Genomic DNA, 60,579 nt, shown 5'->3' with positions numbered 1-60,579 from the left:
ACGATAAAAGAATTAAGACACCTCTAAAACAAAAAAGACATTACCTCAAGAATATACTCTCCTGTATCGCTGCATGGCCTATCGCTTTTCACAGATTAAAATTTGTACTTTTTTTACCAAAAATAAATTGTTTACCCGGTACTTATGTCAAAACCAACATCAATTTCGAGCACTTTGTTGACAAATTGTATGAATCTTTAGCTTTCGCATGTTCGCCGGTACTGCATTTCTAACAAGCAAAAATTACATTTTTTACATCGTTTTAACATCTGGTGACCAACAAAGCAAATTTGGCAATCTTGCCAGTTAGGTTCTATCTTGTCCCCTAGATCAATATTAGATATCTTACTTTACACTACAAATTCAGTTCTTTCTAGATGCAGATCGAAATAACAACAAATGCAACCTAAGTGTAACAAAGTACAACATTGCAGGGCACTAAGAAACGTATGCTTGAACCTTTACAAACAAAAGTTGAGCAATTAAAAGATTAAAACTTAAAATATTTGTTTAATTCTATTCTAAATCACATAGCCCAACTATTTTCGGTTCATTGTAGCTTTTAATGAATCCTCATTGAGTGGCAGACGACTTTCTTTTGCACTAAAACTGACATCGTGTCAAATCAAAAATTTAACAGCCTGCTGTCTTTCCAGCCTTTCTTCTATCAAATAAGAAATGCTTCTCTCAAACCGTTTTCGGTGAAAAAATGAAACTGGAACGTTCTTATTTATTATAGAAACTGTGACACCTCCTATAGTAGCGTAGCGTAACTCATTTGACTAGGGGAGCACTCCGAAAGCATAAATATTCAACCTGACATGAAAATTTAGTTGGCTGCAATTTTTGGTCAATAACATTCTAAATTTTATCCATTATTCAATAAACGCATTTGTAGCAAACCTTGGCCAATTTTTCTTTTCTAATTTACCCTTTTCGCGATAATACTACGCCATATGCCATTTTGCAGTAATAATAAGATACGCACAACACGAAAAAGACTCATAACGGACAAAAATGAAGACATGTGCAAGATTTGGACAGGATTTCTCGATTTTCGTGGATTCGACAAACGAAATTGAAAGATGAATTATATCGAAGCTATAGGCTACAGTTTCTGTTTACAAAGCTCTGAGTTCCAACAGTATAGCCAAAGAGATTGGGTACTGAGCATTCCACTTGCCAGTAGGTCTATGTATGCCATGAACCTTAGAAAAAAACACAGGCTACTCAGAAATTTTCAATAGTGGGAGAAGGCTGAAAATAAATTGCATTAAGGTACGAACAGAATCATGGTATTGGTATCTACCTTTAACTGTGTGGCAGAAACAAATCTGGGCTCCTAAAAAGTTAAAAAAATCTAGGCTTGTGACTATACTGTACTCATGATCAGAACTACTAGATTATTTAGTGAATCTAATCGAACTGACGTTTTTCGTTTAAGATATTCGTAAACGATGTTTGGTTTAGTGAACAATGTATGGGCTGAGAATGCAATTCACTGTCCACAAATAACCTTATCGCATGCAGTGCTTGGTCGGTCTTGCCTGCAGAGTAGCCGACAAAAGATTTTTCCTGGGAGTTAGGATAACACTAGACTACATCACAAGTCTTGTTGTATAGTGATTTGCTTTTAATCTGCTCCAGAAAATAGTAGTTCAATTGTGATATTAGCTTTGCAAACATCTTACAGTCGTACACCCTTGTTCAGGCGCGGATTTATGGGGGGGGGCCCTGGGGGCCCAGGGGGCCCAGCCCCCCCCGAAATTTTGTGAAAAATTGTATGTGTCCGCATCAAATGGTTTGATATGCTTCTAAACAGCTGATATTAGTCCCTCGGCATCACAATTGATGAAAATGATTGTTTGAATGTCTATTTTCTAGCATATCGTATATGTCGTAGTATCATTGTTCATATCTGTTTAGCTTTTTCTTTCTTTTTAATTGATTTTCAAATTTTCTGGCCCCCCCCGAAAAAAACTCTTAGATTCGCGCCTGCCCTTGTTGATACAGCGTTTCGACCGCTCATGGTTCATAATGTTGTATTGTAAACCAGCATTAATAATTTTTTCAACAATTATTACAAATTTAGCGCTAGTAATTTGAACCAGCATAATACTTGGTCTGTAAAATTATTTTAAAAAACGCCAACTTCATTGATGACATTATTGGAATGTCACTGCTATCCCATGTCTTGCGTTTTAGTTTTCAAAACAAAAAGTTTAAAGTAAATAAATTGCGCAATTTAAATAACTGGTAGCCCCCATACCCTCTCCCTCCAAACCCTGACACATCATAATTCAGAAAAATTTCAACCAACCTTACCGAAAAAAAATTTTCAAAAAATTATTAAAGGGATACTAAAGGAAAAACCTGACTTGGCGATTTTCCACGTTCTTTGTGTTTAACATGCTACCATAAAACGATTTTCAATAAAATTTCGCCCCATTGCGGTCTGATCACCATTGCGCGCGTGATTTTGCCAGAGCTTTCAAAACGAGACTTGGCCTGAGCAGCGAAGCGTGCGACTGTACAGTTACGTCACTAAAGACTATAGCAATCAGCTAATCGCGCAACAATTGTTACTGCGGGGGATTTGACTGTAGGCTATGTATGTATGTACATCAAAACAACACATTTCAACATCAAAACATCAGACAGTTTGCTCAAAACATCAGATGCGGTAACGTGGCATTTGTTATTGCTGTCTTTAGTGACGTATTCTCGAGCAGTGTTTGCACTTTTTGGTCATTTTGAAAAAAATGAAAATAAATGAAACATTGGACTTTGGGCCTTACCAGCGCCATTGAAAACAAATTTTTTTTGGTAATTTTTTTTTTGAAATGTATTCTTGAATGTTTAGTTTACTCATTTTAATGCTTAATTCCCGTTTGAAATTTTCATTTAGTATGCCTTTAAAAAATATTGTAATGTCAAAAGGATTGGGGGAACACAAGCCCTCAGTGTCCCTTAGACGCTACGCTACTGCCTCCTGCCTACTGCTTCAAATACACACCTCTTTATTGAACGGTATATGCAAATGCGCACTGGGAACAAGAGATTCACATTATCACTGTTTTGTAAGCAATAAGCTTCATACATCAAATGAGTTTTCAACGATTTTTTTAGTTCAGCAGGGCCTGCTTCCCGCCTGTCAAAGACTAAATCGGTGGAGAGAACGAAAAACTTTTATTTTGTCTGTTGAGATAATAGTGCGGTACTAATATAAATAATACGAACAAAATAGCACCATAACGAGCTTAGAAAAAAGATAGCTTATTTGATAAAAAATGAGTAAAATGTCAACATTAGTCTAAGTTTATTTTTAAACAATTGCAATAGTTATTAGTTGAAACCAACAGCAAGTGAAATCCTGTTATTTTTAAAACTTTTGGCTCCAAGGTTTTGTAGGCCAGGAGTTAATTAAACTGATGTGTTTTAGGTTTCAACTTTTCTGTTTTATACTGAGAGGCACAGCAGTAAGTTGTACACAGGGTAGCACTCTTTTGGATTTTATACAATCAACATACCGGAATGCGTTTTCTCCCTTTAACTGCTGGCATGAGTCTGATCACGATGATTGCATTTTATCAACAAATTCAAAGTTTTACTTTAGACAGGCATTAAAAATGGTCTGATATGATAACAGCTTATGCGGTGGAACAGGTAATGGCCTCCTAATGATCTTTACGAAATGGTACGCTGTGCTTGTTGCCTTTCAAAAGAATGCAACAACAACGACGCCATGCGGTAGCTACGTGAAAAAAATTCTGGTTGTTCTAACAGGCCAATGACGTCACAACAATGACGAGGAACAGACAGTAGCGGATCCACGGGGCGAATTTAACTGATGGGGGCCCGGAGCACTTTTAGATCGGGGGGGCCCCGTACAAAAAAGTTTTTTGCACCAAGGGCGCGAAAAGCTTTGCAAGGTAACTTGGAAGTCACTCACGATGTTGCTCATGCCTTTACGCCAAACTCAGTCGCCACCTTGTGACTAAAAATTAACCTTGAAAGAAAAAGGAGGGATTTTGCAGAAACTTCAAAGGCTGAAAGAAAATAATAATAATAACACAAAGTCACATTTTTTCTACGTCAGGGGCCCTTCAAAAAAGGGGCCGGGGCAACTGCACCCTCTGCCCTCCTAAATCCGGGCCTGAGCGGATTCACGGGGCACTTAGTCCCTTGCCCTTAAAATTGAGAAAAAACATATATATATTTTGCTCGTTGTTGTATTTTTTTGCTGGCTCGCTCAATCTTATTTCATCTACTTTCAGCATATAAGACACAAGTGTTTTTACTCAGCAGTAGCCTATTTATCAAACAAGTAGGCTTATATTGCTTTTTTGTTTGACGTCACTTAAACCGTAGCTTATGATTGGTTGGCGGTTTCATTTTAGTCAAGTTTAGTGGCAGAATTTCGACTTGTTAAAGTGGCTACCAATTTAATTGCCGTAGCCTAAACTCATAGACTTCTAAATAGTAGAATCTGGACTGGAAACGCAGTGACCAACAGTAGGCCAAACAGTTGGTACAACAGTTGGCCAACAGTGGGCCAACAGAGTTAGTTACTTGGCTGTTGGCCCACTGTTGGCCAACTGTTGTACCAACTGTTTGGCCTACTGTTGGTCACTGCGTTTCCAGTCCAGATTCTACTATTTAGAAGTCCATGCTAAACTGTTTGCTAAATCCTGTGTTAACTGAGGAAGGCTAGCCTACAGGAAACGGTGGAGGCATCTCAACTATTTGTTTTTTAAATTTTGCAGAAAACTATATAACGCCATACAAAATGATGCAAAACTTTGTCAAAAAATGTCTTGGGCTATAAAATACACAAGAAACGTCCAAAAATGATGATATTTGTTTTTAATATGATGGTCAGACTGAACTGAACTGAACTGAACTGAACTGAACTGAAATTCTTTTAAAAGTAGGCTAAGCCCCCGGAGTCTTCACCAAAATATTTTCTTCCGACCTCAACTTTTGCTTTTGCATGGTTTATTTACGCCTAGAATTGTTGCTTTGCTGCAATACCAGTTTTTTCTAAATATGTCACTAGGAATAGATATTGTCAAACTGACCACCACATATTGGACGCCAAGAGATGTTCGCCCAGATAACTGAGTTAGTTGGTTTGTGACTTCGTAAACGAAGAAGCTTCAAGATCAAGTGGTGCTGGTTCGAATCTCGGGGTGTGCACTTGACCAACGCATTCTAAGGACTGCTCTCGATTCAGCGGCACCAAATGGATAGAATAATTCCACGGCAACAACACTTTAACAATCGGAAAACTTCACTCTGTCGATCTCGGTAACCGGCCCTGCGTTAAAAGCCTTACACAAGCATGCGAAACTACCAGGAACAACCTATCAAGGCTTTGTTAGTCCGAGGATAAAGATTCAAAAGAAAACAAAACTGAAAGAGCAAAAAGGAAATGGAGAGATGCTGTTGAAAAGCACATTAACACAATGATATACACCTAGAAGAAAACATAAAAAATAGAATGTTGTTGTAACATAGGCTATAGGCCTAGCCATAGGGCTATAGATGGAAAATTTGAAACCGATACCAATGAGATCCTCGGAACCCAATCAAGACATTTCTGAGAAAAACGCACTATATCTGACGAATACTAGGATATTTCTTCAAGTTCCTGGCACTTGGAATAATTACGAACCTCTAAAATCATCCCTCGCCCGGGTCTAAAAGTACCTCCTGGCTCTCTGTCAACGCTACTAGAAACACATGGAAAGACCATCTGACAGCAATGGCAGGATGTGTTGATGATGCTTTTATGTTGTAGGCCTACAATTTAGGCCTAATTGCCAATTTATTTTGCTTTGAGTTTACACCAAAACAAAATTGTTCCTCCAAGACCAAGTAATTTTGAAGCAGCTACGGAATGCTGTTTAAAACAACTTCTTCACTGCATTTAACATCATACATTAGAGTGAACATAAATTATAAACTACGAACGTTTTCGGCCATACTCAAGTTAGCCCTTCTCAAGTAACAAAAATAACTGATTTTACAACTAAGGCCTACATTTAAAAAAAAATAACTGATCTACAGAATGAATAGAAAAACGAAATGCACAAGAATGAAATTGCAAAGCAGAGGAGAAAGACACATGTGATGTAGCTTAATGTTGATGTGCCTATGTGATGTGTGTTGCCTATGTGATGTGACATGTGATGTGCCTTTTTCCTCTGCTTTGCAATTTCATTCCGCCAAAAAAAAGGCTGAAAATAAAGAACATAAAGCATTGCTTGTCTATTCCGTTTGTGGAAAAAGAATCTAAAACGTTTGCTCGTAAAATCGGACAGCATATGAAAACTAAATTTGATGTGGACGTTTTTCCTATTTACAAAACATTCAGAATTAGTTCGCATTTTTTACGTCACTTAAACCGTAGCTTATGATTGGTTGGCGGTTGCATTCTAGTCAATTTCAGTGGCAGAATTTCGACTTGTTAAAGTGGCTACCACATCTGTAGGTCCACCAGACATTTAACCACGTCCGCCCCGGTAGCTCAGCGGTTACGCGCCCAGCTCAAGATCACACGGCGCTGGTTCGACTCTCGGGGAGTGCGCTTGAGCAACGCACTTTCAGGACTGCTCTTCATTCAACGGCACCTAGTGAATGGAATAATTACCCAGCAACAACACTTCAGCAATCAAAAACTTTACTCTGCCAATCTCGATAACTGGTCCGGCGTCAAAAACCTCTACAAGTAGGCTATGCGAAACTACCAGGAATAATTCTTCAAGGCTTTGTCAGTTTGAGGATAAAGATTCAAAACCAACCAAAGAGTAGGCTACGGGAGCATCTGAACTTTAGGGACTTAAAGAAAAGTGTCATCAAAGACCATATTCTGGAATGCTCTTTTTGCACAGATCAAAAATTCTCTACTGACTCATTTAAAATTTTACGCAAAGGCAAATCCCATTTTGACACAACTTTTAATCGCTGCTTACTTCTTGATGCTTTTAGTCAGTCAGCTAGTTATCTACAAGAAGTTGAAATTTATTGCATCTTTATAAATATTTTCAGATTCTTGATGAAGGTTTAAGCTAAGCTAATAACTTTCAACTGTTAAAACTATTTGTAAATATGTAAAACATGTTGTTATAATGCTCAACCCTGTTGTATTTTTGTGTCATGCCTGTCTTTGGTACAAGAAAAGCAAACTCTTTTTCAAAACTGTATTCTCCAAAATTGTGTGGAAGCTCTGTCGTTGTGTCTTGCGCAACAACATTTTATGGAAACAATAATCATCGATTAACGTACGGTACTTTAACTCTTTGGAGTTCATTGCGTTTTTTGCGTGTATGTTTAACTCGTTCATAAACTTCGCGTTTGTCTTTCAAAGAGAATGAAAAAAATGTAATGATTTCATATATACTATTACAGCGAAACCTTGTCACAGTTTTCTAGAATGAAGCTTGTTTTTTGTTTTCTGAGCATAATAGACTGGATAAAATAGGCCAACATGACTATACCGGTGTAGCAGCTTACTGCAATCTGCAGCAATGTTTGTCAGTGTATCTAGACCTAAAGTTGCGATACTTTCTAGTGCTAAAATTCTTACTTTTCCTAACCTGGGTAATAAAATTTTTGTTACACATAAACTAGATGTCACTTGTTTGTGCCCCAACAGAAGTTGGCTAAACTACAGCCCATGTTGTCTTTGTGGCTTAATTGCAAATTCAAGGTTTGGGTTATTTACAACTAAAGTGGATTAATATGTATCCTACATGCTGTGATAAAGTTGGTATGACAACTTCCATGCAAGAGCATTTCTTTGGATTTAGTACCGTATTATACTAGCTTAAAAACTCTTTTTGGCAATATATCATTTTCTTGCTCATGTCATAGCAAAAACCATTCTTGGAGTAGTGGAGTTTATTTACTTTTATTGCAATTCACTTAAGTAGGATGGAAGATGATGAAGTTGTGCTTACAACAAGTCTACATTGAAAAATTCTTTGTCAAATTCCTGCCCTTACTGGCTGCATAGCCAAATGGCAAGAGTGTCTGTGCAATACTGAGTACTGACTTGATGACTTATTTGATCCTGACTCATGATAATAACTCGATGACCTGACATGTCTCTTCATGGAGCATTTCCAACTTCCTGTTGTGTTGCATCTGTAATCACTGTGTGTTGTTGCAATAGGTGCAAAATAAAACAACTTATACCAGTTAGATCTACTATCGTGGGAAGATTTTGAGTAAATTTTTATTAATTTTTTATTGAAGTAATGTGAGTGGGCTGATTTGTATGATTTTCTTGACTAAAATTGATTCAAATGTATACTTCTAAATTTCACTTTGTTTGCTGATAATAATGGAGTGTTGTGTTGAAAATATTTGATTTTTTTTTGCTTATATTGTAGTGTTGTTAAAAAAACATTATTGAACCTCTTCACTTTGTTGCCAATAGTATATTTTTGACTACATGTTCTTAAAAAGAAGTTTTATTTTTGCATTTGCTGTTACTGAAGTATCTATGTAGAAACTTTGTTTTTTCACAAAAGAATTTTATTCTTCAAACCAGTTTAATTTTACATAGAAACTTCATTTAAGTGTATGACATGCTGTTTAGAAAATTCCTACTTTAGCTTTGTGCTAGGTTTTAGCCTAGTATTACATGCCTTACACAGCCTGGATTGAATTTACTATTGTAACTTATAGAGAGTGCACTTTGCCCTTATTGAAATTTTTATTCTGTTTTATTAATTATATTTATCTTGTAGTTAAACTATATATGATACACAAGCCAAGCTTCAAATTTGACTAGAAGTTGGTCTGCTACACATAATAGCACTTAGAATCGTTAGATCATTTGACTAGAAGTTGGCCTGCTACACATGATACCGTAGCGCTTAGAATCGTTAGTTCAAAATTAGTCTAGAGTTCATAATTAAAATTACATCAGCCTCGAGTCAAGATTGAAGGTATGCATATATGCAGAAATGAGATTCAACTGGTCTAATTACCAGTTTGTGCGGACCAGGTCTTAAACTTATTGCAGGTGTGTACTGTGTAAGCAGGTTGTTGAATCAAAGCAAGCTCGTTATTGTATATCTTAATCTTATGATTGTATTTTGCAAACAAAATAAAAAAAACTGAACTGTTGTTTCAGGCCACGTGCAGTGAGTTCTCAAGCTGTGGCTATATTTACACTATATAGTGTAATAATAGTCTCAATAGTGTTGCCAGATAAAGAATTCTGTCCTAATTTGAGAAAAGTTTAAAGCTGTTAAAAACAAAAACTTGTATTTTAGAAATTTTTTTTAGTCCTGCGCAAAGATCAAAACCCTAGTCTTATTCCTAACTCTAACCCTTACCTGAACCCTTCCTAACTTTAATTCTAACTCTGGCAGCACCTGATTGTAACCATGGTATTAAGTTTGAAAAAATAGCCACTTTCGAGTTCTTATGTATTTCATGACATTAAGAACCAGTTTGAGGAAATTCAGATTCATCCCCCTAAACATATGATTGCAAATTTATGAAGCATCAAAACTCAGCATTTTTGTAATGTACCATACAGTACAGATTAGATTGCTTAAGTATTGTATTTATAATTTACAATTATCTAAACTTTGCAATTTGTAAGCCCATATTTTCTGAAACACTATCACAATATAAAAACTTCTGTTTTATAATCTATAAAAAGTCTATAAAAACTTCTTTACATTTCTTCTTTGTTTGATCTTCCAGGGCTATGAGTATGAGCCCTTTTAATCTTATTAATGGAATGTGCACTGAAACTTAAGAATGATTGAAAGATGTTTATAAGCAAATTATAGAATACTTTGGTTAACTTTTAGTTAACTCAACTTTTGGTTGTTTTTAAGTTTTAGATAAAGGTTATTGGAGTATAAGTTACACTCTGAACTCAGGCCTGTTGAAAGTTATTTGTGAATCTGAATAAGTTGCACCCCTACTTTATAGGTTTGGTACAAAATTCTGCATGTTATACTCGAAGAAATACGGTTTGTGATGCCTTTGAAATACAATAGTTACGATTTGGAAGCATATTTGTTTGGTGTCAGTAAAAATCTGATCACAGCCAGACCTTATTAATCTGAACTACTTTGTTTCATTTATGGTTCTTTGTTGTGTTGTATATCGCAAAACTCCTTTTTCTGACAAGGAACGTTTGGGATAAAAGCAAACTTGTGAAGCAAAGCAGACATGTTGAATAGTGAATGTGGTCTACAACTTTATGCCACAGTCTGAATAAGCGATCCCTAGGTCGCAAGGCAGGAATGCCGCAATGCATGAATGACCCGAGATTTGATTATATATATTTCATAATAAAATTAATTGAATTTGTAGTATATAATTTCATTTGTCACAGTAGCAATTTCATTTTTTTATGCAAACAAAAATATAAAAATTGTTTTTTTGCACTTAACAAAATAAAGATAAAACTTGGTTATTTTTCACTAAAACTAATCGTTTTTTTAAATATGGTAGTAATTTCATTTGCCACAGGAGCAATTTCAATTTTTCCAATTAACAAAACAAAGATGAAGCTGCCACTAATTCATTTGTTGCTTTTTAATCTTAATGGACTTGTCTGCTGGAAACTCTGACTGATAAGAAACACTTGGCAAACTCAAACTGTAAGCTAAGCCTGGCTTCCTGCAGTTAATCTCCTTCCTTGTTGCTTCAGAAACAACACAGGAGGTCAGGTACAGTCTTTGTTTTTATGGACCGATTAGGTTTGGAGATGTAATTAATATTGGGGCTGATAAAAAAAAATTGACAAATCAATGTGAGAAAGCCATAGTTTTACCACTACTACTCTTTACTACTTCTACTACGGTATGCAAATAAAACTACTAGCCTACTGTAGAAAAAGCATGCTTGCATTAATAGTGAAACTACTGGTATAGGTACTACGCTTATTGACTAAATTGTTATTTTAGCAAGGCAGAATGACAACTTTTACCATCTGAAATTTTTAAATGTGTTTCATAAATAGTATATAAATGATAAATTTTATTGTAGTTATTGGTATGTTCATCTTGCTCTGTTTTACAGTTGGTGTTGCTCAGTAGCGTAGCCAGGAATTTTGAAAGGGGGGGGTTTTGACCACCCAGCGGTGGGGGGTCTGGGGGGCCTCCCCCAGAAAATTTTGAAAAATAACTTTGAATTTGGTGCATTCTGAGAGCATTTTCAACAAAAATGTGGGTACGAATATTCCTGTAAAATGGTGCTGTCCGGTGGCATAGCAAAAGGATAAGATCATGTTTTCTTCGGCATTTTTCGGAAATAAAGCTAAGTCTCTATGTTTTCTTGTTGCTAATTTCTGGCTGAGATGTTTGGTATTGGCAAAACTCGCTCTTTTAATGCAATTTTGTTTAAAATTAGGCAATTTTTTTAGACTAAAAGCATCATTCTCAATATTTTGACGTCACACGCGTGCCAAAGGGGGGGGTTGTAACCCCCAAAACCCCCCCCCCTTGGCTACGCCACTGGTGTTGCTTGATTATATGTGAGATTGACTTAATCATTTGTAACCTTTCGGTCATGGATATTTTTATTCCACTTGATAAATTATATCTATACTTTTTGCTTCACATGAGAGTTATTATAATTTTTTTTTATTAATATCTATTTGAGCAGTAATGAAGACGTAAATTGTTAAATCGGGAAATCTCTCTTAAAATCTATGGACTTTTTCCATCTGCTGCAACATCTTCAGTGTAATGAGAAAATAAATTTTGCATCAGTGTTTGTGAGCTTTAAATGGTCATGAAGATAGAATGTAAGATTATCATGTCACAAATGCATAATTTTCTGTCCTATTTTTTTATTTTTATTGAAAGTAGTAGACTTTGGTCACTAATTAGATTTAACGACTTGGTGTTACAAATTATATGAGTTGTTGGAGTGTTAAAATAATTTATATCTTATGTTTTTTGCTTGATACTTTTTTATTGAAAGATTTGCCCAACTTTGTTTTGAGAACATTTCATGCAACAATGAATTTTGTGTGTCAAGTCAATCAATTTTAGAAGACAGGCAAGCAAAATACTTTGCACTTTTAAAGACAAGTCTATGTCCCTAATTATAGCGGCTGTGCATATTTTCATAATCCTGCTGGCCTGATGCTCTTATCAGACAAAGAAGGTTTTTTTTACATTGATTCAACGTCTGCAGACATTGAATCAATGTAAACATGATGGATTTTGTTGTCTGGGTTTGCCCTTCATCATTGAATTTTACAGTTGGCAAATATTATGTAACTACTGGGTACACTGCCGGTACATTTGCTGTGCTTGGCCTTCTTTCCCATCCACGTACTATTTAATCAGGTTTTGTTCACATAAATGTGTAAAGTCCAAAGTCTGTGTACAAATAGCACTTAAATCACAAAAGAAAATCTGATTTTGACATCAAATCAATGTATTTTATTATTGAAAAATGCAAAAATTAAATGAGGTTCATCTTCTGCTTAACGTTCTTTTTGCATTAAGTTAAAAATTAGGGTATCCTAGTTTTGTTGACGTACCGAAATTCCCCTTGTTCAAGAGTCCGGTTTTTTTCTTTGGTGTGGCTTTGTTTTATTGTGAGCTTTCTAATTAGGATAACGCTTACGTTTTTCATTGATTCAACGTCTGCAGATAATTTTTTTTTTTTTTTTTATCTAGTGATGTGTCCAAAGGCATGTATGTTCCATGGCAGTCACCCTACGGCCTACACAGTCTACTTGTAACAGTTCACAAAGCATTCAGTTCGGTTGCTTGCTTTCTTTGCAACTTGGGGCTTCTCATTATTCTTCATTTTACGTTCAAATAATGTAATTAAATCGTAACAGTCGAAAACAAGAAACATGTTTACTCTTGACAGCCAGCTACTGTCTGGCAAAAATGCGATGGATTGGTATCCGCTTTCAAGTAATAGGATGTGATCTTTGCTTGGGGGATAAGTTTTAGTCTCTTTTTATGTTGGATCAACATTTATCAATGTCAAAAGTGATTGTGAAGCATTGTAGATCAGGCTTAGTTTGTTTGAAGAGATGCCTTAACTCGAGCACTCTCTTATAGTTCAATGGCATCCATTTTCTACATCCTGGTACTACATTAATCAATAAATATGTTGTACTTACTTGAATTACTGCCTAACCTAAATTGTACAACTTGGTAGCTACTGCTATACGTTACAACGGCGTGTACTTGCTACTTGGCTAGTGAAGGACGATATTATAAACCAGACTCAGCCGTTTTATCGTAGTTCATAAGTTTGACAGCTTTTCAGGGTAATTTTACGTGATGATGATGTAGTTTTATGTTGTTGAGCAGTAAAGCGCCAATTTTGGTGAAGCAGGTAAATTCAACGAATCCTATTGACATCTTCCCGCGTATGCCCCAGCCAAAACTTTCATTTCTTATTGCTCGATTGCCAGTTGCTGAAGTTGTACATCATTGCCAGACGTTGAAACGATGTAAATAAGGCAAGCTTTGCTGCCTGGAGTGATGACCGCAATTAAATGCTGACTCTGGGATTGCTCTGCGCTTCAGCATATGTATTATATTGTCTTGGCTTCTGTTTGTTTTTGGCAAAAGTTTTGACTTGTAGTTGTAGAGTCAACTGTTTCTTGATGACAGAAGAAATAAGATATCCGCTTGACAAAATTTAACGCAACAAGATATTTGATACGCCATTTATTAAGTGCTAATTATGCTTAATAGTTGTAATTTTACACCGATTTTACTTCAATGTTTCGCCTTTACTGTGCTCTGCCTCAAATGCATTAATCTTTGACATTTTTCATAAGGCAGAGCATTAATTTCAAACACGCCATTGTGTAGCGCGCTTGATGGATTTACTTTATAATTCTGTCACCTGGCAAGTAGTGAGACTTTAAGTCTGTCTCTTCATTGGAACTTAGTGAGAAGTGGAACTGTTTGTTTGATTTAGTTATTGGTTTTGTATGTTGATTTTAATCGATTTACAGCCATTGTCACGTAAGTGTTAAACCTGAAATAACGCAATTGCTCTTTGCACGTCATATCTGCATTGGTAATATCGGCGATAGCTGTGTAGGTGTTCTAGTTCTAGCGTAGGTTACAAGATGACCATTGGAATATTTCACCTTTAGCTAGACTGCTGGACCAGGGCTGTTATGTACAGTATATATAGTACAACTTCGTCATACTTATGATTTTACGTTTTTCGAAATTAAGCTGAAAATATTGTTTTAGTGTCTTTAAAAAAATTTGAAAGTCGTTCATGATAGCCCTTGCCAGACAAGAGATAAAAATTGTTTGATGCTGTCATTATGTGTATATTATGTATCCTCACTTGCTCTGTTGTGCTTCTCAAATATACATTAGGTTAAAATCGCAAGCCAGTCGCCACGAAAAATGCACAAGCACCGACTTACATGGGTCGTTATGGACACAAGCTTGCTAGAAAGCAACATAGCTATGGTCAACTGTAAAGCTTAGAGCAAAACCAAAACTAGCAACAAAGATTAATTTCTGTTTATCCCATCTCATGTTGCACAAAGGTATATTTGGATTACATTTACAATTTGAAACTTGGTGCAGTTGTGCAAGGGAAATTTTGACAGGTGTTATCGTACGATACAAGCCTAGAGGGATATTTGATGCTTGAAGTTAGGGAACTTTAAAGGTCTTGGTCTTCGAACAGAAGTCAGCTCTTCTTAACCGCATTTCTTTCACTGCAGGTCAATATTTACTGAGTTGAAACTTTATTCCTCTAGCGACAGTGTTATGTTGCCTAACGTTGTCTCTTTGCAAAGAGTGTGAAATTTTAAACTATGCCACTCTTTTTTGCAGGGTAGGGTTTGTGTACTTAGTTGATGAGGTTATCCGTCAATATCAACTTGCAAATACGTTATGGCCCCAACTATGACTGTGAAAGAAAGGGTACGCCGTCGTTTTGTTTGTTTTTTTGGTCCAATTCTTACAACAAAAGCATTTTTTACTTTTTAAAAACTTTCTCGTCCATTTTGAATGAACATACACACATGATCTGGACAGAATAAAATGTATTTTCTTCGACAATGTGTTACCTTTTAATTTTATAGATTTTGTTGCATAACTTTTCAAACCAGTTAAGCATGCAACTGTAAACTGAACTGTGTGTATAGGTTTAGTTATTTGTAAAAGCGTTTCTACCTACAGCTAAATCCGTCATTTTCACATTGATTTAACGTCTGGAGACGTTGAATCAATGTAAACATGACGCATTTTGCTGTCTGGGTAGCATATGTAAAAAACTAAACTATCTACGATGATGGGGTTTCATGTGGCAAATAAACAACAAATTTTAAACCAGCAAAATTCCAGAACTTCTAATCTCAACTTGTGATTTTCAGATCGCTGCCGTTCGTGCTTGTGTGTCAGCCTATACAAACGATGAGATTGTTCTCATATTGCAACATCACGATGACGATGTGGATAAGACCATTTCGGATTGTCTTGAAGGTATAGTTGTGCTCTTCTATTCCGTCATTAGGTTTCGTTAAGATAGAGCAACTTTTATGGGCATCATTGACCAAACTAAGAAAAAACTAAATTAATTTATTGCTGCCATTATAACTTACCACCTAATTTTGCGGGCTTTTTTCACTACATTTTGCATTTGATTAGGAAAGGCTTGATTGTAACCCGAGGCCTACTACAGTACGCAAACAATATTTTAGTAGACCTATAATCTTATTCTAAAGATGATACAAATCTAAATTATGCCCGAACTTTCAAGGAATTCATTCTTGGGTGGCATACAATCTCTATGCTCCTGGGGTGATTATGCTCCAGAATAATGGAGCATAATCTAAATTATGCTCCAGAATTGATTTTTATCCGCTTAGGTTATTTTTCACAAACTTTAGCATTGAAAAGTATTGTAATCTAACCTAGTAGTGTTGATAACCTTTCAGGCAGAGCTCAAGATATATTGGGTGAATGGACTCACACAGGACCAGTGAAAACTGCCAAACCCAAAAAGAAGAAGAAAGCATCCAAGAAGAAACAGGATAAATCTAAAGAAGATCGTACCCCTGCATCTGTAGAACCAACTGTCGTAAGTTACTTTTTGTAAAGCAAATGTGGTGGGTTTAGCTGGCGAATCGCAGGAAAACGGACGTAGAGACACAAAAAGTAGCGATTGGTAGCTGCTGAAACATTCTGCTCTTTCACGGTGGTGTTTGTAGTGGTCAATCCAATTGCAAGCAAACAGTACCGTATGTAAGGGCTGTAAGGGGTTTTGTCAGTGAAATGAGTGACGTAGTCATAAATATTTTTTTGCGCATGTTTCTATTGCTGGATTGAAAGGCTTAATTTTGGGGCCTATCTTTTGTATGAGTTTGGGACTTCCACTTCTGCGAGGTGGGAGTTCCAGTTCTGACAGGCCGCTGAAGCTCACACAATCTCATTCTTTTCAAATGATCTTGCCAAGTTTTCTTGACTCCTCATTGAAATTATTAAGGCTAAAGTTTTTCTTTAAATACATTTTGGCATTGGCATATATGACACTGCTCACAAGTGACGCTCGTGTTTCGCAGTTGATCGTTTCCATTGTCCGACCACACATATGCAACAAAGAGATATCGTTTTTGTGAAACATATCTTAAGTTTTGAGAATTTTTTTTTCGCCAAAGTCGTGTCTATGATAAAACAATATTTTCTTATTCTCACAGAATGGTGTTGCTGATGGTGCAAGCGAAAATAATCCTATTTTACCTGATAAAGCCTCTTCACAAACTTCTTTACCTGCCAACACTGTGAACTCCTCCGAAGCATCAGCTGCTGAAACTTTAAAGCGAATGTTGACCAACGAGGTCGACCCAGAGCCGGCGACGAAACCCCCGGCCAAGAACCGCTCCGAACTAAGTCATAAAATTGACAAAGTGCCTCCATGTGATAATAACATCGATGCACCTCCACCTGTCACGCAAGCTGAACTCGAAAAGACTTTGAAATCACATTTGTTGCATTCCGGCCGCCGGTCTCGTACAACGTCGGAGAGCAGCGCAAAAGCGAAAGCGAACCGGAAAAAGCATAAAACCACAAGCAACCACACCAATGCCGGTAAGTCAGTGAGTCTTTTGCATCGCAACATCGCCAACCTTCCTCATTCGCATTTGGGAGTTGGAACTTTTCTAGTCCAACCACTTGCCGAATCACACCAATTTTTGCTACTGATAGGGTTCACTAGCTTTGTGAATAGAGTACCCGCCTTTCTCTCGGAAGGGTTAGGGTTCGATACTTTGTGCAGTCTCCAAAGGATGTCGGTTCGACACCGCTCGAAAGCGTGCGGTTGGGCAAGACAAAGTAAAATGAGAGCATTTGGCTCGGCGACTGCTGCGTAATGTTCAGTTTGCTGTATGTCGTCGCAGTGGACTCAAAATAAAATTGCTATCTTTTCTACGTGCAGATCCACATGATGCCGCCAATAGCCAATCCAACCAAGTGAGTGATTGTTTATTTAAAAACATGCTCTCTAACATAAACAGGTCTGCGCAGTTGTATGCGTTTGAACGACTGTGCGTGGCATGGCTCAGACATTTTTAACCATCAAACTCCCCAAAGCAAAATCTGTCATTTTTACATTGATTCAACGTCTGTTGACGTTAAATCAATGTAAAAATGACGGATTTACTCTCCGTGTCAGAGTTGACGTTCACGCAGTTTAACAGCAAGAGCTCACGCTTCAGGTGAGTCATTTTGTTCGAGACGTTCGTCAAAGTGAGAGATGCAATCCGCTGAATGTTCTAACCAAGCTTGTTTTTCAACAGGTATCGACTCATATGTCTGCAAGCTCAATGGCAAATAAAAAAAGTAAGTTATCTGCTCAAAATGCACTCTCCCTTTGTAGAGAAGCAATCTCATGGCCTGTACATTGATTGGTTGTAACTTTTCACTTCAGCAACGTTCAGTGGTTGTAAGTAACTTTACAAGCAGCAAGTTGATAAAATGCAGATTGCTTTTGGTCAAGTTTGAATTTGCAGGCAATGTGTCGCACACCAGATAGTGAAAGTTTTCTTTTTTGCAACATTTGAATGGATTTACAGTAAGGTTACATCGACAGACTTTGAAACAACGTAAAACTGGCACCTTTTTCAAGCCACTAAAAGTGCAGCACAGTGAGTTTTCGATATTGCTCACTGATTTATACTGTATCAAGGTATTGAGAAAGCATCTCGCGATTTGCAAAGATGTTCAGTTTCATTTGGAAGATATCGCAATCTTCTCAACGACGAAGTCAATGACAGTTACAAGCGAATAAAACAGGTATGTCAAGACCGGTTTCGACCGGTTTGGTCCTGTCGCCGGCTGGCTGCTAAACGATTTCATTGTCTCAGCTGCATTTTCACACAGATTGTGGTCAAGGTCTTAAAATATTATTGGCTTCACTAAGTCTGCCATTGTAGCGTAATTGAGACGTTTTGACAACATTTAGTGACGTTGCAATCATGTAAATCATCAACACGATTTTAGGCGGTTAGTCAAATTTTGTGCTCACTGTTTTTGTGGCTTTTACGGAATTTCCCTTGCACTCGCTTCAACCAGTTTGTGAAACGCTTTTACTGGATTTGTTTATTGTGTTATTTTTTTTCGTCTGTAGACATTGAATCAATGTAAATGTTGCCTTTCGTTTGACTGCTGCAAGTATGCAACCGAATATGCAGCCCAGACAGCAAAATCCGTCATTTTTACATTGATTTAAGAGCTGCTATCACAATCAGAAGCTCAGATTCTGAGCTTGCACCCTTTTCTTGTGTGAAATGTACTTTGTTGAGTTTGGCACAAAATTTCATTCCATGACAGAGAGTTAAATTAGTCTCGACAAGTTTCCAAAACAGCCTCAGCCGAACAGTATTTTCTGTTGAAGTTGGCGAAAGACAACCTTCTTTTAAGCTAACTTGTGCATGCCAAGCCTTGAACATGACGTCAAAATACGCTGAATTAGTTATTAAGCAAAGGGTGAAGTAACGTCAGTGAAGCAGTGAAACAACTCGTATATTTTTTCCACTTTCCCATTTATCCGATCAATGTTGCAACCATTGCTAGAGAAGATACCGAAAAATAGAGGTATTTGCTCATTGGGGGTATTTTCCAGGTAACAAAATCCATTATTTTTGCATCAATACAAGGTCTGTGAAAAGGACTGGTTTTGTTAGCTGGGATCATTACCTGTCACGTTCCGCTCGAGCATTGAAGCCTGCATAGTGCCAGCGTTGTTTCTCATTCTAACAATGCCAGCCGACGAAGATATTTTCCGCTATTCTTTCGCACGTAAATTCCCACAGGGCATGGCACGGATACTACTAGCTCTTGACGTAGTGCAATGGACGAAATTATTATTTCTATTTTAAGATAACACGGCGATTAAGATGTTGCAGATATCAAATGTCAATTCGACGTTAAACTTGGCATAGAAAAACGAAACTAAACCTGCACATAATCTCTTGTCAAACACAAGTACATCGTACAGCACACATTGTTAAACTTCCCGGTAATCGTTACCTTCCTTTGACGTTGCATGATGTTTCAGCGACATTTTCTTAGCAATTTGAAAGGTAGGCTAATACTTTGTGATATTGGACATTGGTGCTTGCATGCACTTGTTCCAGACCAAGGCCAGTCCAATGAAATATTCATTTCATAATCGTCATTATGCAATTACTTTGCTTACGTAAGCTAAGTATGACGGTACGAAATTTAAGTATGAGGGTATGGCGGACAGTACAGCTTTCGTTGTCCAAGCAAAATGTGCGTTTCGTCTTCAGTATCAGTCATTCAACAATGAAAATGGCTGGTTGACTCGTTGTGGTCTGTCATGGTAAAGCATGAGAATTGAGCATGTCAGGGAGGCATTGGACCACTTGCATTCATTGTTGTTAAAACCCCATTCACAGTCACTGGGCATGAATCAACAAAGTTGAAATGAGTTAAAAAGAGCAAACTTTGTTGGGTTGGGTGTTTTTTTTTTGCGTTTTTAAATACGCTCCTATGCAGTCAAACTGCTTTGCTGAAAGTGGTCTTAAAAGGACGTGATTTTTGCGAAATGAATATTCAAGATACATCATCTAGTTTGTTTTTTTTCTGCAATTTCAAACAAACTCAGCATCTGCTGATACTTTCACAGACGACGACACTTAATTACTTTCATCTTTTTCTCGCGCAGACTTTTGAAGAAGCGAGCAACGCGTTAATGGACCGGGAAGTGAAGCTCATGAGACAACTTGACGATTTGAAGCTCCAGGCTTGTAAGTTAACGGTGCTATACATTCAGTGACGTAACGGGGGTTTCCAGCTCTCAGGGTTGCAAAGGCACATTGTTTCAACCTTCGATGACGAAGTGTGAGCCTTAAAACATGGCAGTTTGATTCATTTTTGAGTTATTATACTAGGACAGTTCCTTCCCCCTCTAACTACGCCACATATTTTTTTTAGTTCATTCATTACCAATATTGAATGTTTTCATGACACAACTCTTTTTTGTTGTTGGAAACTTTTACACCGCGGTTTATCATCGAAACTTACATTCTTGAGTTTTATGTTCAATTGTTCCTCTCACGTCAAACGCGACGCAACTGCGGCTCACCCATTTGGCTTTTGTTTAACGTCAAATGATGCAAATCGCGTCAATACGCAAACGCTGATATTTTATTTCAAAGGTTTTTCCCGCTAATTACTTGACATGATAGTGTTCTTGATATGATGCGTTTTGCAAATGTTTATCCGATATAATGCTCAGTTGAAAAGGTGTAAAAGTAACCTAGAAGCCTCTTAACTTTCCGGTGTACATCGACCCCCGAAGACAGCAAATCAGCCCTTTTTACGTAGATTCAACGTCAGCAGACGTTGTTTCAACGTCAGCAGACGTTGAATCAATGTAAAAAACGATTGATTTGCTCTATGGGCCGTATAAAATCTGACAACTCTTTTGACTTTACAGCTGATCTCTTGGACAAAAGGGAGAAGAAAGCGAAAGAACTAAAGAAGCAAACAGAACGAGTTGGCGGGATGAGCCAGCACGAGCTGCATGAGCTGCGAAACGACATCAAGCACTTTGTAGCGGAACGCAAGTTCGACGAAGAGCTCGGTCGGACGACAAGATTCGTCTTCGATAAGGAACTTTTAGACAAAATGTCCAATTTTGGAGAAAGTAGGTTTTTTTTGCGTTAACAAAGTGTTTTTTTGTTTTTTTTATGAAAATTCAAGGCGTTTAAAAAATCTACAAAATATAAACGTTTTTTAACCACGTGCTTGACAAGTGCGCTTTACTTATGTTTCTTGCAGTAAAAGAATACACGCAGGGTGTGTTGGTTTGTTTTCTGCCACTGACATCATTTTGTGTAAACGTCAAGGAAACTAGACGCCCACTGCTCTCTAAAGCGCGTGCGTACCTTTACGTAATCGTCTCAAAAGCCTCTTGTGACCTACACACTCGTCACAATAAATTGTGTACTGCATCTTCAGAAATTTAATCTTTCAGTGTGATTAAATTTCTGAAGATGCATTTTTCTGTTGTGGGCAAAACGTTAGCGAGGAATACAACTGCGGCCATCAAATGTAACTTAGGTATATGAAGTTAATGTCAACAATAGACAACTGTAACATTAGACATTTGTAACATTAGATATTTTATCTTTTATAATCGAGTATTTCATCCGTTCTCATATCATTGCTTTTTCAGTATCTGCTGTGAAGAATTCTTACACCAACAAACCTCCTCGGGAGAGGTTTGAATCCTATCGCTCCACTGCATCCGATGTATCTTGTTACTCAACTCCTTCCGTGTCCGAAGTTGCTCCTCCTAGCGAGGCCGTCATCTCTCCTCTTGCTCAAGAGCCCAAGCCCATAGAAAGGCCTCCTGCCCCTGGTGGGTTCCACACAACACTTGTGTCAATTTTGTTTTTCATCCTATAATTATATATGTCTAAAAATCGCTTTGGTTATTATTGGGTATACCTTTGTCCACGTGTCTAATCCGTACAGTTAAATTTGAAAGACGATATGAGTTATCTACGAGCAAGATTCTTTCCTTGTTTCTTTGGTAAACTTTCGAGACACATAATCGGGTTTACGAAAGTGAAAACGTAAAATCAATATAAAAGGACCAACCTTGCTACTCCGGTGTAATGTTAGTGCACCTCCCCAGGCAGCAAAATTCGCCGTTTTTACGTTGATTTAACGTCTGCAGACGTTGATTCAATGTCAAATGACGGATTTTTTGCTGTCTGGGTTGTTGCTGATGTTGATGGTTGAGAGTTGAGCTTAGTTGTCAAGAGGTTCAGTCAGGTGACGTAAAGGCATAGTGCTTTACGTCATTTATCTTTCTGGGTAAGAAAGTACTCGTGACGTCACAACTCACAACAGTTCTTAACGCTAAACAACAAACATAGATAATGGCAGTTTCAAACATGGAAACACCTTTGATGGTAGCAAATAGTGTTTGGTCGTCTTTTAGCAAGCCGATGCCACCAGCTCTACTGTTTTAATCAGAGAAGTAGAAAATGCTCGATTTGTTAGTTTTTGGCAGTCAATATTTAACTTGATTTGTGAAAAATCCAATTACGAAACAAAGCTGAAGAGAACGGGCTGGGATTCGCCAGTCATCGGGATTTTATTTGATCTATTTTACCACCAACTATTGTGATGAAATAAATCTTAACCCGTCAACGTTGCAGAAGCCACTCCTGACGCACCTCCAGCGGCCAGTCCTGATTGGGCAGATGCAGTGGATTCCCATCCTCTCTTGGTAATTAAAGTTTTATCAAGTTTTTGCATGTTAGAAATGATTTAAATAACATGATGCGTTCTGCTGGTGCAAATTAAGCTAAACTATCACAACATCTATAAAGTGACAACTGACAATCTGCTTTTATTCCGACGTTTGTCACTTTATACATCTTGTGACAGTTCAGCTTAATTTTCACCAGTAGAACGCATCATGTTATTTAACTAAATGCCTGGTGAACAGCCTCATTCAATTTTGAGAAATAATTTGTCTAAAAAAGCGGAATTCAACAATTTGAAGTAATACCAGTCCCGAAGTTGGTTTTATCATTGCTATAAAAACTTTTGTTTACGGTAGGCTACCATTGCAGTTTTTTTTGTGCTCTTAGTGTAATTGTCATGGTATATGTAAACACACATCGTGCACACATGGTTTCAGCTCCATTTGAAAATCTAAATACTTTTCAGGAGAGCAGAGCATCCTGGGCCAGCGACACTCCTCTTGTGTCTTCACAATCTCATCATGGAGGTCCAAGAGCAGAAGAAAATCATGCCAGGGATTCCCATCTGAAGGCCAGGAGGTGTGTGATGTCATAAACGTCTTCATCATCAGTCAATTTTTTTTCTTCGAATGAAAATGTTCAATGGCAAAAATTATGAATTCTTGAAACAATATCGAACCTGCTGAGTGTAAAAAAAATCCGTTTTTGATTTTCTTGTTTCAATAACCTCGTATTTTGAAATATGATTTTTATTCAATTTTATGCCTTTTTTTAAGTTTGTCCTTTTCCAAGTGATCACATTGGATATAACGACATTGTTTCTGTATCTTTTTACCGACCGTTTGAAACGTTGCATTCGTACCAAAGAAGTCAAAATCGTGTCTTGAAATTAACGATTGCATTTTCCACCCTTTTGTGTCTTTATTGTGGTTCATTTGTTTTGATTTGCCCAACGATTTCAGCCTGAATTTGTCTTTATCGCAGGCAGGGACCTTATAGACGAAATAAGCCCAGAGACAATAAACAGCAGCATACTTCAAATGATGCGTCTGATAAGGTAAAAAAATTCCATATTCTCAATAAAGTTATTTCTTTTCATCTTAATTTAGTGAGAGTGCGTATGTGGCTTCTGGAAAGTGAAAGTCTTTTCTGAGCCACACTGCTTTATTCTTAAATTTATCAATTTTTCAAACAAAGCAATTTTTCTTGTAGCTTTCACTTGTAGCATGTGTGTTGCTACTCAGGAATTTCATAAGCTGTCGTCACATTATTTTTAAGTCGGTTTTGTACAGTTCAATGCTGGAAAGCAAAGAAACTGTTCCGCGTGATTGCAGCCTGCCGTTTGCTTGAGCTATTTTTATCAAAAGTTTATTGAACTTTTGAATGTATTTCAAGGTCTAGGTTCTATTTAAAGCATTTTTTTTTTCTTATGCAGGATAAAACAACAATGCCTCCTCCTCAGAAGATACCTCCCAATAGAAGCAATCGCAACCCTAAATTCAACAAAGGAGGGTATTCCCCCCGTCCCCAAAGAGACGAAAAGGACACGAAGATGGATGAAGGCCATGGGGACCGTGGCCATTCTGCTGGTGGCCGTGTTGAAGATTCGACTGGCTTTGGTGATGGTTCCAGGGGTTCACCTAAACCCAGGTACCGCGGGGGATTTCGAGGAGGTTATAGGGGTGCGTATCGAAATGGTCCCACTGATCGCCATGGAAAACCACATTTTGCAAATGGCGACTCCGCTCAGGATTCACGACCTCGAGAATCTGAAGCCCACGAAGGCCCGCTTCCACAACGCAATCGACCGCGAAATTACCCTCGAGAACCCCAATCTTCCCAACAACCTCAGAGGCCTTACAAGCCAAGAAACGACGATTTTTACAAATCCAACCGGCAGGCGCAAAACCATGCAAATTCGAACTCAGAATCAAGCCATGCAAAGCCACAGCCAAGGAATATCCCTGACAAGCAACAGAAGGTAATATTTTTGTCTAAAGTAATACTCTAACGCTAATTTAACATCTCAGCCGAATGCCATATACTGTATAATAGAAAATACTTTGGCACTTGTTTCACTAAAAAATTGTTTTCCTTTATTGTAAGTTCAAAACTAAGTTTTTCTTTGCAGAACGCAAACCCACCTTCTACAGCAAAACCAGAATGAAGGGATAGTCAGGACTTCTCTAAAGGGGTTTTATGAAGTCTCGTCATTTTTGCCAAGATCTATTTACTTACGTTACGTCTCTAGCAGCCTAAAAGCGCTCAACTTACAAGTTAGCGTGTCCGATAAGAGAAAGTATTATTCCAATTGTTAATTTAATTTATGATATTTTTAGCAAAAAAGAAATAACAAAGCTTTAACTACTGTTTTGAATAGGGGTTTCGCAATTGATATCTGTAGCTAGATTAATATTATAACGTCGTTTTTGTGTCCGTGAGCGTTTGCTGAACATGACAGAAGTCTAGTTGTTTTACTTTAAGCTGCTTGGTGGTGGTGGTTGAAAAGGAAAAATTTTAAAACCTGAGCACTGATTTTGAACAAGTTTTCTCCGTGTTTAGTTTTTAAAAGAAAATTATAGATGCTGTTGCCTCTCGCTTGACTTTAGAGAAGAAATGTTTAAAACAGTTGTAGTCAAAACACTGTACAAGAATTTTTTTAGTTTCTAGTGGTTCCATAACAGTCACCTAAGTCGCAGACTGCAAATCAACGTTTTTTTTTTACATTGATTCAACCTCTACAGACGAATCAATGTAAAAAAAACGTTTATTTGCTGTCTGTAATGTTGGACGACGAAACGCCAGATTCTAAACTTTCAACAGTTTTTGCTCAAATTTTTGGCTTTTGGAATTTGAGTTTACCACCAGCTAGAAAAACTTCCGTTTTTACGTCGTTTCAACATCTGGTTGATTTGAAATGATTTCTTAACCATTGTTAAATAGTTGACACTTGAAGGATTCTTTGTAAAATTAACCAGAGTGAGCAAATGTTGCATTTTTTTTACATCGTTTCAACGCAATCCGATGATGTGAAAAGACAAAGCTAACTGGAGCGCAAGTTGTTTTCAACCTCCTTCCTGAAAGCAGTGGTTGTGGCGAAAATGTTAGCAACTGCAGCTATTCCATCCGGAATAAACTTTTTTACAAGGATTTAATTGAAAACTTCCGTATCCGCCTTTGTAAAAAAACGTTCCAGTTGTGCGTGAAAGCTTCATTTTTTCTTCTGTTTCACTGCAAGATTCGTGAATGCATTCGCTCAACCTGGCTGGTGCACAACGTCAATCCTAACCCAGACCGCAAAACCCGTCATTTTTACATTGATTCAACGTCTGCAGACGTTCAATGTAAAAATAACGGATTTTGTTATCTGGGAACTGACCTTTTTTTTGATGACTCTGCACTATCACGTTGTTAGAACGTAACCCTGTTGATCCATAGCTGCCGTAGTATTGCCTGCGTTAGCGAAATCATTAGACCGTATGAAGACTGTGCAATTGATCTTTGGTAGAGCTTTCAGTACAAAGGTTATTTTAAAATGATGATTCGTCTTAGCAGAGGGTCAAGTTTGCTAAGACCTGTATATTGAAACATGCGACAACGAATTTCTGCATCATTTATCCAATGTATAATAATAATCAACCAAATTAAAGCCTTGTGAAAACCTTAAAAGAAAGTCTAACAATTTTTTTGAATGTTCATCATACGTGAGTTATTGGACGCCTGTATTTTATGTTTTAGAGCGCAATGTATTGAGAAATCATCAGATATGTACTGTACATATTGTGCTTTTTGAACTGAACTTTTCTCATACTTGGTTATTATAAACCAACTGTTTTCAAACTCCATATTCAATAAATCCTTCAGACCCCAAGACAGCAAATCAACCATTTTTTACATCGATTTGCTGTCTGGGACACTCTTTATGCATTGCCTAATTACTAGTATCGACGATCTTTTTCGTGTTATTTACGTTGGAGAACGTTAGCAACAGTCCCACACTAAACCACAATGAAGCAATCCATGGCTTCAACTTTTTCACCATTTTTCACGAGCTATCAATCAAATTCTTTGCGTCTATCTCAATATTTAAAATTTCATTTGCGCGTTTTAAGGTTAAACATTTTTTTTTCGATTTCTGTAAAGAAAAAAAATCTTGGGTAAGTTTTCAAGTTGCAATATTGTGAAGAGGTTTTGTCATAGACTGCCATAGGACATTCCAGCGATTGAAGCAAACTGCAAATCATATCTTGGAAAATTTCAATGCATTCGTGACATCACGATGCGAGTTCACATGTCCAGTCAGCAAATCAGACATTTTTACGTTGATTAAACGTCTGCATATGTTAAGACAATGTGTCGTACAAAACGACTGGTTTGCTGGCTGGGTAGCAACGGCGCTCTGTGTTCTTTTCTCTTCGAGTTTTTTCAAAACGAATTCAGGATTTGCACTACATTTTAGGAACAAGTCATTCTTTTTCTGTGCTTATGACCGATATTGAAAGATGCTAAATTAACGAACTAACTAAATTAGCTAATTTAACGTAGTATTTACGTGTTTTGAGAACTTTTGACCTTGTTTTGTGAAAGTGGCACAAATTCTTCATCGCAAAACATTTTTGTGGTTATTTGATGTAGTCTTCAAGTAACTTGCTTCATCAAATCCACATAAAGTCATATTCCTTGTTTTTCAACAATTTTTTAAAAATGTAAAGCAAAATACACGCATCATCATCATTTGACGAAATTAAATTGTGCATCTATGTGGAACTGTAAGCACGGAACAACTTTAAAATGTGCTTTGGTGTTGGATGATATAATCCATTTTGTTTGCGTTGATTAACGTTGCATCAATGTACAGATGAAACTTACGTTAAACTGTACAAATCTCACTTCGCCGTTGTAAATAGTTGTATTGATTTATTTACTCAATTGCAATTCTTCCGTCGATTTACGATAAAATAGCGCAATTTGCAACTGAAGCCGCGTTCGGACAAAACTTGACGCACTGGTTGGTATTCACAATTGAGTGCATGCCATTGGGGCAAGTTTTGAAAGCGTCAAATTGTCATGGTGCCTTATCTTTATGGGCAGAAATAAATTTTGCTTACCTGCGTTCTTGTGTTTTTGTTCTTGTTGCGATTCCAGAAATGAGCTGCGTTCGAAACGGGGAACGCATTTGCGCGAGCACATCACTTTTTTACCGAACATTTTTGAGAAAATCAAACGGTTGCAGTGACAGAAAATCGCCCTTTTTTACATTGGTTCAACGTCTGCAGACATTTTTTCGATCTTCCCCATTGACGTTGAGTCAATGTAGAAGCTGGTTTATTTGCTGGCTGATAATACCTCGTTTGCGTTGCAATCAACCAGTGGAATTAACGCATCCATCTTGTTTTGTGTATCTTTGGTGTTTTCTGCAGTACTCACTCCATCAACAAAGTGTACCAGAGGTAGAATATACCAACCCCCAACTCAACCAGTCTTGTCTGGGTCGCAGTCAGCACTAGTTGCTCTTTTGAACGTCGGCAGACGTTGCAGTGATGCAAACAGTCATTTTACCAGTTGGACCCAGCTGCTTCTTCAGAAAGCTCAATAATTTTTCAGGCACATAGGCTACGTTGTAATTTCAACAGCTCATGCCTTTGCTTTAACAAAGCTAATCCATTTTTCTTTGGCAAAAAATAAGTAGTTTTACGTTACAAACGTTAAGTCACAACAAAGTACATGAATAAAAACAGTGTATTGTGACAGAAATTGAACACTTTGGCTTATGCTGAATTCAAATATACTACAATAGGATAGCAAATGTATCGTGTGAGGTGAATTAACTGACCCAGTCGGCAAATAAGTCTTTTGCATTGTTTCAAGGTCCAGAGATGTTGATACAATGCAAAATGGACTGATTTACGGTCCAGGGGTCGTCCAACTGATAAAAATTCTCGCTTTGCAATTGCTTTATATTCAAATGTCATCAATGTAAAATTGAGAAATTTTACCAGTTGGGTTGATGCCCATCTGACAAAATCGGTCCTTTATTACAATGATTCAACGTCTTCAGGTGTTAAATCAATGGAAAAAAGAACCAATTTTGTTAAATGGTTGTATGCTGAGAAAGCAGAACACGCAAAGTGGCAAGTAGAAAAAATATAAAAGCATAAATAAACTATGGGAAATAAGCGGTCGCATTTTCTAAAAGGAAATAAATATCAACACAATACCAGTTCTTTGCACGAAAAATAGCAATGAATGGGTCAAATTGAGGGTTATGAAGAATAGCAGCACTGCTAAGCCGAGTGAGCGATTCAAAGCGTTGCTAAAGGTGCCAAACACAAAATCCCTTAACATTTGATTTTGCGTTCCATCTGTACATTCAAGTTTTTCTCACGACTCCATCAACTCTTCCGGATTTTTCAGGAAGTAAGGTCACAACAAAGTTCAATCCGGATTTCTCACGCTACGATCACCAATTGGTTTCATCAACTCCTCTTTTGCTTGTGATACTCCATTTAAACACCTTCGAAGTACTGTCTGCCTAAACAAGAGGAAAGGTGTTACAACAAATGTCTGCCACATCATGTTAAGTGTTGTGAAACTTTTTTTGAAACTGGGGTGCTTTTTTTGGAATAATATCTTACGGAAACTCTGATTGGGTTGACTTTCCAGTCCCAACTATAATACGAGCGAGTGCTCAAGTACAATGCTATTCGGTGGCAAAATATCGGTTGTCTGTTCAAGTACTCAGTGTGGTAACGCTCGGTATATGCCAATAAAATCCACTCCATGTTGAATTTCAAAGCTGCCGTTTGATTACAGCATGTCTTAAATCAAGTAACCAGCTAAATTCCAGCACGTAACGTAGGTGATTTAAGTCAAGGAAATCACCGCTTGGTTCAGTTAATCCATTTGTTCAACACGAGCTCGCCCCCAATTACAACTGTGGCAAGAAAAGCTAGCAGCTGAAGCCACGCCAACCAACATGACGCTTTTAGACAGCGAAAACGTTCCTCCGGATAAAGAAAACTATGGAAATAATGGCATTGCCTCAATCGCCTAAGAACTGACATCGGCAGATGTAAAATGATGCAGCACTGGTGGTATTCCTCAGGAAACATTGGTTGCAAATCCTGTATTTAGATTATTACGATTTAACCTTAAACAAGTTTTTTTAGTTCATTACCTTAAAACTTCAATACGTCATTAAATGGAGCAGTTTACTGCGCTTCGAGTTGACATTTGCAGAAACCAAGTACTTTTCGCCGTCTTCGTCTTCAAAGCTTTCCCAGTCTGAACAGGGACTGGTGGAGATGTTATGCACAGCCACAAAGTGTTCCATACCTTGCCATCTAAAGAATGAATATTTTGTTAATCGACATCTATGCATGCCTTTGCGGAGCACTACACTAGTGATACAAGCTTTCAATCAGTGACGATTATTGCTGAAATTACTTACCGGTAGATGACGCTTGTAAGTATTTCATTTCCGTTAGCTGAACTGGATGCTATCAGATAGGAATCTCTACCCACAGTAAAAAATTCAAAATCAAGAGCACTGCAAAATAACGGTTTCGAGTTTGAAACTGTTCCCATCAAAGCAACATTCAAATACAAAAGCAAGCTACCTTCTGAGCAGCAACAATGTAGAACTCGTTACTTGTTTTCGTATCGAACAATTGAAGAACAAGCAGAAATTTTAAGGGATTCTTAAATTTTTAACCACACGAACGTGTATTGATGCTTTGTCCCTGCTTTTTTCGTTTAGTTTCATGGGGTTCGTCTTGTGCTAGCATATACAAATGCCACTTTGAAAGTCCAGACTTGGAAAATAACTTATTTAGTTACTGGGGTATGAAAAGATAGGAGGATGAACAGATAATGTGGCTATAACAACAGGAGGCTCGCCAGTTTCTTTACCTCAGCAGCCTTTCTTTCAGCTCGTACGCCTACTCCGGGTGCAGGTGAGCGGTATTTTTCGACAGCCAACTTAGTCGGGTGTCGAACCAGGTTTATACGGTTAGAGACTAACGCCTTATTCACACGGTAGCCTAATCTTCCTAACGGTTGAGAATGTGCAAACTATTGGCTCCACCATGCATATCTAGCTCTTGAGGAGGAAGAGCAGCCCCACTCAGTGAACACGAGTGCAATTTCAGGATTCAATGACAAGTTTCTGAGTACAGTTGCCTACGAGTTGATTTTGAAATGATCCACACTTCATAACTGTTCATTAACAGACTGCTCTGCAGTAAAGGTGGGTCCCATACTTGATCCAAGCATCCGGGGATGGAAGATAAGGTTATTGTACTAAGCCATCGGCGCTAACCAGAGTAGGGTGGCAGTTGCTTTCTCTCGGCCGCCTTTCCTTCAGCAACTACGCTCATCCAATTTATTATTACACCTTGGGTAGAGGTGAGTAGTGTTTTTCGAGAACCAGTTTGGGCCGGGAGTCGAACCTGGATTGAATGATTGGAAAGCGACCGCCTTATCCACTGCGCCATTCCACCGCACGTTCTGTGCAGTGTACTTAAAAAAAAATCAGAAGGATCATGATATTATCAAGCATTCACTTACCCGTATGTCTTGAGGCTTTGTAATTTGGTAAATTGGTTAATTTTTGGGAGATATTCATACACGTTCGAATCGACTTCGTAGGTGTTTCGATCACGCGAGTTATCGTAATAATTCGCTACAGCGAGAAAGTGTCGGCCAGAAATCTCAAAGTGTTCCCAGTCTGTAGCTCCGTATGTCTGCAAAGAATTTTGATGAAACAAAACAAGGAATACATTTTCATAATCAACAAACTGCATCTTTAGAACTAAATCCAACAAGAAAATACTGTAAAATTTTGTCAATCAAAAATGTATTTGATGAAAGCTACCCTGACAGCAACAACAACACATTGATGTAAATCATGGGCCATTAATAATAAATGTAGAACAGAAAATCAATGCTTTTGAAAGAAAATGTTGTCGACAAATCATTCTATTCAAAAATGCTTCACTATCTTGGGAAATAAAAGTGCTAAAATAATGAATCAGATTAGTCATTTTTTCAATGTTAATTTTTTGTGAGAAAAAATGCCCAAATAAATTTTTGGGCCTTTGCTAACTCTAAGCTTCATATATACCTGAAACACAAATTTTCCTTTCACAAATACTTCATTACTTCAACCACACAGCACTATCTTTCGAATACCGCCTTAACATTCAGAAAACTCAGCTGAATACTGTAACCTACACTCTACCAAAAACATTCGAAATAACAATAATACATGAAAAAGACTTAGCACTCAGTGCAATCTCCTTACGTCGATATATTGCAATGGCACGAAATTGGATAATATCCATTGATAAATGACACTGTCCAAATTCGTTGATACGCCGTCATACGAGTTCGCTACAGCGAGAAAGTGCTTGTTTTCGACTTTGAAGTATTGGAAGTCATACGCCCCAATGGTATCAATTTGCTGCAATAAAACATCGCTCAATTAGCTAGGACGCTTGCCAAATCAAGGTGACGTAATTTCAAGTGTCTATAGAAATGGAAAGTTAACTGCATGTCTCTCTTTAAGCCTTATACAAGACCGTCGGTCCTCAACAAAGCCGTTTGTCCGCCCCGTTAGTTCAGTAGTTACGCGCTCGACTCAATATCACGCGGCGCAAGTTCGATTTTAGGGGTGTGCCCTTGAGCAACGTATTTTCAAGACTGCTCTCCATTTAGCGGCACCTAGTGAATGAACAATTCCCCGGCAACAACACTTTTAACAATCGGAAAACTTCACTCTGCCAATCTCGGTAACCGGCCCTGCGTCAAGAGCCTTTACAAGTATAGGCCTATGCGAAACTACCAGGAATAACCTATCAAGGCTTTGTCAGTCAAGGATAAAGATTCAAAAATCAAACCAACAAATCTTACCTGATATTTCAGAAACGCTCTGTGATAAGGGTCCCACACAAAAACCCAGCTTTGTTGCTTGTGGTTATTTTCTGAAATGTAAAAGAATGTGCTTAACCAACAACACCGCTGCATGGAATGTAATAGCGAAGAAGTAAAATTTACAAAGTAAAATTGACAACGTAGCCTACGGGTCCAAAATTAATGTTGTTTTGGTCCCATTTTGATGTGATGAGGCGACTTCTTGGTCAGAGGTACGTCCACGTTTGGAAAACTTCAAAAATCTTTCAACATGGACCAACCAAGATTTTATAAAAACTTAATAAAAATTACATGGACAATCGATTGTTGTGGATACTCACGGTAGCCCACGCCTTATTCAAGAATGGCCGATGATGATGATTTTTTTTTATCACGCCAAATCATTAAATTAAAATTGGATTTCATATTCTGTAAAAGCTTTGAGATCTAAGCTTTGGTTTAAAATGAAAGTTAAAAGTTAGATTTCAAATAATTTTTCTTTTACGACCACAAAAAGTTCCAATAATTCACCTCATTTGTTAAACTGTGATGTAGTGTTTGTCTTTCAGTAAAACTTTGTGCCAAATGCTGCCGGTCATGTTAATGAAATGGAACTGAGAAACCGAAAGCGAGAAAATTTTGCAAAAAATAGGAAAATTACACGTTTATTCTCGATTTTAGAGCGAGTACGTGATTAAGTGCCCCCCTAGATCCGCTACTGCCGGAACATTGAGCTTCTTACTCAAAGATTGCCGCAACGTTTACTTACGACTCGCATAGTTCGCTACCACGAGGTAGTGTCTTCCATCGATTACAAAACTTTCCCAACTTCTTGCAGCAAATGTTCGAATATATTGCTCAACCATGAACATTCGCAGTTTTCTATCCCACCGGTAGATGGCGCTCCGAGCTTCAGGTGTGTCTTCATCGGAGCCATGATTTGCAACCGCAAGAAAATGCTGAAACCGCACAGGAAGTTGAAATGTTTATATTTTCTATATATATGTCTATTAACCGCAAAAGCTTCGTCATTTTTTTAAGTTTAAAAAGGTAAAATAACGTGACTGAAACTGTGATAAGCTCAACAAAAAAGATAATGGAATCGATTTTATGCCAAAAGTCTTGTTTACGCAAAAGTCAAAAGTTCGCTCGTAAGACGTAAATTCATGAGAAATTTATAACATAAAAAATAATTGATTTTAATTTTAAATAGTAGCCTATTATTCTGGGATTTTCAGTTATTCACCATTATCATGTTTGTGATGTCATGTAAATTCCATCAGCACTTCTCTGCATTAGTGAGAAAAAAATTATTTTAATAAGTTAAAATAATTTTTAAACATGATGCCAAATGTTCACAGTTCACACTGCTTAATGTAAATTCAATGCTGATTCATTCACAGATAAGATGAAATGTTGAGGTTTCCTACTGCTCCACGCATTTCGTCTCAAAACAGATCCCAACTGTCTGGACACTTTTAATGCTGAAACAAGTTGATTTATCTATATTACGGCTTTTGCTTTTTAGTACATTTTAAATCATCAAGGTGAAATGTGCTTGGAGCCGGTACCTCATTTTCGATTTTGAAGTACTCCCAATGTCTTGCAGTGTCTGTTGTGATATTCTGAAAGGAAAGAAATCTTTTTTTTGCATCCTCCCACTTGTAGATGGTTGAGTCCATGTTTTGATCTCGGCCTTGATTGGCTGAAGCTAGAAAAAGTCCTTCGCCGGGGATTTGAAATACTTCGATGTCTAAAGTCTTGCTTTTGGTCATCAGCTCGCCAAAGTCTACCAAATAATCCAGTCTTTCTTGCGCTGAAAAGTAAAGGAGTATAAATTTTTACTTTTTAATTACTCGTACTGTATGAACAAATATTAGCTACTATTTTACACAGGCACTCAAAAATAGTTTTCATATCCAAAATAACAAAACGTCATCAACTCACAAACTGTGGCGAGTTTTTTCCAACTTTTTCCTTCACACATTTCAAGATTTCCTTCCTGTTTTCTGTACAAAAGCTGACCCTTATTGACGTCACTGCACGTCGTGGCAACGTCATCGATGTCGTCAATATGGACAAAACCATCAGGAACCACTTCTGAAAAAGTAGAACCGTTTAATACAAGGCAATGGCAATTCCGACAAATGTGTTATGCAGTGAATGCAACACCAAAATAAAATGAATTAATTCTCATCATTTACCAGCTCAAGTAATTGTTTCAGGATTGTATTACCGGTACCGGCATGTAATTTATCAATAGTTATCAGGGCTGTGCATTCAGTCGGTTTGAATGAGTGCTAGTGAAGTATCATAGTCAGAGTTCCAGTTTGTGTTCTATAGTTCTGATGTATAGCCTACTATTAGTAATTTCATTCATGTTTTCTGTTTCTGTTCTATCTTAAGAACAAATGTTCTCTCGGAGAGAAGGGAGCTTTATAAAATAATTAAACAAATCTTGAGGTGCTATGGAGATTATAAGCTCAACCTGCTGTGAAGTTCATTCATTTAAACCCATATATAAAAGAAATCTTGGCTAGATCGAAAAATGTGAACCAACAAACTATCACTTTGAAACATCTTGCTCACTCATGGAAGAAATTTGGTAAAATATGGTAAAACCTTCGATCCTTGAGTGTTCCATTTCAAAACGGTTTTTTGAAGGCTAAAATTTCTGGATATTTAATATTCGTTTTCGATTTTTATAACCCTATTTTCTTTCAAAATTACTTGCTCACTTTTTGTTGTGAAGATGCTCATCCCCAGCCAATCAGAAACCGAAGACGACGATAATGTAGCAGAGGAGCATAAGTGAAGAGATGCGTCACTTCCGGGAACGAATTTTATTTGCCTCAGCAATCCCTGAAATGTAGAAAGAAAACATTTAAATGTTTTGTCCACCTTGATGCTCAATGTACGTCTTTAGATTACGGTTTTATGCTAACATGCTTTCTACATTTGATACTCAACTTGCCCCAACTACAAAATAGGCTACAAAATAATGCGCTGGTTTGTTCTCATATGACCGGAAAACTGTTCACAAGTTTACCGTAAATCTGTTTCTTCTTCTCCGCCGACTGGCAATATGAAACCTCGATCTTTGAGTGTTCAGTTTCCGCGGAAAAGGCGTAGCTAGTTTCCTGAAATAAAGGATACAAATGAATAGAAGACAATAAAATAACCGTCTAAACATGCCAAATTAATTTGGCTCCAAAGACACACATATATTTCATTTCCTTTGGCAGGGCATTGATTGAAAACTTGTATTGGGGGAGACAAAACTGCGACAAGAAACCATTGCTATGAGACCGTAATTTTGCGAGGTTTTGCCTTGAATGTTTTTCATAAGCTCAGTAGTTCAACATATCGAATACCTGCCGATGAGCCAGTAGACATAGATTCGGCATCTCAAAACATATCAAAGATATAAAGATTACCACCAAAGCGTGTTATAATAGCACCGAATTTCATAAGAAAGCACAATATGCACTTGGTAGCTTCAAACAACATTTGCATAGATTAGAGTTTAATCATATTAGACTCATGGAGCAATGTTTTCAGGCTTTCGCAGTGACTTTCGTTATAAAACTGCCAGAGCAAAGAAACCTATCAATACCAAAGTATTTTTGCATTTTTTTGTAGATCACAATCACTTTTGCAAAAAACTTTCAGAGACCTAAAGCGTTTAAAAGTTTTTATATCCATTGCTTTTTCATATTGATGTTAGCTTGGCTACAATTGATCATTAAATTACATAAAAAAAATACGTCATGAAAACAAAATCCTGTTTTGGTTAGTCATCAGCAGGATCAAAAAACAGCCAAGCAACTTAGTGGGTCAGTAATAACTCCTTTATCTGCTTTATGAAATTTTTATTGTCTTGTGAAGGGTTCCGGCGTTTATGAGTAACCTAAGCAGCCGTTTTAATGGAAACTATCACCCAAACTGTCTGCTACAGTCTCCGTTGACGTTTCGTCTTAAAAAGAAGTTAATTTCTCCTTCTGCACGTGGCTTAACACGCTTGAGTGCACAGACCGCAAAACAGGATAATGTGGGCTAATTTCAACCACCGCCAGTGATAAATTTATTTGATATTTAAGGGTGTAAAAGCTGTTTAACTTTCATATTTAAAATTTTAAATGCTAGTAAATTGTAGGTTTTCAGCCTCTTTGATAGTTGTTTGACCACAGTTTCGCACAAATTCTACGCCGCAACACCCGAGTTGGCCATACAAATACAAATTCAAGACTTCCAAAGAACATGACTGGCATTTTTCCTGGTTAGGTTTAAGTTGGTTATAACTAAAACCTGAGCAAAAACCTATTAACAAATAATAATTCTGCTGTGCTTTGAATCTATCAGACACTACAGTAGTGACTTATAGGGAAGGTTGTTTCAAAATTGGATATTTTCTCAGCAAATAAAAAAAACATTTTGTTATCGGATAGCTCTATTTTCAAAACCGCACCGTTCGTTTAAACTAACTTTTTCGCCAACATTTTGTTACCTTTTTAGGTTTCTGAACTCACAACATTTGCATCACAGTAACGTTTTCATGAGCTCAAAAACTGCAAACCCGACAAAGTAAATTGAATGGAGTAAACAAATCTTTGTAAACAAACAAGGGGCACATGAGTCATATCCGCAACACAGAACGAACAAGTCACAAACTCTGGACTGAAATCAAATCTGACATAAAAGCAACCAAACCAAGCTATTCTAATTTGATAAAGAAAAACATTAATTTTGCTGAAGAAATTTTCTAAACAATTAAACTTCAAAACATAATCACATTTAGTTTAAACGTTGAAATGACAAAGCAGCATTGATACAATTCAGTTCAGTTGTTAATCAATCAAATATCATCATTGCAAGAATAAAGGTCGCCCTTAAATAGTTGGTTAGACTACTTGAGAGCTGATTTGATTAATTAAAAATATAATCAAAACATAAAAAGCCCTCAAAAAAAGCTTGCACAGTACAAAAATGGCATTTGTAAAGTTTCAATGTTTTAATAGAAAACACAAGCTTATATAATATGAAAAACGGCAGTGGCTAATTGGTTTCTGTTTAAAAAAATTAATATTTACTTCGATGTACATAGTGTAAAATAGTATTTTTTATAATGTGTCACTAGCATCTCGCCAAGAAACACACGTCTGGTTTGCAGAAGCGTTGACATGGGGGACCAGGGGACTTTTGGACCCCGGGCTCGGGATGGTTTTAGGGGCCCTCAAGGGGTCCGAGAACTTGAAGAAATCACCGCGTATTCTTAGATTATAGTGCGTTTTTCTTAGAATTATCTTGATTTGTGGGCCCTAAGATCTCATTGGTACCGGCCCCTAATCTCCCTCTCAACGGCCCTGTTGGTTTTGTGTGTGGGCATTCATAGAATTCCATAAGCCGCCCTGAATATCCGTTTTAAAGCAGTGAGTGTTATGAAACTTCACTGTAAAGATACACAAAACTTCCACGTTTCATATTAGCATTATGTAAATTGTAAACCGTTATCTGTGTAATGGTCATAGTGTATTCTAACGGAAAAAATGGCATCCACAGGCACGGATAATTTTGTCTGTGTTTCAGTAACTTTTTGCTATGAAGGTAAAAGCAGCCATGCATTATACAAGTGCCATCTAATGACCCGAGATTGCATAAAAATAGCACTGCTTGTGATTTGGGCTTTTAAGACTTTCTGAGACGACTTCAAGTGTTTAAGAAACACCTTGTAGGAACGACAAACATTGCGGCAGGCCGTTATTTACGTTGTCAACAGAACCTGAGATTAAAGAGTGAAAAAATTGGCAGTTTTTCTCTGGACACTTCGATGTTGATTGACAATTTTAACACTCATGTAGCTGCTTTATAAATTTGTTTTCCAAGGAGAACATCAAAAACTAACAGATGTACAAAAAAGTTGTTAGCCATAGGTGTGACCTGAAGGAATAATGTTAATGGAAATAAATCATTTATGTTTGTTTCACAGCCTGGGTTGTTGTAAAAAAATCTACCAACCTTTGCTTAATACTTCCATTCAATACAGTTCGTAATGTTTTCTTAAATATGACGCGAGGTCGCGGCACTTCCACAAATAAGAACAAAAAATCAACAACTTATTACGTCACATTTCAAAGCATTTTTTGAAAACAATTTTAAACGAAATATTTCCCAGATGATAAATTTTTTTGAACAAAAACCAATTCTTTAGGGGCTGCCAATTCCAATTCCATAAAACAATACTTAGCTGTTGAAAAATGTCAAATTTTTCACTCAGCTTGGGGTGAATTTGTATTTTCTGTGTATCATCTCTCCACAAGACATTTTCTCATGCTACAGTTCTTTGATTGAGCCTCTTTTGAAGAAGCTTGTTTTCTAATTGCAACAATTTGTCATACAAATCATACCACATTCCAGAAACCAAAATAGCAGTACATTCCAGAACTTTTAGTGTTTTTATGTTTGGGTGACGATTGTTAGACGCCACAGAACGTTTATTCAGTTTTGAAACGGTTCGAAATACAAAATTCAACTCGGTGGTAGTGACAATGAAAAGGGATTGAACTATTTTCAGAAGTGAATTTTAACGACTGTTGGGAACGAAGTGGTAACGACTCTGAAAGGATAATGGCATTACCCGTTAAACAAATTGCCAAAACAACACGGCTAATGTTTATCAGAGTTAATATTACGTCATATTATAAGTGATGTCATTGAGTGAAACTTCAGAAAATAAAATCACAGCGCCTCAGCAAGGGGTCGTGTTTGAAATTGACTGTTTTCTGTCCAATCTCTCCATGGCGATAACTCAAAGATAAGAAAAGATGAACAGATGTTTTTCTTTAACAAAGGCAACACTTTTCTGTCCTGTAACGTTTTGCAACTATGATTTTATGTCACTATTTTGTCCACCAGCCAAAAACCTAACCTCTTATAGGTATTGCATTATTACAAATGTTCCTTTCAAATGGAGCGCTTTACTTTGGATTTGTAACTCTTTGAAGTTGAGCAAATGTTCGCCAGGTTACCATGACAGCAGATGTTGATTTTGGCAAGACTGCCGCAGATGAAAAATGGAAAAACTTATGACTTTCAACTCGAATGACTGGCCCGTAAACCTTCAGATATGAGCGAACGTACATTCACAGGATTTCATAAATATCAACGAATAAGTTAAAATCGACTTCTATTCATAAGCCATCAGATTTTTAATCATATAATAATGCTTTTATTTGAGCCCATTGTGATAACATACGAATACATAACACTGCGATCACAGATGCGATGCAACAGACGACAAGAAGAAGCGAAGTGACATACAGTCTTCGAGTCAGCTGCTCTCCTTATTTTGGCTTGCCTTTAAGTGTCTTTGCCGAAGCACAGCCGCGTGCTCTGGAGCGGTGTCAATCCCACGTCTTTTCAAACGTCGCGCAGACGTTCTCACCACTCGGCTACGCAGCCGACAATATTAAAATTGTTGTCAGAATTTGAAAAGATTTATCATTTTCAATCAATCCTTCATCTTGTTTCGTTGGTCTAATGAAAGATTTTTTTCATGAAACTAGCAAAGGCAACATTAAACTTGTTTGCAAAGCTGTGGTTGCTATTTTCCAGCAGCTGGTTCAGCACAGATAGAAGATAACCACAAGATGGAAATTCAATTTCCCTGACTGCGACTTTAATTTTGAAGGCCTACATAGCGTTTGCTGTAGCATTGATCAAACGTTTTATCATTGCAAACACAAAACTACCAATTTATAACAATCATTGCTGCCAAACATCGTATTCCTTGCAGTCAGTATTACGTTGTTCAGCGTTGAATCACAGCAAAAATACGTGTAACTGCTCAATCAGCTTCACCAACAGCACAAACCTTCGAGGTCAAAAGGTCAACTAAACACAAGCTGACCAAAACTATCTTTCTAGAGCCAACACAAGGCGAATATCACGAAAGACACTGTCGTTTGCTATTTTGTGGGTTCGACTTGAATTTTCTAAACGTCTTCTCTATGAAAAAGCTTAATAAACATATTTAAATTTTTCAGCACGAAAGGATATCACAATTTTTGCTGATTAACTTTCGCACGTTGAAAAACAAACGTTAAAAAAGTTCGAGACCAAAACTAACGTTAAACAAACGTATAATGACATTCTTTGCTTACGTTACTGAAGATCGGAGACAATCCAAATTAAACTTGATCTGATTTCTGCTGACAGTGATGACAGCAGTATGCCACTGGTTGTCAGACAACTTCATGTTTTGAAAACTGGCTTTTTGTTTCTTTCCCGTTGCTTGGTCAATAAAATCGAAGTTTAGATTGTTCCGTTGCAGTCTAACTCCTAATAAGATTGTCTGTCTATCCTGAAAAATAGTTGCACCATATTTTACCATTTCGGTTTTTACATCCTTTTCAATGATCAACATAAACCTTGGATTAAGAAGGTATCTGAAAAACCAGAAACAAACGAAATAGAGAGATAGCCTACTCGTCTTTTGACTAGGAATGCCTCTTTGAAGCTAAATTCAGCATTTACTCATATTTGTAGAGAATTAAAAGGACCGGCGTATGCCCGATTGCCAAAGTTAACAGTTTACTCTTGGTGGTGAAGCAAAACTCAAGGCAGATAGTTCGCAATCGTCGTTTGAGCCTCTTTGACCAAGGATCTCCAAGAAGCAACTTCTTCCATCGCTTTACAAAGACACCAACATCATTTTATCTATGTGGAGTTCTTTTAAACTTGCATGAAAATCCGGTCATATAACATTGTCATAAAACCAAAAGATTCTGTCTTACCGGTCCCAGTAGACTAAGCAGATATTCATTTTCGTTTCTCGTTGACTCTCGTTTGAAAGTAATGACTATGGAAAACTCTTGTGGAAAATTATCGCAGTGTGGAAGTATTTCGGAAGTACAAATTCCGACCAGTTTTGCTTTTGGATCAAACCTAAAAAACATATCATCTTGGTCAGATGCAATTAACCTACTTTCTTTTATCTATATGCAGAATATATGTGCCATCTGTTGAGAAGGGGCGATATTCCTGGCTTCAGCACTACCTGACTACTCGACTGACAAAAGAAGCGGTTGATAACTATGTCCATGAATTAGTGGTGCGATACTGATGAACCCAGCCTCATGGGCGAAACACTTGTCAATCGCTGTCAATTCTTGCTACACTCGAATGCCGATAAACAAATTGTGTCATTGTCATTTCTGCATTGTATCGTAAAACCATTTTAGAGCAGGACAAAAGACTTGTTTAGAATAGTAGTAATAACTGCTTGTTATGATAATAAAAATAAAAAAAATTTTCATTTGCAAGAAAGCAGGGAGATGGTATGATTTGCAACTTGCAAGTAACAAAAATACATGAAATATTTTTATTTTTATTTTCGAAAGGTCTTATCAGCTGGGAGGTTTTCACCCACCCAGACAACACAGTTCGTCATTTTTACAGTGATTCAACGTCTGCAGAGGTTGAATCACTGTAAAAATGGCGGGTTTTGCTGTCTAGGCATTGATTTCCAATCAGTAGCATCTTTCTCAAAGCTCATAAAAATGTCATCTTTAAACATTTGTATTTTGAAAGTTTCTTCTGCAGCACCTGATAATGGCAAGAATTTGACACTTTCCATTACATTCCAAATGCAGCTAACACAACAAACTCTAATAGTCAGTCACTTTCTTTTGCCAATGTTACTTAAACGTAATAACACGTTGAAATGATAGAAAAATAGAATTAATTTTAATATTTTAATCTGTGATATAATGCAATTTAAACCAACAGGAAATGCTCCGAGTTCTCTTAAACAAGTTCATTACATCCAAATTCGGCAACATTCGTCAGTATAGGCTAGATGTGAAACATTACACCAGTAGCGGATGCAGAAAAACAAGATTGTGGGGAACCAGAGTTTCAACAAAGCAAAACTTGTAAGATAAAATAGACAATGTAAAAGTTGAAGGCCAAAAAAAAAGTTTGATATATTTCTTTCTGGAGCATATTTCTCTATATTCCTTTTCAAAACGCAGCTGCATGATGTTGATATGCATAAACAGGGAGTTTTTAAGGTTTGCCTTTCTTCCCGTACGGAATATAGAAATTAGCTATTGGGAGTATCCCACAGTGTTGAAAAGTTAGTAAATATCAGACGACTTGAATTAAAATTAAGTTAACTTTGTTATGTATTTATAGTGGTATCGAATAAGTTTGGCAAGTTAATATCAGAAAGAAAGATACTTTTCATATTCTAATCTCAAAAGGCCTGTAAAAAAACAAAAAAAAAATTGAAAAAAATCTGGCTTTAGGGCAGTGGTTCTTAACCTTTACTAACCTTCCGAACCCTTACGCTAATCTGCAAGCTTTCGTTGAACCCCAAATTTTCGCTGAATCACAAAAACAAAAATTTACCACATTTAATAGTAATACATTACTGTATCAATGAGACTTCGGTTGTTGTTTTTCTATGACCAATAGTGAGATTCGAGGCTTTGTCTCGGAAACAGCAATTCTCATGTCATTTTCGCATGCAAGCCGGTTTCGTTTTTTTTTTTGCTTTAACATCCACCAAAACAGAAAACGCATGCTCGCATAAATAAGTAGTTACGAATGGCATGAGAACTTCAAGGGCAAATATTGTAATAAGAAGATAGCCGAACTTTCCATTTGTTGACACCAAAAAGTTTGAAAATTTGTTGTGCTGAAGTTTTTTTTTTTGCATCTTGCTTTCTTGAAGCTCGATAATGTAATCCAAGTAGCCTATGGACTGTTTATATCGGCTGTTGTTGAAAAAAATGAAAATAGGAAACTAAGGAAATTCCTTAAACTAAGGAAATTTTCTCAAAAGTGAGAGCTCTGCTGCCGTTCCATGCAAAGAGCAAACGTGAGGAAATTCATGTTTTGAAAAAATGGAGTTTATTTACCATCCTGTAAGCCGCAATCAAGTTTCGGCTGGACAATATTTTCCAAAAATATTCTCTGATATACCATTCAGTAGGCCATGTGTTAATGTTTCAGAGGACGTTCGCGCCGAACCCCTGAAACAGCTTCATCGAACCCCAGGGGTTCGATCGAACCCTGGTTAAGAACCACTGCTTTAGGGTATTGAGGAGTTAAAACTTTTAGAACCACTTACATACACAGGACAAGTTTTTAACATTGGCTCGGTGCTCTCATCAATACGGCCTGCAGCCTACGCAGGTGACTGAATCGACTGTTCGTATTGATGATTCAAGAACGTTAAACAGGGCTAAGCCCCAGGTTGAGCCTTTAACTTACCTATAACCAGAAACCCCTTCTTCTTTGGTTAGTTCTACACCTTCTGGAAAAGACGATGACTCAGCAAGTGACAAAGCAAGAAGATCCAATACGTCAGAGTCTAAATAGGAATAATATTTGATGATTTGATTGAGTATTTGGAAAATATACAAAAAGCCTAAAGTGCTCACATAGAACATGGTAGGTCAACAGCATATCACAAACAATAGATCTTACATGTTTACTAGTTGTGTTGCACATTAACGATTTCATATCCCATTCACTTTAGCAAACAAATCCACCTTTTAAAATTAGCCAGACAAACTTAGAAGCTGACGGTTAGAACCGCAGTGTAGAATCATTATTTTACAGCTTCTGTCAGCTTCTGTGTCTGGTTTGCTAGAAAGGCTGTGATAAAACTCGCCACGTTTTCTTGTTGCCATGTTACTCAACCAAAAACACTAAGAAGGACAGAGTAAACAAAAAATTTACCAATATCCAAAACAGGACTGTCTAAAATCACTCATTACCGCCCCAGTATCGTTAACTTATCGTTTCACGGCAATTACAAGTCGCACATCTGATAAGGTCAAATAGTTTACAACGATTCAACGTCAGGCAACTTTGTATCTTTGAAAAGATAGCGGATTTGATGAAAATGAATAGGAAGTGCGAGTGGCCTTTGATGTAACCAGTTGTCTACGAAGCGACAAAAACAGGTGTTTAACAAATTGACATTTCGTCATTTTACTTGTCATTTTGTCTCACACAAACTAAGCTTCTAACAACACAGACTTCAGGAGTCAAAATACATTGAACAAGCAAAAGCATAAAACGCGAAGGATATGTGAATGGACAAAGTAATTTTTTTTTTCCTGTTAGCTAATTGATTGCAAAGGTAAGATGTAAATTGGAGCCTAAACTGGGGAATTTTAAAGATGCTGCAGCAACGCGTCAGGGTGTCAATCAGAAGTTACAGCAAACGTCGAAGACATATTTCAGACCGTTTTTTACTGAAAATCAACCATTTGTTTAAACCTGTGAAACGTGTAGGTTGAATACCTTTATCACAAAAACACTTGATTGCTCAGTTACTGTAACTTTTTCCCTCACAAAGACGCACATCAAAAAACGTAATAACTTAGACACGTGTGTAAATCAGGTCTAAGTATAGATCAATACAAACAAAGTGACATCATAAAAGAGTTCTTTGGGGCACTACTTGTCGCTGTTCGCTTATCAAGCACTTTCAGACGTTCTCCTCAGTGAGGACAAGTGTGGTAATACCGAGCACCTGTGCTAAACCACACCTAACAATTAGCGACTTAAATTATATTGTCATGAAATGCTTGCCAGACAACACAGCCTTTGAAATCATCTACATCTTTATTGAAACTGAAGGATTGCCTGTAGCATTTAGTAAAAATAACGTTACAAAACTTACTATACGTTGATGAAACCTTCTTTTTAACATATTCATTTTAATTTAGAGTATCATACAAACGTTCAGCTTTTCATAAAATCAGGATTTGCGTTTTTACCAGTTTCCAAACCTGACTGATTTTGTTTACTTATTATACTTGAAACTGCGTAGGACTTTCATAATTATAAAATAGTGTGATCACAAAAAAAACATAGAAATTGATTAGTTTCATAAAATTTTAGATGAATCGGTCTTCTTTAGACAGTTACATCCCAACACTGAAACTCCAAAATTTAACAGAAAACCTTGGAAGGTTTTCAGAATAGGCCGTTCAAAAATTATCAATGGTCACAAAGAAACACTGTACATTGAATTACACATCAAAGTGCGTTTAAATCCAAGAGTAAACAGCAATAACTAAGTTACTCTTTTGATTAATTACTTTTATCAAACTTTTCCAATGATTCAATTTATTCAGAGTTTGGTCATTAAAGTTAAAAAGGATATAAAAGTCATGAGTTGAAAAGTAACTGATTTTCTTTCTGTCAGCATTGCCTGAATCATAAGCACATATCGGCTTGAAACAATTTTATTCATTGTTGATTGCTGACCAATACTGCCCGCTGTACTGGACTAATAGCCAACGTAAAACAACGTTAACACTAAATTTTAACTTCTTCAGTAACTTTTTTATGCCTCAAAACACGCTTCAATATCTTCTAATTAGCCTACAAAAATTATGAATTGAAACTTGAAAAATAAAAGCTTTGATCAAAATATTTTTGTGTACATTTTTTTTTCGCATAAACGTGTCCAACGAATGGGTCCAATGCCCATATCGGATGGTTAAAGATCAGTCTTAAAACGTCGGAATGCTGACCCATTTCTCATTTGATTCATTCTAACCAATTCGGTACAAAAAATACTTCGTTTATTTTTGCAAGAAATGCGTTGTCGTGATTTCGTTTCGAATTAAATTCTTTGTCGAGTATTTTGTTTCGACTAACTAACGAATACCAAAGAACTCGTTTCTAACAGTCGTATAGTTGGTTCACTCCCGAGAAAATAAATCATGCGTTTTAACAAACCGGCAGGCCATTTTAATTTCGCAGATTTTTAAAGTCAATTCAACTTGTCAACTATCAACAAACAGGTTTGAAAAACAACTGCTTCTCAACATTTATATTTGTTAAATGATCATGTAATTATTCCCGCTGTTTTTGAATTTTTATCTTCGTAACTATGAAGAAGATTGATTGGTAATTTGGTGACAAGAAATTAAATCAAAACTGGTCACAAAGCTTTTTTTCACCATCCATGATAAAGTGCATCATTAAACCCATTAATCCAAACAAGAAATTAAAATATTAAAACTAAAGCTTATTTTGCGAAGACAAAAAACAACTAAAAACAAGATTGATTGAACCATTCATCTAAGAAAAAATTGCAGCGTATTTTATTTATCGTACTTTATGCTGACAAAACAGCCAATTATTATCAAAAAATTGGAAGAAAAGTTGTATTTCTTGACAATGATTAAACATTGCAAAACGTTAAAAAGTTTTATGCGCTTCATGGGTGATAAAATTAAAACAAAACAACACTGCGTTTTTTTTTTCATTTTGTCTTATGTTGACAGTGCGTACATTAATTGCAACCTGCCAACAGCGTTTTAAAATTTGTCACGTTTTAACTCAAAGAGGATTGTTTCTATTCTATCAAATGGTAATGTTTTCCAGGTAGCAAATCGGTGCCTTTTTACATTGATTCAACGACTGCAGACGTTGAATCAATGTAAAAAGGAACCGATTTGCAGTGCTGGCTGGGTCAATGCTGTGCTAATATCCCACTGCTGTCTGAAGGCGAACAGCACAAGGGCGTGGGAATGGGCGTAGTCGCGTGGCGTGACATCATCGCCACTTATTTTCGCGGTGTGATTTTCATTGGAAATAAAAAAGAAAATTCTTGCGTTCAAAAATATCTAGTAGGCTACGTCTGCAAACATGAAGTCGGGAACAGCTATTCTGTGATAACTGAAATGCTACTGTCCTACACCTAACCCTGATCCGTGCAACCTTAAAAAATTCGGCATTTACAAGAAGGCAATGTCACAAACAGAGATTGAACCATACCCTATTTTAAAGTCACCGCAAAACCACTTAAGCTATTTGTTTTTCGCCCATTCAAGGGCGTCGGATCAACAGGCCAGTTGACAACAAAGATATTCCTCAAAAAAGCTCTTCAAAAATGGCCACCTAAAGTCGAAATATCAATGTGTACAATGACCTTCCCATAACGTTACAACGTGAAAACATTAATAACACTACAGATGTTAGTGAAGCAAAAACTAACAAGATTATTGAAGTAGGTATCAATTAAAATCCTTTAAAGACGTGGTCACATAGATTGGTTAACACCCAGAATGACCTTCTGCTTTTGACAAAAGCTTGGAAAAGTAAAAGCACCAATTTCACCGCAAGTGGTAACGATGCATGAAACTAGCATTGATTTACTTCGAACAGTTGTACCCAGTCGTACTGGCCCTTTTTGCATTCACTCCACGTCTGCAGACCTTGAATCAATGTAAAAAGGCTCAATTTTTGCAGCTGGGTAAGATTTTCCAAAAATTTATGGTGTTTTGCAGTAAAACCTATATAGATTGCTTCCAATTTGTTTCAATAGAAACAAAAACAAGATTACGAGTTTGCAGAAAACTGCAGGAATTGGACCCAGGCAGCACGTATCAAGTTGTCGCATACATTAAGAAAGAAATGTTTGCAAAACAGTGACTAGGTCATTCACCTGTTAAGCGGTGAATTTTAAGTTATAGTACCACATGCCCCCTAGGTCACTTTACCGCCGCTTCGTTGCATGTTGTCTGTTAAATGAACTTCCTCTAGTTAATCTGCTTTGTAATGGTATCAATTTTACTTGTGTTTTTAGGCATTAGCTAATATTTGTGAATCTCCTTTTCGTTACAGCATCTTTTAAGTGAGGGAAACCGCTAAAATTTGAGCTATCAGAAAAATTTAATTTTGGGGCGCAAAAGGAGTAAACGTTTACTTGCGAATAGCCGAAACTTTTTTCGAAGCTTATTTTCAGTGGATGTGCACATTCAGTTGATTCACAGAAGTTCTCGGTCGGTTTCAATCACCTATGTTTTATTAACGTTTACCTGGCGTAAATTTTTGTAACTTTTTATCGACTTCATCCATGTCAATTTAACCAGCTCAATCTCAAACTACCGTTAAAAGCTTCCTGATAACGTCGGGCAAGAATGAATTCATGGGCCAACTGGCTTTTGTCTTTATCAAGCACGCACAAAAGTGCATCTTATCTTTCTCGGTTTTAAACGCACAACAACAACAAAACAAAAACGGCTTCCGAGATACGACACAAAGTGTAAAATTTCTTTTGAGTTGAGAAGCACCCCAGCTTGACAATGACGCAAGCTTGTAAGTAACAGCTTGTCACAAGCCAAGGTAAACATTGGTCAATTTGTAAGATGATGTCATCAGAAGTATCAAAGCGCGCTTCTACGCGGTAGTAAATAAACGGAAAGTTACATTGAAAAACCATCAAGAAAAACGCACGTGCTTCACAAAACTGGAGATAGCATAACAGACAGCAGTGAAATATAAAGTCCACGTAGCCTACCCACGTCACAGTTGTAAATTCTGGGCTACAGCTTTCGATTTGAAACGTAAATTAGTGCAACTGGGCAAGCATGCTTATTGCAAAGCATTTCTCTACCTTCAAAAACAAATACAAAGTTTATGCAAGAAATAATTTACCTAACACCCGCCTTGGGACTCTATGAGCTGTGTACCGAAATATTCTCAAGGGTGTAAAAATTAATCAAATAAGCCAATACAAGCTAATCTTTTCCTCATTATAAAAGCAAGTTATGGTGTCAATCAGTTAGTTGTTTGTAGGACTTTTCGAAACATTGTCTTTTTTGGATGACCTGAAAGGCTTGAGATATATCTTTGGCCACCAAAAGAAAGTAGCCTATTTACCTTAAATTATATAGATTTTACGACATAATATAGGCTACTCTCGCAAAACAAGCATAATTACCCGTAACACCCACCTAAGAAAAACGCGCTATATCCACAGAAAACACGGTGGTTCCGTCAAGTTTCTGGGCCCCTTGAAATGATTACTGACCCTTAAAATCACCCTGGATCCAAGAATTTCCCCGTCAACGGAACTAAACTAGGTGGCCCTTACTTTGGTGGCCCTGAACAATCGATTTCGTGCCGCGCCGGCTGAAAGACATTATTAAAACAGTAGCTTGACTTCGAAATTTGCTGTAATGTTTATTTTTAAAGAATGATATTTAGCAAATGCCATCACAAAACAAAGGTTCACTTTGGACAAACAAAGACGACCTTTTTCATTGATAAAGGATAGAAATACAAGTGATAAAATAGAGTTCAGACTGAAAAAGTCACGCAAGGTAGGCTATTTGTTGGAGTGTTTAGAGTAGAAACGGTAAAAGATTAGTTCAACACTGAACGTTTTTAAAACGTCGAAATAGCAAAAATAGCATTCAAATTCAACGTAAGAAAGTTGTCGCATAAAACGAGAAGTTACGTATCTCAGCTTGAAGTAACCACTCCGGGTTTAAACTTTAAAATTTAGATGTCATTTTAATTTAATTTTATTGAGTTTTTTAACATGGGACACCTGCTATTTTAAGTTTTCCGTAATTTGTTTTTAATTTTAGAAGCTTGCATACCTCATGCGCAAGGCTATTTCTTTACATCAACTTTTAAAAAAGTTTATAAACAGTATCATCAACCACCAAATTATAGCGCTTTGTAGAAGACAACATTGAATTAGACAAATTTTTATTTCACCAGACCGTTCCACTGATGGTAATCTTCACTTGAAAAATCAAATTATCACTCATTCCAGTACTCAACAGCAATCGAACACATTTTTCTGCTATAAGCGCTCGTTCTCGCCCAAGTTATGTTCTTATCAGGAGCGATTTGATCAAAAGTGCTTTTTGAATGTGATCTCTGAGCACCTGCAAGGAGCTTGGCTGGGCCCGAATCCCACCAACCGGCACTTTTTGCCTTTGAGTTGTTGAAATTTAATGCTTGAACAGTTTCCCTCTTGAATTTGGCGACCTTGTTTCCAATTGAACACTTTGATAACATGCGAATGGTTGCGTAGAAAAAACAAATTTGTTTCGACATTTTCGATTTGATTGTAATGCTAGAGAACGTTAGATTCACAATCAATCTCACGTATTGTCACAGACCTACGGCAGCTTTTTTTTTTATAGACTTTGGCGCCAGAAAAGAGCTCGAAAAGGCATTTCAAAACACTTTAAATCATCACAGAGAAATCTTAATATTTTGCTTACTAAAAGCAAAGGAAATCCTGAATGTTAACTCTAACTTCAAAGGCTTACACAAAAGACCAACAGACTTCAACTGTGTTTGTTTTGGCAAACTAAAGATTTTAAAACGCATCTTGAAGAAAAATTAGTCACAGACGAATGAAATTGCATGCAGCTGAAAAAAGAATTAAATCAAATTTAATTGTTCCCTCAATAAGACTGTATTTGTCCATGCAATGAGTAATGCTGCATCAACAAGCTATATACAAAACTGAAAATCTTTGTTACCGAGCAAAAAAAGATTAAACTTTCCCATTTTATTATTTACACACATAACGGTTTGATACGTTTTGAATGCCGTTACGAGCAACAAAAATAACTCTTTGTTAAAATAGAAAAAAATGCCAATTTTCAAATAACTAGAAATTTTGCATGTTGATGAATTTCGTTTATAAATTCCCCTCGGTCCTCAGCAAGTTTGAATTTAATAAGTAACGGATTAAATTAAGTAATAAAAAAATTACAATAAAATTAAGCACTACAACCAAAAAACATTCATACCAGGGTATGTTGAAGTTAATACACGGTTAGATTTATTGAACACATTCTCTTGTACTTTAATATGAATGTTATTCACCACTAACTCGTTTGATCTTTTTAATGCAGACCCCGTTATCTGAAGAAGCCAATTTTACATATGTTAACGTCTGGCGACGTTAAAATGATGTAAAAATAGCTGCATTTCCTAGCTGGGCAAAACGAAGAAAAAACTTTTTGAAAATACAATCTTTTTATAGCTCAGAAAGCGAAATATGCCGGTGAGATCAAAGTTGAGGTCTTAATCCATTGTCACTTAGCTGCCCTTATGATAGCTACACCATCTTTTTAAAGTAAACATCTGTTTAAAGGAATAAGGAATATGTGTTAAGTAAAATTTGAGGAAAAATCTGTCTTTGCTCACGGACATTTTAATAGAGAATTACCAAAAAGAAGGTCAGCCACATGAACAAATAATTGCACAAGGCTGAAGTTAAACAGTGGGACAAAAACTTTATTTGATTGATGTCTGTACGAAAGCCAAAAAAGTGTATTGGAAAAGTCAGCTAGATGGCTGCGACTGCATAAAAAGTCGTCTGTCGTTAAATATCGTTAACTAACGCCAAAGTTTCGGAAAATTCACAAACCTCTTTCAAATCAAAAGGCATCAATTTCATCTAAAAGTCTTATCTTGGCATATTTATTGTTACTTACAAGACTCCCTTGCAAGAAATGAACTCATTTGTCAAAACCTTTTGATCACTATCGCTCGCTTTTATTAAGTGCTGTTGAAATTCGTGTTCTATCCTGAGCATTTGTTTCAAGGAAGTCATAACTTCGACTTGCAACCAAACAATGAAATTTTTTTCTCATCAATACAACATTGTGCGACGTTAACTTTGACAACAAGCAGGAAGTGAATGTTGTCTTTCAAAGAGTTGTCACCACAAAGCATTTTTTAAATTTACCCACAATGCATTAACTTTGTTCAGTTTTTTACGTTCGGCAATGACGTCAGAATGGGAGATGGATGTTAACTGTTAATTGATCAATTCCAACAACGGTAAACCGGGGCGGTGAGAGACTGCAAATCTTTGCAGCTTAATTGAAACAACCAGGCCATTTTTGCTAACATTTTGGGTCAAAACACAGCACTTACATGAAAACTGTGGTCAAATGGCACATCCCAGCTGTGAATGTTTTTGGCGCATGTGTTGTACAATATGTGTTGCCTTGTAACGTTGCCTAGTGTCCAAACGATGCAATAACGGTAATATTTGCAAACTGGGTGAAGTTTTGACCCCCAAATGTGGCAAGGACATGATTGAATACTGAAAAGCTTGGGTGTTCTTAAGGCAATTATCATTTTTAGCACTAGTTGTAAGTTGTAACGTTCATCTGATGAAAGTGAAAGTAAAAACAACAAAATTCACTTTCATCAGATGAACGTTGCAATTAGTGCTAAAAAAGGACATCATTGTAAACCAAGAATCTATGAAAGGAATCTTTTTACGACAATTATTAAAACTATGCAATAGTTTGCAATTATTGTATTGTCATAAAAAGATTCTTTTTTGAAGATTTTTTCTTAGCAACGGTGTCTTTGCCACTTTTGGGCGTCGAAGATCTACCCGGTTTGTAAATATTACCGCTTTTTACATCAATTGAACTTCAGGATAAAGGACTTCGGTTCATAAATTTGCAATCTTTTGTGCCATATTTTTGCATCGTAATAAAAATGTAGCTTTTGCACAGAAAATTCTTGGCACTAGCAGGCTAATGAATTTAATCAAATTGAGCTTTTATTAAAGCAAACGTTGTTTTCATAACGAAATGCTCAAAAAACGACATAGCAATAACTTTATCAATCGAAGTGCGAGATCATCACTGTATTCCTAACAAATCGGTCCTGTTTTACATTGATTCAACGTCTGCAGACGCACTCTTTAGATTGATTTTAAAACTGGGCTGTAGTCTTGTTTCACTCGGTATTTTATTTTGGTGAGGTCAAGTGTTTTAAAAACCGCAAATCCATCTTACTTTTATTAAATACTGGTAAATTGGTTTCAGCCAATGTTTTTCTTAGTAAATTTTCGGTAAATGTACATTAACTGTTTCACTATTATTATAACGCCTACCCATTATAAAAAAAGGAAAATATAGACCATGTTAATAAACTTTGCCTTGCGTTGACAAAATCTCAAGAGACAATTAAATAATCTACTGACGAGTAGCTAAAAATAAATTTCAGACCGAATTACGCTTAATTTGTCACCAAGAAAGAGAAAATGATGGGTTTTGGGTAAAAAACTTGCATTTCTTTATGATGGCCATCATCGGAAACGAAAGGCGAACATCATCATCATTATTACCAGCAGAGAAACCTGATGGATAAAATCAACTCATCATCTTTAACATTTCAAACAATGTCGGAAGACGTTGGAGTGATGGATTGTATTTGCACTGGAACCACAAAATCGACCATCGTGATTTATGCGGTGATTAAATCCAAACTTGTTCACCGTACGGAACGCGTCAAAGATTTAGAAGTGTTTGCTTCTGTCCAGCTTCCGTTCAAAATATATGTGGCACGGGAGTTGCCGTGATACGAAGCATTTCTCACAATGAGCATTGTCTTTTTTCACTGTTCACATTGAAAAAACGTTCAAAACATAGACTTTGCAACATAATTTTAAAATTGTAAAATAGTGAACGGAAACCGCCATCATTTCTTCGTCTTGCCGTCTCTGATTTATTGAAGGACGGTCCGACGAACTCCCAATGTGAAAGAATACGTACCAAATTTCAGCAAGCAAATATTTCTTTTTTACAATGATTCAACGCTCATAGGTGTAAAATCAATGTAAAAAATACTCATTTGCTGGCTGAACCAGTCTCAACTCGGCCAGTAAGCGTATGCAGACGTTGAATCAATGTAAAAAACGACTGATTTACTGTGTGGAAATATATTATGTTGAGTCAAATGTCATATTTTTGTTTCCAAACTGTCAATGTCAAAAACTGTAGAAGACAAGAAAAAGCAGCAGCACACATTCTCTGAGTTTAATTGGCAACATCGACTGACATCTTACAAATAGCCTTCAAAAGCTAAAAGAATTCTTAATTAACTTGTTTCGGCAACAGGATCAAAAACAATGTTGAAAAAAGCTTTGGGGAGTCTTTTAATTACAGTAACTAATTTGTATTTACAAGATCATAAAAGTAGTTTATTATGGCATAAACTGTGAAAGGTCCAACAGTTACTTAGCCTCACATAAACAGATTAAAGGGACACGTGCCTTGTTTATCATTAAGCTTTCTGTCATGGTGAGAGGTAATAAAAATATATGATCTCTTCGAAAATTGAACGCGTATAAATTGAACGCAATAAACAATATCATTAAGCTAAATCTGAATTTTAATTTTTGTCTTGACGTTCCTGATGCGCATCGGGCTCTATCCAAAGAAGGGTGAGGGAGGTGATCACCCCCCTCCCCCCCCCACTCATTGGAGTGGTTGGAATGACTAAGACGAGTTGAAAGTTGTTGTTGAAATGACTATGACGATTTTAGCCCATTGTCCAAAAATCACCCCCCCCCCCCCGAATTCTAAAAGCGGATAGAGCCCCTGGCATCAAGGTATCAAGAAGCATACATCATTTCTAAATTTGTGTGGGCATGACCAATGACCATACTAGTAGGAGGCCATGGTGTGGGACAAGTAGCATATCAATCAAAATTGCCTGACTGAAAGACAGCACTCCATCAAAACTAACAATGCATGATTTTGAACATTGATCGGCGAGTATCTCAAGTTGTCATAAAGGACTTCTGGAAAGCAAACTGCCGTTTTCCACAGCATAGTTTCTTCAGGTTGAATTATATCACTGCTGAGCGCCAGATAGAAAATTTCTCTGTTCCATGGCAGATAGCACAACTTGTCTTTTTTACGTCGATGCAACAACCGCAAATGTTAAACTAATATAACAGCACGGATTTTACCGTTTGGGATGCACTCAGCAAGGAGGAAACTAGCAATTAAAGATTACAACGTCAAGATAAATGTGTAGGAAGAGAAAACTTTACTGATCGACAGGCCCGAAAAAAATGAACTTAACCTAGCAGCTATTTCAAGCCATCTTAACAATAGTGATGAACTTGTCGTAAACGGATATTTAACAATTGATAATAATTTAAACTTTTAAAAGAAAATTTCTTGGTTTCAGTTAAAAAAAATAGACTGTATATTACTGACATAGAAATACAATTTCGATTAATTTTCTACAAGCCTAAGAGTCTTTAAATTGTTATAATTGAGGTCGTAAAGCTTCACAGTTCACAAAGTTGAATGATTGTTTTTTTCTTTTTCGGAAACTTTTGTCTCAAGTCTCAGTTTTTTAGGACAAAATTATAAGGCCATTTTCCAAAAGATGACGCACAATTTCGCTTATTCATTCTTTTAAAAAGGCTAAGTTTTGAATAATAGCATGCCACCGTCTAGAGGTAATTTGTTACCACAAATTTAGTAGCATGATGCCTTTACGTTTGTCCATTACCGCGTAACCTAACTTGACAACTGCGGTACAGACAGCCCAGTCACTTGAACAGCAATTTTTTTGCGCTTCACACAGACAACTGACATAGTAAGTCATGGTTGTCACATCTTGGCTAAAACACTAAAACGCCGCCATTCCGAGCTTATTTTGTGTTTCTTTTGGCCACTCAAATTGTTACAATTAGGCAGTTATTGCAATGTAAACTGACAATTATGTTATAACGTTACAAAATGTAGAATTGAGCACCACTGACTCACGAACAAATATCAAACCACTCATGTCTTGTTACGGCACAGCCTATATTGAAGTGAAACAATTGCTTTCACCTCAACCTTTATGGAGTCACAAACCCCTTTTAAAGAAAGAATGAGTGCACATATCCATAAACTCTTGAGAGTGATTCCGAGTAAAAATTTGACAAAAAATCTTAAAAACATCAATTTTTAATTCTTGGGTTGTATGCATTTTCCTTAGTCAGCGTATTTACCAACCCCCAAGGGCAGAAGAGTCCATTAATCCTGAGATAAAACTACAAAATTAATTCAAAATATCATGAATACAAGACGATGGGTAGTTTAACTTTTATTGAGAAACATCGTTTAAATGTTTGCGTTTTGCAAAAAATAAACAGTTGATGAGTGGTAGCCAAAATTTCGAGGTTTTCGGTGAATAACATGTTTTAAAGGCCTACAACTTCACTGATGAATCTCAACACGTTCAACAAGTTCAACGAAGTTTCGTATAAATTCAAGTCTCTTTTGCATAATTGGTCAAAAAACTCACAACAAAAGATAGAAGAATGAAAATGTAACATATACCCTTAAGAACTAGGGTTACCACCTTCTGATTTGGTCTTTGCTCCTGTTCTTATCATTTTAACTATTTTATAATCACTAGGTAAAAACATACTGAAACAACATACTAAACATACTGAATGCTAATTGTGAAGTTAATTTTTTTCAAACTAATGACACTTACCTGCACAAGGTGGTGGAAGAGGTTTCGATGACGCCATTGTTGCTATTGACAACCACCAGACGACTATCGAGCCCCAATGTGACGTCAAGAGCATTATTTACAACACACTGTGCGTGTGACGCGTCCTTGCATCTGTGACGCAGCTTACGTGTGGGTGAGAGTGTGAATCCTCGTATTACACGCTTCAGCGCCTTTCACATTTCATTCAAAAAAAACAGTTTTGATTGAAACTCTCGTTTATTTGTTTATTGATTCATTATTTGCCTAAAATATGACAAATTAATTTGTTATTGCTGTTTTTCACATTTCGTTGAACGCCATGAATACATTGGCAATGATGTAGGCCTATAATCGTCATCATCCTTGATGGAATGAGTAATGACGACTGCGCACAAAAACACTTACTTAAATTTTAACTTTAGACAAATACAGTACCTAATAATAACAAACTGCCAAGATTTTTAGTAGACAAGCTGGTGAAATAAAGTTAGTTCCTGAAAAAAATGTGTGCAACCCAGTAGTCTCTGCTCTTACTGAATCAAAACAATGTATATAAGCTGCCCGCGAAACCGCAGGTGTTTAATCATTTGTAATTGTAATTGATTTAGACATTGAAACTTTTCCTCAAGAGATAACGAGGGTCGATGGCCAAGAAATACAAAAATACATTCGCTTGTGCAGTTTATCTTTATAAATGACCCAAGCAGTCTTGAGCTGTATCCACAGGCAATACCTCACAGGAAAGGAAAAGACACCAAAGCAAACCAAACTAATGGTAAGGAATTTTACGTTTAAATGACAAAATTAAATGGTACATTGACAAAAACGAATTCCAAACAGCTTACTGGTACCGGACTAAGGATATTACAGAATGAGAAGATTAATTTAGAAATAATAATGAATTACCGCTTACATAAACACTAAAAATACTAAGCAAGGATACACGGAGGTCATCACAACAGAGCTGCCATGCATCAACAAATACATTCAGCTTTACAGCATTGCTTTATGGCAAGAACTGCGCATTTTTAAAAAGTGAAATGCCACTAGAAAACGCTTTTGCAAGATATTGAAGAAATTTTAGTTAGCACAAAAAGTTTGTTGCAATTTTTTAATCTTTCGCCTGCTTGTTATTCTCCCCTTTACAAGCAACAACTGTGCAATCAGCCTATCACACACAAATTGAAGAATAAAAGTCTGGCTAAGTAATTCGGTACTAATCGCACTGATTTAATGTTTTTAGACGTCAGCTGAGCTTCTAGGAATCTATCTTTTGTGAGTGATAAAACGTGTTTTTTTTTCAAGAGAAACAAAACAATAATGCACAAAACATGGCATTTGTCATATAAATTGTTGTTTAAAAACATTGAAGCATCAAGGTCTAATGAAGAAGAACCACAGTATTGAAGTTATCATTACTGCGATGCGTTGCAAATTGATAGATTTGTGAGTTTTGCTAATTAAAACTTTTAAGAATTAGGAACACGTTGATAAGTTGTTCATTTTACTTTAACCATCCGGTTCTCAAGGTGCCAAGAAACATATTTCCGCTTGCGTGCCAAATTGGGTCAATGAGTCAATGCCCATTGCCATCAAATCGGTCCTTTTTACTTTGATTAAGCGTCTGCAGACGTTGAATTAACGCAAAAAAGACTGGTTTTTAGACTGGGAAACAGGCGGCACGGGCCATAGACATTGCTTTGTTTGCATCAAATTACCAAGGGGAAGGAGTTTCGTTTTCCCGCCTTATCCGGAAACAAGTCAAAACAAAAGCACAAAAGCAGCTTCATTAATGAAACGAAAGGTAAGAGCAAAAAAAAGTGAATGCTGTCATACTAGGAAGCCATTTCGCAGTCAATTAGCCGCAATTAATACTACGTCGTGGCTCTCCCTACCACAGCAAAGTTGATAACAATGTGTAGAATGTAGACATTGTAGAAACACCATATAACTTATCGTGGGAAAAAGAAACTAGTTACAAAAAATTGACTTTTGGCGTTTCATTCAATATCGTTTTACCATAACAATAACTGTATTAACCTGCATCCATGAGTTATATGCAAGCCTTACTGTATATTTTAAGCCCAAACCCAATCGAAACACAAAAAATTATTAAAAATCAAAGAAGCCCCACAAGTACTAGATAGTTTTCGAATGAACGACAGAGACAAAGCCAAACAGACTAAAATAAAAACTACAAAATTTAGGCTCGAATCCGGCCCGACCAACTTGGCCTGATTTGCAACTCCTCCATACCAGTGGGTGGTTTAACCGCATATCGGAGTCCACGCTGAAACTTTTGCAAGTTAAACGTCTTCATAGTTTTGACGCATTCAGCACTAAAAGCCATGTAGAGAATAAAAAACCTCTACAAGAATTAAATTCTGAAAAGTTGCTAATCAATTGATGCTAATTTCTTGACGATCAAAAGAAGACAGCAAAACGAACTTCTTGCTAAACTTGGATATTTTCTGACAGTAATAAAGTGGTCTGTCCAAAAGTTCACAAAGAACACGTTTTATGATACAGATCGCAACGGTAATGTTGATTGACAGCGTCTTTCCAATGTTTAACTGTCAATCAAAACTTAGTGCACCAATCAGCGAGCGACAGTGAAGTACGGGTCGCTTTTCAATACAAACTCTTGAAAGACCAATCCTCACTCTTCAAAGATTTTCAAAACACAAGCTACGCCCTTTTTATACAAGTTTGACGCTGTTCAAAGGCAAATAACTGTGAAAATTGCTTAATGTTACAATTTAAAGATACTAGAGCACATAAAGCTGTTCCCTATTTAGAAAAGGCTTTCTTCAAATAGTAAATTGTTGTTTGCAAAGCGGTTCGAAAACAAAGTACAACTTTCAAGTTCTGCTAAACTCGACACTGCGATAATAGCGTAGCAGATCGAATAGAATATTAAGTAGCCTATTTAGAAACGGAACAAATAAGACACAACGAAGATCCTTTAACGACTTGTCAATCTCGTAAACAGCAAGTCACACGCCAAAATTCTGAAAATTAAGAATCTGGGCTAGCTTTTTGTTGAGCACCTTTTCAGTTGAAATGATACATTGGCGAAACATCGTCAAAGCAAGGAGTTGACCAGAAATAAATGAATCTTGTATGTCTGCTTTATTTGGCATCAGAAACACTTAAAATTTTCAATATTCATCAGTACAAACCACTCAAACAGTTTTGGAAATACTGACTTTTTTTCTGCTTAACGCTCACTGTTATTCATTTGAACATTTTTTTAAATCCCTTGAAACCTTTTTCTAATTTAGCTGCATTAAACCTAACGAAAAAGTACATTAATTTGAAAAATCAAGAAATCGAAGCAGTAAATCTAAAAAACGCATGATCAACTACGCCCTGACGATAAATATCTTTACCACTCCACCAAAAAAAAAGAAAAACTATTTTTTCTGTTCCGCTGGCCGATAGAAGATTGAAGTGATGCAACTTTTAAAAAGCCTCGAGTTATAAAGTGGTGAATATTTTAGATGCAGACAGTAAATCAATGTTTTTTTAGTCCAAAATTTCGTAAAATGTTTTTCCAATTAACGTTTTGCAACGTAAATTACAACCAATTTGTACGACATAGTTTTACTTTCCTTTTGTGTATTCACGGAGCTTTCGCAAATCATCAATTCGTTTCATCAAATGGGATATTTTAAATCTGCCGGGATTTCGAGATCATAATCCCGCAAAAGAAAACATTTTAGTGCCGATGTCTGACTGAACGATCCTGTTTCAACTCCCGGCAAGAAAAGCTAAATCGTACCTGCTGGTTTAAGCTTTTAAAACACGAAATAGAC

The 60,579-nt window shown here is 36.8% G+C and overlaps 2 protein-coding genes across 2 annotated transcripts; one reads left to right on the top strand and one right to left on the bottom strand.

The window, feature by feature from the left end:
• The first annotated feature begins 14,826 nt into the window (after positions 1 to 14,826).
• LOC145765145 (uncharacterized) lies at positions 14,827 to 25,029 on the top strand. Its single transcript, XM_082576912.1, has 15 exons — positions 14,827 to 14,918; positions 15,371 to 15,479; positions 15,935 to 16,077; positions 16,694 to 17,084; positions 17,431 to 17,465; positions 17,792 to 17,834; positions 18,181 to 18,287; positions 20,185 to 20,266; positions 20,959 to 21,168; positions 21,700 to 21,885; positions 22,694 to 22,764; positions 23,211 to 23,323; positions 23,729 to 23,801; positions 24,180 to 24,725; positions 24,876 to 25,029. Exons 1-15 carry the CDS (start codon positions 14,889 to 14,891, stop codon positions 24,909 to 24,911), a joined length of 2,175 nt encoding a protein of 724 aa, XP_082433038.1. The 5' UTR covers positions 14,827 to 14,888; the 3' UTR covers positions 24,912 to 25,029.
• Positions 25,030 to 28,498: 3,469 nt separating this feature from the next.
• Positions 28,499 to 56,955, bottom strand: LOC145765202 (thrombospondin-type laminin G domain and EAR repeat-containing protein-like). The gene is made up of 15 exons (XM_082576985.1): positions 56,762 to 56,955; positions 43,934 to 44,033; positions 41,449 to 41,599; positions 40,816 to 41,015; positions 35,706 to 35,796; positions 35,395 to 35,518; positions 34,604 to 34,756; positions 34,228 to 34,472; positions 33,426 to 33,615; positions 32,657 to 32,727; positions 32,049 to 32,207; positions 31,313 to 31,488; positions 30,195 to 30,293; positions 29,922 to 30,087; positions 28,499 to 29,276 (listed from the first exon to the last, which is right to left on the bottom strand). Exons 1-14 carry the CDS (start codon positions 56,853 to 56,855, stop codon positions 29,931 to 29,933), a joined length of 2,010 nt encoding a protein of 669 aa, XP_082433111.1. The 5' UTR covers positions 56,856 to 56,955; the 3' UTR covers positions 28,499 to 29,276; positions 29,922 to 29,930.
• Between the last annotated feature and the right edge of the window lie 3,624 nt (positions 56,956 to 60,579).

Source organism: Aplidium turbinatum, chromosome 2 (assembly GCF_918807975.1).
Source record: "Aplidium turbinatum chromosome 2, kaAplTurb1.1, whole genome shotgun sequence".
Taxonomy (NCBI): Eukaryota; Metazoa; Chordata; class Ascidiacea; order Aplousobranchia; family Polyclinidae; genus Aplidium; species Aplidium turbinatum.
The sequence above is the reverse complement of the archived record's forward strand: the minus strand, read 5'-3'. Positions and strand labels throughout refer to the sequence as shown.

Coding starts and splice junctions, on each gene's coding strand:
- LOC145765145 (XM_082576912.1), top strand. CDS start 14,889: ATGGCCCCAACTATGACTGTGAAAGAAAGG. Junction 15,480..15,934: donor CATTTCGGATTGTCTTGAAG/GTATAGTTGTGC, acceptor ATAACCTTTCAG/GCAGAGCTCAAGATATATTG. Junction 23,324..23,728: donor TCCCATCTGAAGGCCAGGAG/GTGTGTGATGTC, acceptor TCTTTATCGCAG/GCAGGGACCTTATAGACGAA.
- LOC145765202 (XM_082576985.1), bottom strand. CDS start 56,855: ATGCTCTTGACGTCACATTGGGGCTCGATAGTCGTCTGGTGGTTGTCA. Junction 41,600..43,933: donor GAAGGGGTTTCTGGTTATAG/GTAAGTTAAAGG, acceptor TATGTTTTTTAG/GTTTGATCCAAAAGCAAAAC. Junction 34,473..34,603: donor GAAAAAACTCGCCACAGTTT/GTGAGTTGATGA, acceptor TTTACTTTTCAG/CGCAAGAAAGACTGGATTAT.